We start from the raw sequence: 72,089 nt of genomic DNA, 5'->3' as shown, positions 1-72,089 counted from the left end.
AATTTTCCTTTGCAAAGACATAAGTGCCACCGAACTGAAGCGCGTGTATTAATCTCACCATCCCTTTGTTTTTATTTTTTATTTTTTATTAAAATGGATTGCATTCCCTTTATAAATTGCCATAGATAAAAAGAGAAAAAAATATATGGTATCTTTAGAATCGGTATTATATAAGTAAATTAATTCATAAATTAAATTTACTTCAAAATAATTAAATATTTTAAAACAACAACATGATATTAAATAATTGGATAATGGATGGTTAATTAAATATTTTAAAACAACAACATGATATTAAATAATTGGATAATGAATGCTTACCTTACTGAAATCAAGGATATTATATTGTTAAAAAAAAAGTGTTATGATTTACTCTATGGTCTCGATTTCAAAAGAAAAACACTTAAAAGCACCTAAAACATTTTCATTAAAAAAATGAAAATCAACTAAAATAACTAACTATTTTTTTCCTTCCAAAAAAAAAAAACTAACTATCTTTTCTTTACAATTTTTATTAAAATATTAAAATCAACTAAAATAACTATAACTATCTTTGCATTATCACGGTCCATGTGCTAAATATAAAATCTAAGATGTTAAATACAAAAGCTCAATCTCTAACATGTCGGTCATAATTTTCTCTCTTTAGATTATCTCTTCCATTTTATCATTTATGCCGGTTTTCAATAATTTTTAACCTAAATTCACCATCTGTACTCTCTCTCTCTCTCTCTCTCTCTCTCTCTCTCTCTCTCTCTCTCAATCTAAATAAGTGATTTTCACATAGATCTAGCTTTTTTTCTTCGTGATTTTGTCGTCTGAGTCGGTGTTGTGTTGTTCGTCGTCCTATGCGGTGGTGTTCATTTGGTTTCTTTTGAAAGATCAGTTATTCAATCAACGATTTGAATGTCAATATTGCAATCTGAAGACATGTGTATTCTGATCACTTTAATTTTATCATATTATTTATAAGTATTTTGCCGTTTTATATTATTAGTTTTGACCTCCTTCTTCCATTACAAGTGATCTATGCTAATATCAGTAGAAACAACTTTGTCCTGCAAAATTCGCGCATTTTCTTGTCCTCCAAATAGTCCATAAACAAGCAACCCATATTCCTTTAAAAAAAAAAATGGAAACCATATCATTCTTATATTTAGTTGCAACCCTTTCCTAAAAGTAAGCTTGAAAACAAACTAAGATGAGGGTTGCCTATGTTATGATTCACTACGCTCACACCTAACCATGCATTAGTCAATTCATTTCCCACTTTAGAAAAAATAGGACATTACAAAAATATACGACATATTGTCCATTGCACAGTTGCACTCCAATTCCTCCTACAAAGTTCAAACTTCTCTATCAATGATTTCTCTTCTGAATAAAATATATTTTAAATTCTCATCCAATGAAGTGTTGCATCTTGTCAAAGCTTTGTAGGTTGAGCTAATAGAATAACAATTCGATAAACCCTTTTCCCAACCAATACCATCTCTAACACCATTCCTAAAATTAACCATCCCCAATTTGGTTGTAATATTGCAACAATTCTATTTTCCATTAGAAGAATTCTCCTTTTCACCTAAGACCCCATATGTACAAAATAGTATTTTCCACATGTCAAATAATAAACTAAAATTGATTCTTGGGTTAATTATGTTTTTGGTCCCTACAAAATTGCGACCTTGTAACTTTAATCCTTACTTAATTTTAATAGCATTTTTAATCCCTACAAAAAAAAATTTACTTATAATTTTAGTCCCTGCTAAAATAAATTTTGTTTAATTATCCTTAAACTCTTAAATTTTTTAACGATTCTTTTTATACAAGTTTAGAACACTATGAAAGGTTCATTTACTAAAATCTATAATTTTTTAACATGAAATAAATTAAATATGAATTTTTTAAAATGACAAAAGTTTAAGATATAAGTAACAAAAATATGGACGTAGAAATCAAATTTTTGCGATATTTTTTTCGGAGGACCTTTTAATAACGTTCTTAACACGCCTGTAAAAAATTGTTGAAAAACTTAAGAGTTTAAACAAATTTGGATTGAGTAATGACTATTATTGAGTGCAGATTTTTTTTGTAGGTCGCAATTTTGTAGGGACGAAAAACATAATTAACCCTTGATTCTTTTATCAAGTTTCTTCATGTCAAGCTTCAGAGCACTTACACCTTTACCGCGTAGGTTTTCAAGAAAAAGAGATGAATCACAAATGACACACTTAAAACCGCTCTCATATGTACTAGATTATTTTTGGCATATTTACTTTTTAACTTTCATAGTCACACTCACTATAACTATGAAAGGTGAATGTCGCATCAATAAATGATATCACATTAGAGTAAATTTGAAGAAATTTAGAGACAGACCCAAAATCATATAGAGAAATAACACAAGGGATTAAAATCACTAAAACAAGTAGGAGTCCAAAATTATACTATCGCAGTATTTAGAAGATCGAAAGTTTTCAAATAAACCAATAAAAAATGTGAGTTTGTCCCTGGAAAGGACCGAGAAGAAAAAGAAACTATTCACATGCATGATAAGCCATTTGATTGGTTTGACTTCATTTTTAAATATAGCCATGCACCTACCGTATATTTGATATACTGTATTACGTGCATTGATTCATAATTAATTACTCGTAATATATAGCTACTAGATAATAACGTTTCAACAAACATGATTGTTGGTAAAAGAAATGTTCTTGAATACTATCTCTAACTCTTGAATATGTAATATTCCGCGTGTTATTTTAGCAGACTGCAGAACAACTATCAGTGTTTAAGAAATATTATTTCTCAAAGAAGGGCATTTGGGTCTTTTTGATCATGTTAGTATTTAATCCTTGGACCACATAATTTTTTTCATTCCATCCTTATTTCTCCAACACACACGTAGAGCATACTCCCTCCTTATCCATATCCTTCTCTCTCTCGGCCTCTCACCTTTTTCCCCAAACTCCATCCCTTTCTCTTAAGCTTGCAGCAATCCAACATGCAATCATAATAGATTATTGCTTGATGAAATTACCACCCAATACAAGCTTAATCTTCCCCATTTCATTGTTATTAACAAAGCCTCTTCCTCCTTTCTCCCTTTTGTGAGTTTTTGCAAATTAAGCTTGTTTGGAACTTGCAAAGCATCAATGGTTGTGGTATGTCCTAGTGATCAGAGGTAAGAAGGTAAAAGTAGAAGTAGGGCTCGATGCATAAGCTGCAGCTTTGATGAAACTTAAGGAGATGTTTAAGGTATTGACTTTTGTTTTTAGTTGTTATTTATGGGTTGAGTGTTCTTTTTCGTTTCTGGAACAAAAGTATAGCAAAATGGGTGTATGTTGAACCTTGAGTATATTTGGATTGCTGAAATTAAAGTGTGGATTGAGGTAGAAATGATCAGAAGTAAAATAAGTACTCAAATTGTAAATAAGTTGTTTGGACCGGTATTGTGATTTGGGTCGTAACCTGTTATGCGGGCTGTATATTTTACTGTGTTGATCAGAAGTGAACAATTATCGGATATTTGGATTCCACGTTAAATTTACTTCAAATTGGATATAAATTTTGTGTGAATCGGATTAGAGACGGATTCAGAAAACACATTTAAAGTTTGGAATTTATGCTGAAAAATGGCTTACGGGTTTGATGTGGATTTTTCCGAAATAAGCTACAATGTGAACTTAAATTGATTATAAATGATTTCAGGTGGATTACAGATACCCACATGGTTGAGCTTGAAGTTGGTTGAGGTTTGAAACGCAAAAGTGAGACGAGCCTATAGGCTATTTCAAAGGATTAGAGGTGAGTTCCTTTAGTTAGTAAACCCTCCTTTGGGTAGTGAATTACACCATTAGAATGATAATAGGTGATTTTGAATCATTAGCATAATTATGATATTGCTAGATTTCCCATTATTTTGTTTTAAACTTTCTTATGTTAATGTGTAATATTAATTTAGTCCTAAAGTTGGAGGGTATGATTTAAATTGAAATTTTGATATACACATGTATATAGTTTGGAAGATTGAATTTTGTCCCAGGTTTTGGTTACTTGTTTACTCTAAATCCTCCTTATATTATGAATATGTTTATGTTGGTTTAGATGTTGGAAGAAATTGTTAGTCAAGGCAAATAATGTATTTACTTATATAAATGATTGAGGAAAAATATTGGGATTTTAACATTTGCCTTGATTATTAGAATTGGTTACATATCCAAATTGATTATACAAGAAAGCTATTGTGCACAATTATAGCCAATGTTCGGCTAGAATGTGAAGTATTCATTTTTTAGTTGATTTTGTAACCAAGAATGTTTTTTTTAAAAATCCTCCGACATGGATACTAACATAAACATGTTTACATTGATATAGATTCAAACTTTTCTACTATGTGACAGAATATTATGCAATCCTCCAACTTAGATATCATTACGTAAATATTACATATTGACATAAGAGATGTGTTTAGAACGGGTAAGCCATGGAAGCAATTCATGGGTAGATTTCCAATTAATGGAAGTAAAGAATCCTAGTTATGGAAATTCGGCTTAATTAGTCGAATTTAGTTTATCAGGATATGGGGAAAATCTTATAACCTTTTAGGGATGGCATATGATAACGATATGCCTAGAACCTGAATATGTTAGTATCAGAATTAATTTCATAATAAAGACGGAATCACTACGTCTTTATTATCAGTTTCATGATGTTATTATTATAAGAAATCAATTAAGTTAAGATATTCCTCTCTTTAACTCCCCGTTAGTAGTGGAGTTGAGGGTTATTTCAGTTATCAGAAAATCAGTTCAGTTTATAATATTAAAACATGTTTAAATTGTCGCTTTCGCTATCCCGCCAGTTGGATACGAAAGGTTCCCGCCAGTTGGAACGGGCACTATCCGTGAGGATGACCCCACAATAATCAGAGGAGTCCGGTATCCCCGTCAGTTGGGTTCCCGCCAGTTGGAAATTAATACCGGTCAGAGTGGAATAAATTCCGGGGTTACTCCACCTGGGTTTATTCCGTAAAATCAACTCAGATAATATTGTTTGTTCAACGCTAACATTTCTAACATAATATTACAGACATTATGATTATGTTTATGATTTTGTCATTAGTATTAGAATTATATTAGTAATTCAGATAGCGATCCTAGTTATCCCCCGATCGCTCAGTTATGCATGATAAAAACTATATAGACCCGAAATGGGTTGAGTTTAGAGACAGATGGCGATCCTAGGTTCCCTGTGATTGCCTACAACCTAGGATAGGTGGAACTCACTGAGACATCCCGTCTCACCCCAATCCCTTTTATTTTATTTCAGATCAGCAGGTTGTACATGGCAAGGAGACAAAACAGGAGGCTGAATGATATATTTCCACAAGCTCGTGTCGTATCAGTTCAGATTATTTATTATGGTTTCATACATGTATTCAGATAGCAAATGTACGACCATGCAGTGATGTATATATTTATTCAGTCGAAATTTTTATTATTGTAATTTTAATGTATCCAGTACTAAGTTTAACGCACATTCTAAATATTCTAGATAAGTTTAGTTTGGGCGTTACAGAATATGAAAAAACTTGGTTGAAATAGGTGAATCCAAATAATATGTGCCCAACATATTTTTGATGGAGTGGATATTCTGTACCAAAACATGGTTAAAATAAATAAATAATGTTTCAATATGAGAATATATACCTCAATATACTTTTACGTAAATAGGTTTATATAAGACAGAAGAAACTTTCCTCTCAAAAGAAGACACAAGAAAATTTGGTTTTTGATTTGTTTATCTGTAGCAGCTCTTAGCTACATAGTTAAAATTCATTAATTTATAAGTTAAAAAATCACTCTCAAAATCAACAAGAATTGATTGTAGCCAAAGATGTTAGTCTCTCGTGACATGATACTAATATTCAAAATTTAACTGAAAGACGTGCTTATTTTTAATATCTTACAATGTCACAAATATGACCACTTTAATTGAGAGAACCTATAAAATTAAAAGCAGAAAAAAAAAAAACTCATTATTAAAAAAGTTAAATTAACGACAGAAAATTAAAACTAAAAATTTAAATAATGTATGTATGATTTTGTTTCTCAATATCAAAAACTTTAAAATCAGAGATCAGATTTATTTTTTTATCATTAATGTTTGGTTGGTAATTCAACTTGTTTTTAAGCCTAATAGGTTATGTATTTGAAACAACTGAGCACGGATTTCAACACTTGGCTTTTCCATTTCCATTTCCATTTCAGACAATAACAACTTATATTCCCATCCACTTGAAGCCAACCTTATAAGGTCAATATGGCACATAAAGTTGGTTTGTAATATCTAAAATATTGAAATTACAGATAAAAATAATGTTACGAAAGAACTGTATCGATTATTTTATAAGTAAGGCCATCTAAAATGGTGGGTGCTTCACCTATGTAGCAACATACTAAATAGGCACCCCCATTGTGGGGTATAATATTTGGGTGCCTATGGTCCTATGGAGAAGGGTGGCTATGGAAGCACCCTTTCTCTTCACCCCATTTAATAAATCATAATGAAATAAATAAAATTTGGTTGAAATGTAATGATATAGAATTATTTGTGAGACCTATTTAGTAATTTCCTCTACTGTGCTGGGTTGGAGAAAAATGGTGTTTATTAAGTATTATTGTAAAATGAGTGATGCGGACAAAGAACACCTATTTAAGCACTCAAAGTGGGGTGCTCCATTGTGGATGGTCTAAGTTTTGTAAAATGAGTTAAATTTAATATAAAAACGAATATGGAATTAGATTCTATCGATATGGATCATCAACCATTTATATTGACGTATGAAGCTCTATATTTTTGGGCATGAGTGACGTATTAAGAAAAACTCAAGTCCGACATATATGATTACAATGAGACTATTACTTTCTTTATTCTATTCGTTTCTCTCGCGCCCGATTTTTTTTACAAAAATACATATGGAGTTTTCGATTCTATAATGTGAAAAATACCTATTTTTTTATTGGCATTTTTGTAAAAAAAAAAAATAGGGTGCGTGAGAAATGGACATGGTCGAAAAAATAATGTCTTACAAAATCTGAGATGAGTTTACAAAAAGTAACACACATCTCACCTTATACGCCAATTTTGTAAGATATATTAGGTCCAATTTAAAAATAAAAATGTTGATAATTACATTAATTAAACAAATGAGCCTTGGACCTCATCTCTATATAAATCATCTCTTATACTAAGTTAAGAGCCATATCTTAGCCAAAAGAAACATCACATAATGGCTTCTAGTTCTAGTCAAATATTCATTGTGCTTGTTATGGTCACTTTATTGATCCCTACCAACGCATGGCTTACTCCTCATTTTTATGATAAAGTTTGCCCTCAAGCATTACGAACCATAAAGTCAATTGTTCTCCATGCAATTCTTAGGGAAAAACGCATTGGAGCATCTCTGCTACGCTTGCATTTTCATGACTGCTTCGTCAATGTAAGTTACAATATAATTAAACATTCTTAATGCTCAATTAGCAAGAAACCTAGAAGTGGTTATTATCCTTTGACTAAACATAATTTTAGTTTATATGTTTAATTATTTTTGTATTTGAATTGATTTTGGGTCTAAATATTTTTTTTTATAGTTTTGATAAAAATAAAGTTTGCATCAATCTAAAAAATTTACATTGAAACCATCTTCAATGTTTGGTTTTAAGTGTGTACTTACACTTAAAAATCAGTTCTTGAATTTTGCTCCACTAGAGAAGATACCAATATCTCCATGCATGCATAAATGGTACTCGAGTTCGCTAAGGGACATCCATATTTACAATTTTTTATATGAAGTTCGATGTCTCCTAAATTGACAATTTCAAACATTGAAAACATTGACAATTTTTTGAACTCAGATTTTTCATATGAATGTGTGGTGAATGGAATCTTAATTATTTTATGTAGGGCACAAACAAACAGAATTATCAAGAACACATGTGAAATTTAAAATTCTTACGAAAATGTTGTCTTACCTAATTATTGGCCGTTAGCTTCAATAATTTTCTTGTAATAAAAATAATATTTTGTTTTAATTTCAACTTCAATAATATTAAAAATTCAATTTTCGTCGTATTTCAAAGTATTTTAACTACAACTAAAGAGTATATTTCTTAATTGTGTCTTGTGATTTGCAATGTGGTCCAAAAATTGGTAGTCTAACTAACAACATTTTCTCATATAATAAAAAGTACTAATTCAAATACACATTAAAATTTTAAATATAAAGATAACACATGTGAACATGTCACATTTTTTAGAACATAATTAACTAATTTAATATCAATGATTGAAATTTTAGGGTTGTGATGGATCAGTTCTGCTAGATGATACCCCAAATTTCACTGGGGAGAAAACAGCTCATCCAAATATCAATTCAATCAGAGGATTTTCTGTTGTTGATGAAATCAAAGCAGCAGTTGATAAAGTATGCAAAGGCCCTGTGGTATCTTGTGCTGATATTTTAGCCACAGCAGCTCGTGATTCTGTAGCCATAGTAAGTGTTACACAAATTATAATCTTTAATTCATGGAAAAGGGAAATTACATACACCTTTTGTGACATATTTTTAAATGAACACTTACGAATGTAACTAAATGCATTGATGTCGTATATGATACCGACACATGTCAAACACAAAAATTTTAAAGCGTTAGGTTTAGGGCAAAATTTTAAAAATTATATATAATGTTCTATTTTTTAACAGTTGGGAGGTCCACAATTTTTCCACAATGTGTTATTGGGAAGAAGAGATGCAAGAACAGCAAGTAGAGCAGCTGCAAATGCAAATCTTCCATCTCCAACATTCAACTTCTCACAGCTTATTTCAAATTTCAAATCACAAGGATTAAATGTAAAAGACCTTGTAGCTCTTTCTGGTGGCCACACTATAGGGTTTGCTAGGTGCACTACATTTAGAAACCGAATTTACAATGAAACAAACATTGATCCTCTTTTTGCAGCATCTTTAAGGAAGACTTGTCCTAGAAATGGTGGAGACAACAATTTAACACCACTTGATTTCACTCCTACAAGAGTTGAAAATACATATTATAGAGATTTGCTATACAAAAGGGGCGTCCTTCATTCTGATCAACAATTGTTCAAGGGACAAGGTAGTGAAAGTGACAAATTGGTGGAGCTATATAGTAAGAACCCATTAGCTTTTGCTAGAGATTTTAAGACTTCTTTGATCAAGATGGGGAACATCAAGCCTCTTACCGGGAAACAAGGCGAGATTCGACTCAATTGTAGAAGGGTCAGATAGAGTTGTGATCTCTTAAATGGACCTACTTATCTCGAGGGATTAGTATTTATTTTCAATTAAGAATAAAAGATAATCTTTTTGATTTTAAATATAAGAAAAAAATAAAAATAGAAATGTATTTTTTTTTGCTTATATCTAAGATCAAAGAGAGTGTACCGTGAATTCGAAAAGAAAAAAAGGTCTAAAACGTAATAAGGGGCATGAGAAAATTGATTGAGAAATCATATGATATTAGTATGCGTAATATTATATGTTGGAGTGACTTTGTATTATTTAAGTTATAGGTTCAAATGACATCGACCTGTCGAGTGTCAAAATTTGAAAGTTAGTTAAATAATAGATGTTGAGTTTTTATCTTTGTTAAATAATAAAGTATTGAGCTTAAGTTATTGGGCCTTTATATCAGTAAGTTAGAGTCCATAGGTTTTATATTAGAGTGTTACTTTTCCCACCCTATGGCTTTCCTCGCGCACCCTATTTTTTTCCAATTTTACACCTAGTTCGGATTTCGTAATCCGGAATGTATTGTTAGTAATTTTCAGATGTCTCCGGATTTTAAAATCCGAATTAGTATTTTAGCAGAACGTTTGCAATTTTAAGCTCTACAATTCGTAAAATAAAATGCGAATAAAATAAAAAACATAAATAAAAAGACACAAACATAAAAACAACTCATTTTATTAATATATGAACAATACATTACAATAATTTTCAAGCTTTTTAAGCTTATTACATAACATCCTAAATCTAATTCTAATCTCCTAAGAGCCTAACCACTGGTATGTGATGGGACATACCAGTAGCTTGGCTATTGGAGGAAAACCGGAGGAGGAGGGAAGAGGAGGGCGGGAAGAAGAAACCAACGCCCCTGAGGGAGGTGGGGGGTGGTCAGACTTACGCCCCGACAGGCGAAGCTAATAACCACAGTGACCCACATGACCCTCAGATGAACCGCACTTCTTTGCAGCGCGGTTCCATCCTCATTGACCGTTCATACAAACCCTGAAAGTTTTCAACGAGGCCCTTATCTATGAAAGGCCAACGATGGAAAACCATGGTTGTAGAAGGAAGAAGAGGAGGAGAGGGATGGTGTGAGAAATGGTGGGGTTTGGAAGGGTATTTATAGTGAGGGGTGGGTGAAAAACGGTTAGGAAGGAATAAATGCAGTCAAAAAACCTGGTAAAACACGTTTTTGACTTGACCACAGTCAAAAACGCTTGTGGTAGACCACCGGCCATGGCACTGAGGCGTTCCGGAATATATAATCCGGAATGCACCTTTGAATTCCGGAATATATTGTCCGGATTAGTGCGATTATGGTGCTCTTATGGTGAACGAGGGGAACGTTTGCACTTCTTTGTAGGGCGAAGGACATTCCGGAATATATAATCCGAAATGCTTCAGCATTGGCTTCTTTTGAAAGATTGCTTGGCTTCTTTTGAAAGAGTGCCATCAATTAGTGGTTGGACGGTTACAACTCCTAACACGTTTTCATTGACTGTATTAATGACCTAGGACTTGTTTAAGGCTATAAATAGGCTTCCATCTTCAACAAACACCATCATTCTTCACTTCACCTATTTTCTTCCATTCTCTTCAAATTTTTTAAGTTTTGTAGGAGTGTTTGTGGTGTCATGGTCATTGTTGACCGTTCCTATGAACCCTGCAATTGCATTGCAGCTTGTGTGGGGTTCATATAACGGTCAACAGAGACCTTTGACATCAAAGAAAGACACAAAAAAAGCGTATAGCATCTGGTCCGGATTAAGTTTTCCGGAAAACACTTCACCACTTTTCTTCAATTTTCGTCGTATGTATTTAGTTTTTTACGAGATTTGTGGTGTCATGGTCATTGTTGACCGCTCATACGACCCCTGCAATTGATTTGCAGCTTATGCGGGGGTCGTATAACGGTCAACAGAGACCCTTGACATCAAAGAAAGACACAAAATATGCATATCGAATTGGTCCGGATTGTATAATCCGGAAACACTAACAATCTGATTCGGAAAATGTAATCCGGACCAGGGGTATTTTTGGAATTTTTACAGAGCGCGCGAGGAGGCCATAGGGTGGGAAAAGTAACACTCTTTATATTATATATTGTGTTATAACCTTTTGTAATGTTAAGCGTTATTCTAATGAAACCCTAGCCGCCTTTGTTGTTATCTATCTTTCTCTATTTTGTATCTGGATTGTTAACTTGGCATCAAGAGCATGGTTCGATCCGCCTTGAACAACTTATCGCTTCCGCTGTCAAATCCCAAAAGTTTGGGAATGTATTTGGTTTGGTCTTTGATGATTGATGCTGCAATTTTGGTTTGTTCCTCTTCTTCGGTTTGTTTATCTTCCTCACTATATTTGGTTATTTGCATCGGTTGAAATTAGTGTCTTTGCATCAGTTACGGTCATCAGTAACAATTTGTTTTCCATAAATTGATTGGTCCTCTTTTGCATCAGTTTCAATTTTGGGTTTTGAAAAGTGGTGGATTTGATTTTGGATTCCTCCCAAAAATGAAATAGCTAAAGCTTTATGTGGATAAGCAATTGCAAACGTGATCTATGTTAGTGTCTTTTCCTTTTTGTTCGTTAATAGAATATATGTATAAGTTATTTGGTTGGGATTGTCATGTCAATTGATATTGTTTCTTCAGTTTTGTTCGCTTAGTCTATATCTGATTTTGTCTAGTTTGATTCAACTTATCTTGTTTCGTTTGGTTCAGTTTGTTCGGTTGTTGGGTGAGTAAAATAGTATTTACAATTGGTTGTTTGGTGAGTTAAGTACTCACAATTTGGTTTCTTCCTCCTTAACCTAGTGTTTTGTTTATTGTTATTTGAGTCTTGGGGGTGTTTTTATGGCTTTTGTGTTGGTTTAATTTGGTTCGTATTGGTTCGTCAATTTGTCTTCGCATGGTTCGTTTAGTTCGGTTCGTTTTGGTTCTTCAATTTGTCTTCATTTAGTTTCGTTTGATTTAGTTTGGTTCAGTTTAATTTGGTTACCTATGGTTCAATTTGTTTGGTTTTGGTGGGTCAAGATAGTGCTCACAGTTGGTTGTTTGGGGAGTCACTTTGGTTGTTTGGTGAGTCGAGTGCTCACAATTTGGCTTGGTTGTTTGGTGAGTCTAGTTCTCACATTTGGTTGACTGGTGAGTTGAGTGCTCACAATTTGGTTTCTTCTCTCCCTTTTGATTCTTTTGATTGATTGCACTTCTCCCTCCTTTGATTCTTCTGATTGATTGCACTTCTCCCTCCTTTGATTCTTTTGATTGATTGCACTTCTCCTTCCTTTGATTCTTCTGATTGATTGCACTTCTCCTCCCTTTTGGTTCTTCTCATTGCATTGCACTTCTCCCCTTTTGATTCTTCTGATTGCACTTCTCCCACTTTTGATGATTCTTTGGTTGCTTCTTTATTGGTTCTTATGTATGGCTGCTTCTCTCTACTGGTTCTATTGTTTGGATGGTGATGATTTTTGCTGCTCTCTCTACGAAGATAACTCACTTTAGTTGGTTGCTGCTCTCTCCATTGGTTTTGCTGACAGCTGATTTGATTTATTTTTCTGGGTTAATTTGTAACAAGCTTAAAGCTTAGTAAGCTTCAGCTTGAGGGGTAGTGTTAGAGAGGTAGTGTTAGAACTTTATATTATTTAGTATGTTTTTCGTATTTTGTTTGACAAACTCACAATGCTTCTTGTTGACTCATTGTGAGCTTGAGGGTAGATGTTAAATAATAAAGTATTGGGCTTAAGTTATCGGGTCTTTATATCAGTAAGTTAGAGTCCATAGGTTTTATATTATATATTGTGTTATAACCTTTTGTAATGTTAAGTGTTATTCTAATGAAACCCTAGCCGCCTTTGTTGTTATCTATCTTTCTCTATTTTGTATCTGGATTGTTAACAATCTTAAGGTTCAATTGTTTGGGTTGTAGCTTTCACGTTCTGCTTTCAATCCAATAGTAGTATATATGAAAGTATTATTTTTTGTGTGTGTATCATTTGTGCCTTTTGATGCAATGATCAATGCTTAATGATGCAATTTGGAACTTTAAATAAAAGGTAAATTTACAATTCTCAGTTTTCACATACATTATGAAAATGTTGATTGTGTAATTTTTTTTTTTTAACATTGTGATTTTTTTTCTCTTATAAATAAAACTATAAAAATCTCCAAAAAATAATAAAGACCAGTGTAATTAGAATTAATTTGAATTATATTTGAAAGAATAATACATCCATTTGGTAATTTGTAAGAGATCAACTTATATTTTATGATAAATTTTTCAGAAGTCTTTATAATTAATCACAGAGGAAGTACTTTAATGATAAATCATATTTTTCCTTTATAATTAAGAATAAATTTAAATATTAAAAAAAAATGTAACAAACACGATATGAATATATATGTTTGGTTTTTTTTTTCTTTATCATTTAAAAAGTGCAAAAAAAAAAATAGTACATGTATTAATATGAGTAAAGGGTATTTTAGTGAAAATAATAGGGCGCGTAAGACACACATATGTTAAAAAAAAATAACAGTACATGTATATTTTTTTTAAGGAAGTACATGTATTAATATCAGCTAACTAAAAGAAATATTTTTTTCATGTGAATCTATTATTATTTAAACAGTTTAATTAATAAACAGTATGTCTTCAATCATAAGAAATCCGCAGTAGCAATTTGGTTTATGTCAAATCCCTTTGGGGGTGTAGTAGCATTTAGTTCTTTTTGTCACATAACATATCTACGCCAATAATGAACACTCTGTATGACGTAATGGCAATGCATCCACAAATCAAAATGGTCGATATATTGAACTTATGTTAAATGCCTAATTTTTTGTTTTGATTTTTTTATAGGCTTGTTTTGAGAGGGTTTCCTTAGAGGCATGTTATTGCCTTCGTGGTGGTTCCTTCAAAAAATTAAGTTATAGGTCCCCTAAAAATAGTTACAGGTGGTCTAGAAGTAATTAGGGTTTTTGTACACTAGGAGAGCTATAAAGGAAAATCGATTTTGCGACTGATTAATTTTTTAACCATTAAATTACTTGATCAAGATAATGACAAATGAGAAAAAGAACTAACCATAGACTTTATTTCGGCATCTCTAATTTTCGTTACTATGTATATAGTATTTTATCCCCTACAATACAAAATGTACATAGAATTTTATGTTGTATAAATTATAGGAATCTTTTTTTTTTTTTTTTGGTTAAGCAGCTTAGTGGCTAGAAATTCTCCTTTTAAGGAGAATAAGTGGGGTGTCCGGGGTTCGAACCCCGTCCCCTGCATATATTATGCAATGTCCCTACCAACTGAGTTAAGCTCACGACGAAAATTATAGGAATCTTTATTAGAACCATATGCTATGTAACTCTTCCAAAATTTGATATATAGAAATAAAAAGTTAATTTTATTTTTTGTGTTAAATAACTATTAAGTTTTAGATACTTTTTTTTAAGGAAAGTTTTAGATACTTTATAATTTGAAATAAAACTAAGGGCTATATTATAAACCATATACCCCGCTACCGACTGGAGGATCAGTCTCGTAACAAACTCAAAAGACTTGAGCTATGAGAATACCTTGGATAGATACCGGAGCTCAAAAAATCTTAATTAGGGTGAATCAGAAAAATAACCAGAGGCTATATAGTTGCTATATTTTCATTCATAAACAATAATGTTGCTAAATATTCTTTCTACATAAATCCTCCCTCTATAGCTAGATTCACATTACAACATCTTAGCTCAAATTCAAGTTTCACTTTTGCAAAATGTTGCAAAATGGATCATCATATCCAATATGATCTTGTGCTTTTTATGGTCACTGTTGCAACTATTCTGATCCCTACCAATGCATTGCTCACTCCAAATTATTATGACAAAGTTTGTCCCCTGGCACTGCCAATCGTAAAGTCAATTGTTGAGAAGGCAATTATTCGTGAGCCACGCAAGGGAGCATCCTTGCCACGTTTGCATTTTCATGACTGCTTTGTTATCGTAAGTTAGTTTACCTGTGCATAATTGTAGAAACTATTCTCTTTGAAGTTATTGAGATCTATTTGAGGAGTTACCTTCTTCCGATATACATTTTTTTCTATAGACACGGTCATAAATTAAACCAAAAATTTAAGGGATTCAAATATTTACCACTTTTCAAACTAGTATTAATACCTAAACATTGTGAAACTTGACAGGGGTGTGATGGATCAGTTCTATTAGATGACACCCCTACCTTCGTTGGCGAGAAGACTGCGATTCCAAATATCAATTCAATAAGAGGTTTTGAGGTTGTTGATCAAATTAAAGAAGCTGTTGACACAGCTTGCAAACGTCCTATCATATCATGTGCAGATATCTTAGCTATAGCAGCTTGAGATTCTATTGCCATGGTAAGTATTTTCAATACTTTGCACTTTGTTTATGAGCAAAAGATCAAACATACAACTTTTAGAATTATACTGCTTGCAATCATCCAACTGGATTTTTGCACCAATCAGAATAAGATACCTAATCATTCTTCTACTTCCCTTATAAATAAACCACCCCAAAGGCAAATTTAATTTGTGATATTATATCCAGTACATTACACACACCATTTTTTAAAATGATTTGGTTAACGAGTATCCATAAGGACCAAATGACCACCAGCCAAAAGTCGAGAGCAAGAACAAGTCAACACTTCAGGACTATAAAAGTAATATACCATATCTCTAACAAAAACGTTAAGATATTAGGTATATGAGTCGCCTCTCTTATATATATCAAACATTGAATCTGTTCATAGTCTAGCGGGATTAACAACTCACATTTGAACCCAACAATCGACTAAAAAAGACTTGGTACATAAGTGGTCTATTATGGCTCACATCTCTTTCCTGGAAACCTACCGAGTGAATGCATTACAATTTTCATATAGGTGCGATGTCAAAATTTCAAGTGTCATCAAGTGTGACAGAGAAATTTGATGGAGAAATTTGACTCTATTTATATTCGATTTATGTTTTAAAGAAATGTGACATTCCGTTTTAAGTTGAATACTCTGATTATTATGTATTATTTTACATGTTGGGAAAACGGGGTGTTACACATGTGATTCACAAATAACAGACATTTATAAAATGAAGTTACCTTCAAGACTTAACAACTTGCAACCGTGCTTAAAAGCTTAGATGCAGTTTACAGACTACCTAACTCCTTGCTTAAAAGCTTCGGAGTAGTGCATAAATTGCAACTCAAAATACATTCCTAAACATGCATCAAGATGATACACGAAAGGCTCACAAACACAAGACTCAAAACCCTAGATAAACTATTCTGCTGAAATGATGGCTTGAATTATTCTTGAGGTCTTGCAGTCTCCTTTAAATACTGAAGCAAAGCGGGTCATAAACATAATCGGGCTTCAGATCAACCAGGTGATCCATTACTCAGTCAACATGGTCGGATAAGGAAACTCCTAAAAAGTAGGCACATTAATAGGAACATTATGATTACCTTCAAAAGACTTTCCTAAGTCGTTACCACTTCCTTAGGAAATCACATACGTTCTGATCTTTTCATAACTGCACACGGTTTTGACCAACACATGCTGGCGTGGATTCTTTAAATCAAGCGAACTCGTGCGTAAACATAGGCAAGGCACAAAACATACATACCGAGCCTGTATTTTGGAACATTGTGTTCCACATCTGAAGTGAATATTTGTTTTAGGCAAAATTGAAGCCAAAATACAAATATCCAACACGCGTGCTTAGTTTGTTGTATTGTATTTTAAGTTAAGAAAATAAAAATAAATTATTTTACAAAATTTTCTTTTTCCAAAAAAAAGTAAAAATAAATTGTTAATTGTATTATTTAAATTTAATTATAATCGCTAATTATAATTTTATGTAATTATAAAAACAAAAATTAAATAAGAATAAGAAATAAATAAAAAGTGGTGGGGTAGGGTGTTGAATGAAAAACCATTGGAGAGGTAAAAGTTGAATGAGTGTTGAATTAAGAGAGAGAAAATGATGTGGAGTGTTGGGAATTGAAAAAGTGGGTGTTGAAGGGTGTTGAAAGGAAAAAACCATTGGGGATGGTCTTATATTCAAACCGTATAACAGCTACCCTATGTAGAGCAGTACTGTGTGTACAACATTAAACCTCTATCTCTTCCGCGTGCTCAAGTTTATCAGTAACAAAATGATGACATGCTGTCATTACGTAATTTTTAGGACTTATTGTGACATTTTGATAGAGTTCTCATGCAAATTATACTGTTCTGAAGTGCAAAAAAGCTGAAATATTGAAGTCTGTTCGAAGCGAATCGCGCCACGCCAAATTCAAGCTGTGCTGCGATTTTGGAAGCAAAATTTCATCTTCCCTGTTTAAAGGAAATCGCGGCACGCCAATATATAGGCGCGGCGCAATTTTGACGGGTCAGGCCCATGACTTTTATAAATACTGCACTCAATCTGAAGAACAAGGGGTTACGATTTTGGAGAGCAAAGTGCGATTTTGAGACATCGGAGACGGCTAGAAGGGCGATTTCTTCAACCTTTTACCAATTCATGTATGTTTTAATTATTTCATTGATTATGCTATTTGTAAACTCAATTATGAGTAGCTAAATCTCTTAGAGATTAGGTCAGAGATGAATCTATGTAACCCTAATTGATCTTATGTTGCTGTGAAACTCTATTATCTATTAATGAATTTCTAGTCTTTATTCAATTCAATTGTTCTTAATGCTTTTTATATCCTGATCAAATATAAACATGATTTTCTGAGAACGAATGACTACTGACCATAGCTTTCGACTTAGACCTAATTGAATTGTTCTAATAAACATGGTTAGTCTAGGAATGGATAATCGTTTGTTAGTGATATTAGGTTAACGTTCATAAAACCTTCAAGGATTATTAGACCACCTAAGGAATTAGGGGTTGTAGTTTAAGAAGAGGGTCCTAACTCAAGGGATTGATTAGGGCTAATTTGTTAACTATCGTGAAACTAGAGAATCATTAGTAATAATAGGTGCAGTAACCAATTAGGGGAAACATAGAGGATTTGACAGACCTGATCTCATCTCTCTCCATATTTTCTTAATCAAATCTAATTCTTTTATTTGATTTCATAAAATCAAACCAAATCTACTGCCTAGTGGCAAACCAAAATAAACTTTTATACATCCTATTTTTATAACGCAATTGAATTATTGAAGTTAAAAACAGTCCTCGTGGGATCGATATTTTTACTACTTCGATAGTATTTGGTGCACTTGCCAAACGTCTATCAAGTTTTTGGCGCCGTTGCCGGGGACTGTTGAATTATTTCAACAAGGCAATTACGTTATTATTTAGGATTTCTGTCTTTTATATTTTTGTATATATATATTAAAAAAAAATATATTATGCTTTTTGTTTTCTTCTCATTGTACTGTGCTACTGAAAAGTTTATCCAAGTTTTGCAGCAATGATAGACAGGGTACTCCTCTATGACACAGAAGAGATTGCTAAGTTGCAGTATGAAAAATATATGCTATCTTTTAAGATCAAAATTTTGGACAACAAAATCTCGAGTTGTGGTCATTATGAGGCGAATCAACCAGGTAGTGATGGTGAAGGGAAGAAAGAGGTGATCAACATCGACTACAATACTCAACTTCAGAATATTTTAGATGACTTCTTGGTGTCAAATCAAGTTTCATTTGAGAAGTTTGATGTTCAGTGTGGTGATCTTGTTGAGAAAGCACATGAGTCTCAGAGGAAGCTGGTTCAGATGAAGAGTGAGTGTCACAAGGTTGAGGTGGAAGAAAAACCCAAAGTGAGGAGTGTTGATATTTTCCCGAAGTCTGAACCAATGGAGGTTGAGGAAATCACTCGTGTGCAGATGGATGCACGTCCTTCTCTACGGTGGGAGAACTTAAACTCTAAAGGTTTAACGGTGAGATCATGGGAGCATCTACTTCTTTGCTACAAATTCATGGAATTCCTACCAAACAAGAGGAAGAAGAAGGATGATGTGTTCTTTCTGACATATTTGCCACCCTAACAGTGGTTGAAGCGTCAAGCTCAATGACGTAAAATAAAGCGCTTGGTGGGAGGCAACCCACTATTTATTTTTCAGGTATGATTTTATTGCGTTCAAATACAAAAACACAAAAATATTTTTTTTTTCTTTTTAATATGAGGCAGGAAAGTTTTAAAAAAATTGTTCAAGTATACCTCCTGCCAAGAAAATCATGCAAGGTACTGATGTCTTGCATGATTCTATCCTCAAATGTTTTTCAGAAATTAAAGGAACTCAAACATTTTTCAAGAAAACAAAAGTTTTGGCCTGAGGAAGCAAAACATGCTCCCTGTTTGACCAAAATCGCGTCGCGCCTGTATATGGCCGCAGCGCGATTTTCACAAGCAAAGAACCAAACTCCCTGTTTTGAGGAAATCGCGGCACGCCTGATATTAGCCGCGGCGCGATTTTCCTCCTCAGCCTATAAAAACCTCACTGTTCATCATCATTTTCATTCCATTCTTCCTACTTTTCTCTACCAAAACTTCCCTAAACTTCCCATTCACGAATTTTTCCCATCTTCATCTACTTTATCACTTCCTAAACATCATCAAACCACCATCCTATCACAAATTCATCAATCCAAACCATCATCATTCACATTCATTCACAACTTTCCCAAACTTCACAAAACTTCCCTTTCACCATCTTCCTTAACCACAAATGGTCTCCAATTCATGAAACACCCGCTCAAAGAAATCCACCAACCCCAAGCCATCCACAAGCAAAGCCAAACGCCCTCGTGCCGCATTCGAACCACCCGAAAACGCCATCCATTTCATCAATGACCAAGCCCAAGAGTTCCACCAATCCATGAAAAGTTTTGAAGTTGTGGGGGAGAGGAAGTTTGACTTCACAAGGCTTGTGAAGTATCCGTTCTTTGAGGCTGAATTACGAAGGAAAGGGTGGACGAAGTTGAATGAGATGATCGGTGAAGCGAACAACAAAACCGTGATCGTCGAATTCTTTGCAAATGCACGAGTTTCCGATACACCCTTTCAGTCTTTTGTTCGGGGCAAGATCATTGATTTCAGCCCTGAAGCCCTTAATGAATGGCTGAATCTTCAACCGCCGGAGGAGTGTTGGGTTGAGAAACTGGGGAGGGAGAGATTTGGCATGACGGAGACTTCGGACCAGCTGTGGGTGAACGGTCCTAGGTTCTCAGCTGCGTTTGCTGCGGAGGCTCAATTGAATATGGGTCCGATTAGTGGGTCCGATTAGTGGGTCCTATGAGAGGTTTGGAGGCTCCCGTGAGCGCATGGAGCAATATTTTACACATCAGGAGGAGTATGGTATGCGCATGAGGAGGGAAATCACTGATGATTTCAATGCCACCGAGCAAGAACAAGGGGTTACGATTTTGGAGAGCAAAGTACGATTTTGAGACATCGGAGACGGCTAGAAGGACGATTTCTTCAACCTTTTACCAATTCATGTATGTTTTAATTATTTCATTGATTATGGTATTTGTAAACTCGATTATGAGTAGCTAAATCTCTTAGAGATTAGATCCGAGATGAATCTTTGTAACCCTAATTGACACATGTTGCTGTGAAACTCTATTTTGTTTATGAATTCAATTCTAGTTTATTCAATTCAATTGTTCTTAATGCTTTTTATATCTTGATCACATATAACCTGATTTTGTGAGAACGAATGACCACTGACCATGGCTTTCGACTTAGACCTAATTGAATTGTTCTAATAAACAGGGTTAGTCTAGGAATAGATAATCGTTTGTTAGTGATAATAGGTTAACGTTCGGTAAAACCTTCAAGAATTATTAGACCACCTAAGGAATTAGGGGCTGTAGTTTAAGAAGAGGGTCCTAACTCAAGGGATTGATTAGGGCTATTTTGTTAATCATCGTAAATTAGAAGAGGATTCATAACAAATAGGTGCAGTAGACCAATTAGGGGAACTTAGAGGATTCAAAGGATCTGATCTCATCTCTCTCTATATTTTCTCAATCAAATCTTTATTTTCTGTTACTTGATTTAATTAAAATCAAACCAAATCTTCTGTCTAGTGGCAAACTAAAAATAACTTTTATACATCCTAATTATATAACGCAATTGAATTATTGAAGTTAAAAACAGTCCTCGTGGGATCGATATTTTTACTACTTCGATAGTATTTGGTGCACTTGCCAGAAATCTATAACAAAACAAATCTAATCCTTCTTATAGGTTAGCGTCTTCCGCGTCTTTTCTTACACAAGTCTTTTCTCTTCTTTTCTTCTTTGCAACATTAAACCTTAAACCACTATCTTCCTTCCGTTTTTCATAGCTAGCGTACTCAAATCTCTAACCTGTTTTGTAGCATTAAACCACTACCTTCATTCCTTCTTATAGCCTAGAGTCTTTTGTTCTTTCGATTCCAAACAACAATTCTTCTTTTCTCTTCTTTTCTGCTTACAGCCTAACGTCTTCTTGTTCTCGCAGTTCCAAACAACAAACATGACAAAAGTTCATTGTTACGTTGTCTTCTTCTTCTTCTTCTTCTTCTTCTTCTTCTTCTTCTTCTTCTTCTTCTGTTTTTTGTTATTTTTTTCTTTTTTCCTTCTGTTCAAATACCACCCTCTCCCTTTTGCAAAGCAAGGAAGAGGAAACCGATTGTGTAACACCCTATCGTAAAAAAAAGAATTTTTTTCCTTCTGTTCAAATACCGTAAAAAAAAGAATTTTTTTCATTTTTCCGGTATTGAAAAAAATCTGGAAATATGAATTTTTCGAAATTTATTATTTTTTCCCGAATGTTTTCATTTTTTTTTTAATTTTTCCAGATTTTATTTTTTATTTTTAAAATTTACCAGATTTTTGTATTCATTTTTATTAATTTTTTCGGTATTTTTTTTATTTTTTTCAGAATTTTTTTCATTTTTTTATTTTTTAAGAATTTTTTTCGTTTTTTTAAAAAAAAAATTAATTTTTTTTAAAAAAATAATATTTTTTTAATTAAAAAAATTATTTTTTAATAAAAAAATAAAAAAAATGCCACGTGTACAATATAAAAAATAAAATAATTATACAGTCAGCGTGCCACGTCATCAGAAAAAGGTGATGTGGCACGCCACATCAGCACCTGGCGTGTGCCAGGTTTGACCAGGGGGGTTTTCGATGGAATCTTCAAATTACAGGGGCTGAATTTTAACAAAATTTATTACAGGGGGGAAAACCGGAACTCGCCCAAATTACAGGGGGGTAAACACATATTAACCCTTTATTATTTATTTATTTAATTGAGTTTAGAGTCTTTTTATAATTTAATTAATTTATTTGATGAGTGATATTTTTGTTGTGTGTTTATATTTATTAGTAGCCCCTATTTTATATTTAGTTGAAGAATATATTTAGTGGAGAAATATATTTAGTGGAAGAATAAATTTAGTGGAAAGAATATATTTAGTAGAGAAATATATTTAATGGAAGAATATTTTTAGTGGGAAAATATATTTAGTGGAGAAATATATAATTATTTAGAATAAAGAGGCTTTGAGGAAGAATTTGAATTAAGAGAAAATAAATAGGTTAAGGTTTATATAAAAAGGAGAGCTAGAGTTAGAAAATTATATTACGTGCAAAACTGTTTTGGAGAAAGATGAGAAACCTAGAGAAGATAAGAGTCAAAGAAGAGAAGTCAATAGAATCCTTGCAATCAATCAATCTAAGGTAAGGGTGGGACCAACCTTCTTTAATCATAAGTATATGGTTCTGAAATAGGGTTTAACATGTTTTTGTTGTTGTTTTATTTTGATGATTAGAGAAGTTAGGGTTTGAAAAGAAATGAGGGTTTTGAATTGCAATTTAATTGATGAAATTCGTGCTCTAGTTGTAGTGATATGTTTGGGTATGTTAATTTGTTGATAAATGAATTGTTGATGTTGAAATCGCATGCTATTGGTATATGTATTTGGATACTTGATGAATTATGCTCAATTGATGATTTATGTTATGTTGTTATTGATTTGTGGTTGAATTCATGATTATGAATTGTAGTTGTTGATGATTGTTGTTGTGAATGTCATATTATAATTTGGGTATGAATTATGTTGAGTTGTTGTTGTTGATTGTGATGATTTTGAATGAATGAGAATTTTGAATAATATAAGTTGCATTTTTCTGATTATTTTTATCTCTGCCTCGAATTTTGAAATGAAAACTGGTATTGATCGGTGTGAATTTGGTCTGACGTCAAAACGATTTATAAAACTTGAGTTATGGTGAAATTACTGCACATTACTCACAGTGAATCTTTATGGAATTTCAGCATTCTCTGTTTCATGTTCAGGCGTCTGTTTTATACGTTTCTATTTTAAATTGATCTTTGGTATAAACATGAAAGTTGTTGATAATTGTGATATCTTTCCAGTGTCCTTGGTTTGACATGAAAATTTGTTGTGGATAATTATTATGTTTTTTACGAAGATTTGTGATGAATTGTTGTTGTTTAATATGATGATATATGTTGTTCATGATTGATGAAGTATTATATGAAGGTATATGTTGATGAATATGATGTTGTTCATGATTGATGAATTATTATGTGAATGTATATGTTGATGAATATGATGTTATATGTTGTTCATGATTGATGATGAATGATGTCATCCATGTTGTTTCAAGTTGTATAATGATTTGTTGCTTATTAAAGACTATTAATGATGTCGTCGTTAATATCGAAATGTGTGTTTCGTGTCGATGTCGTGAAGTTGTTAAGATGTTAAGTTGCTAAGACGCTAAGATGTTAAGAAGTTGTTAAGACGTTATGATGTTAACATGTTACGAAGTTGTTAAGTTGTTGAGTCCATTCATACAAACGACGAGGGCTCAAGCCCTTGAGCATTTTGCTCAAAATAGTGACGAGGGAACAAGCCCTGGAGCATTTTGCTTAAAGAAAAAAATGATAAGCAGTATAAGAGAAGAGCTTGAAGAGAAATGACCATCTTTGAAAAAGGGTGTCACAGATTTGTCTTTTTGGCAACACGAATGGAACGCTCATGGGAAATGTAGTGGTTTTTCCCAACTAGATTACTTTAAAATGGCTCTGAAACTATTTGATGATGTTAGTTTATTGAGTCTTCTAGAGAAAAAGCAATATGTTCCAACTCTTCCAAGTAAAAAGATTTGGATTAAACTACAACCTTTTAAAATGATAATTTGGTCAAATCTTAAACTTCATGCGATACGATGTATTGGTAGTAACCAAAAACACTTGCATGAAGTAGAGTTATGTGTGGATCCTAACAATTTAAAATTGATTAACTGTCAAACTGTACACCCTCGTCTCACATATTGTGTTAATAACAAAAATGGTGGTGCATTTGAATTTAGATGGGTTTTATGGGTACCACCCAAACCACAATCCAACCCACATGATGAAATGTAAGAAGTTGTATTTTATTTGTTATTTAATCATGTATCTTTAATTAATGTAATCTCATTTCATGTAATCTTATCTATCTTTAATTAATACAATCTTCTTGTTTTTAATTCGGTTGTGGAATTGTTTTGCTTTAATTTGTTGATTTAAGTTATTTAGTTATAGCAATTGGAGATGTTTTTATTGATATCTAATATTGTACCATCCCCTTCAGAAAAAAAAAACAAAAACACATTTTTCAAATGATATAAAAAAATTGCATTTTTTTCTCTGATTCATAAAAAAAGTACGTAACATTACTAGTTGTATTCTTTAATATATTTAGTGGAAGAATATATTGAGTGGAGAAATATAATTATTTAGAATAAAGAGGCTTTGGGGAAGAATTGGAATTAAGAGAAAATAAATAGGTTAAAGTTTATATAAAAAGGAGAGCTAGAGTTAGAAAATTATATTACGTGCAAAACTGTTTTGGAGAAAGACGAGAAACCAAGAGAAAGAGGAGAAACCTAGAGAAGAGAAGAGTTAGAGAAGAGAAGTCTCTAGAATCCTTGTAATCAATCAGTCTAAGGTAAAGGTGGGACTAACCTTCTTTAATCATAAGTATATGGTTCTGAAATACGTTTAACATGTTTTTGTTGTTGTTTTATTTTGATGATTAGAGAAGTTAAGGTTTGAAAAGAAGTTAGGATTTTGAATTGCAATTTAATTGATGAAATTCGTGCTCTAGTTGTAGTGATTTGTTTGGGTATGTTAATTTGTTAATAAATGAATTGTTGATGTTGAAATCGCATGCTATTGGTATATGTATTTAGATACTTGATGAATTATGCGCAATTGATGATTTATGTTATGTTGTTATTGATTTGTGGTTGAATTCATGATTATGAATTGTAGTTGTTGATAATTGTTGTTGTGAATGTCATATTATGATTTGGGTATGAATTATGTTGAGTTGTCGTTGTTGATTGTGATGATTTTGAATGAATGTGAAGTTTGAATAATATAAGTTGCTTTTTCTGATTATTTTTATCTCTGCCCCGAATTTTGAAATGAAAACTGGTATTGATCGGTGTGGAATTGGTCTTAGGTGTAAACACGAAAGTTGTAGGTATGGATGTTAGCTTTCAAATGCCGTTGGTCTGACGTCAAAACGATTTATAAAGTTGAGTTAACATGAAATTACTGCACATAAGTCATAGTGAATTTTTATGGAATTTCAGCATTCCATGTTTCATGTTCATGCGTCTGTTTTATACGTTTATGTTTTAAATTGATCTTTGGTATAAACATGAAAGTTGTTGATAATTGTCATATCTTTCCAGTAGCCTTTGTTTGACATGAAAATATGTTGTGGATAATTATTATGTTTTTACGAAGATGTATGATAAATTGTTGTTGTTTAATATGATGTTATATGTTGTTTATGATTGATGAAGTATTATATTAAGGTATACGTTGATGAATATAATGTTCTATAATGTTGTTCATGATTGATGAATTATTATGTGAATGTATACGCTGATGAATATGATGCTATATGTTGTTCATCATTGATGATTATATGTGAATATTATTATATGAATGAGATCGATGATTAATTATGTCATCCATGTTGTTGTATCAAGTTGTATAATGATTTGTTGCTTAATAAAGACTATTAATGTTGTCGTTGTTAATATCGAAATGTGAGTTTCTTGTCGATGTCGTCAAGTTGTTAAGATGTTGAGATGTTAAGTTGCTACGATGATAAGATGTTACGAAGTTGTTTAGACGTTACAATGTTAAGATGTTACGAAGTTGTTAAGTTGTTGAGTCCATTCATACAAACGACAAGGGATCAAGCCCTAGAGCATTTTGCTCAATAGCGACGAGGACTCAAGCCCCGAAGTATTTTGCTTAAAGAAAGAAATGATCAGCAGTATAAGAGAAGAGCTTGAAGAGAAATGGCCATCCTTGAAAAAGGGTGTCACAGATTTGTCTTTTTGGCAACATGAATGGAAGGCTCATGGGAAATGTAGTGGTTTTCCTCAACTAGATTACTTTAAAACGGCTCTGAAACTATTTGATGATGTTATTTTATTGAATCTGCTAGAGAAAAAGCAATACGTTCCAACTCTTCCAAGTAAAAAGATTTGGATTAAACTACAACCTTTTAAAATGGTAATTTGATCAAATCTTAAACTTCCTGCGATACGATGTATTGGTAGTAACCAAAAACACTTGCATGAAGTAAAGTTATGTGTGGATCCTAACAATTTAAAATTGATTAACTGTCAAACTGTATACCCTCGTCTCACATATTGTGTTAGTAACAAAAATGACGGTGCATTTGAATTTAGATGGGTTTTATGGGTACCACCCAAACCACAATCCAACCCACATGATGAAATGTAAGAAGTTGTATTTTATTTGTTATTTAATCATGTATCTTTAATTAATGTAATCTCATTTCATGTAATCTTATCTATCTTTAATTAATACAATCTTCTTGTTTTTATTTCAGTTGTGGAATTGTTTTGCTTTAATTTGTTGATTTAAGTTATTTAATTATAGCCATTGGAGATGTTTTAATTGATATCTAATATTGTACCATCCCCTTCAAAAAAAACAAAAACACATTTTTCAAATGATATAAAAAAATTACATTTTTTTTCTCTGATTCATAAAAAAAGTACGTAACATTACTAGTTGTATTCTATAATATATTTAGTGGAAGAATATATTTAGGGGAAAGAATATATTTAGTAGAGAAATATATTTAGTGGAAGAATATATTCAGTGGAGAAATATAATTATTTAGAATAAAGAGGCTTTGGGGAAGAATTGAAATTAAGAGAAAATAAATAGGTTAATGTTTATATAAAAAGGAGAGCTACAGTTAGAAAATTATATTACGTGCAAAACTGTTTTGGAGAAAGACGAGAAACCCAGAGAAAGAGGAGAAACCTAGAGAAAAGAAGAGTTAGAGAAGAGAATTCTCTAGAATTCTTGCAATCAATCAATCTAAGGTAAGGGTGGGATTAACCTTCTTTAATCATAAGTATATGGTTCTGAAATAGGTTTAACATCTTTTTGTTGTTGTTTTATTTTGATGATTAGAGAAGTTAGGGTTTGAAAAGAAGTTAGGGTTTTGAATTGCAATTTAATTGATGAGATTCGTGCTCTAGTTGTAGTGATATGTTTGGGTATATTAATTTGTTGATAAATGAATTGTTGATGTTGAAATTGCATGCTATTGGTATATGTATTTGGATACTTAATGTATTATGCTGAATTGATGATATATGTTATGTTGTTGTTGATTTGTGGTTGAATTCATGATTATGAGTTGTGGTTGTTGATGATTGTTCTTGTGAATGTCATATTATGATTTGGGTATGAATATGTTGAGTTGTTGTTGTTTATTGTGATGATTTTGAATGAATGTGAAGTTTGAATAATATAAGTTGCTTTTTCTGATTTTTTTTTATCTCTGCCCCGAATTTTGAAATGAAAACTGGTATTGATCGGTGTGGAATTGGTCTTAGGTGTAAACACGAAGGTTGTAGGTATGGATGTTAGATTTCAAATGTCGTTGGTCTGACGTCAAAACGATTTATAAAACTTGAGTTATGGTGAAATTACTGCACATAAGTCACAGTGAATCTTTATGGAATTTCAGCATTCCATGCTTCATGTTCATGCGTCTGTTTTATACGTTTATATTTTAAATTGATCTTTGGTATAAACATGAAAGTTGTTGATAATTGTGATATCTTTCCAGTAGCCTTGGTTTGACATGAAAATATGTTGTGGATAATTATTATGTTTTTACGAAGATGTATGATGAATTGTTGTTGTTTAATATGATGTTATATGTTGTTTATGATTGATGAAGTATTATATGAAGGTATACGTTGATGAATATGATGTTCTATGATGTTATTCATGATTGATGAATATTATGTGAGTGTATACGTTGATGAATATGATGTTATATGTTGTTCATGATTGATGATGAATTATGTCATCCATGTTGTTGTATCAAATTGTATATGTTGCCTATTAAAGATTATTAATGATATCGTTGTTAATATCGAAATGTGAGTTTCTTGTCGATGTCGTCAAGTTGTTAAGATGTTGAGATGTTAAGTTGCGAAAACGCTAAGATGTTACGAAGTTGTTAAGACGTTATGATGTTAAGATGTTACGAAGTTGTTAAGTTGTTGAGTTCATTCATACAAACGACGAGGGCTCAAGCCCAGGAGCATTTTCCTTAAAGAAAGAAATGATCAGCAGTATAAGATAAGAGCTTGAAGAGAAAAGGCTATCCTTGAAAAAGGGTGTCGCAAATTTGTCTTTTTTGCAACATGAATGGAACGCTCATGGAAAATGTAGTGGTTTTTCTCAACTAGATTACTTTAAAACGGGTCTGAAACTATTTGATGATGTTAGTTTATTGAATCTGCTAGAGGAAAATTGTAGAAATACCTACTTTTTCAGGTGTCTCCGGTACCACTCCATTTGGAGTTGCGGGGTACCCTAAAAAATGATGAAATTTTTGTCTTTGTTGTACCCCTCTACTTGGAGTTGTGGGGTACTTTCCAATTTTTTTTTGAATTTTTTTTATTACCCCCAAGTCAAGCTTGCGTCCTATATATTGCTGTTTTTTTTTTAAAATTTTTTAAATACCCCTTTACTTGGAGTAGAGTGGTATAATAAAGACAAAAAAAATTTGAAGCATAATTTTACACGTTAATAATGCATGCATAAAAAATAATAATAATAACTTAATTTAAAAAAACTAATTAAAATTATTTAACAAATAAAATACCATAAAATCTACAATTATTATAAATGCTCTGTTGTCCCACACCCTCGTCTTTAACGATGTCTTCGGCGATTTACTTGAGGGTCATGTTGGTCTTCGTCATTGTTATTTGTAGTTGATTGTATCTGACTACCAAAAACCAACTACAACGACACATCGTGTTCCCTTGTTGGCCATCCCATATCCAGAAATTGTTCATTGGAGTTCAATAAAGCCGGAGAGAAGTGAGATAGTAGGTTTGTTGGTGTTGGTGGGTTGTTGTAGTTTTGGTTTGTGTACATTGGGTATTGTGGGTTGTTGTAGGGGGGTAAATGGTGTTGGACGGTCCAGCTTGGTTTGGGTCATTATAGGAGAAGCAGTTGTTGTTGGACGTGCTAGCTTGGTTTGGGTCATTGTAATCAAAGTTTGGCATTGAATTTTGTTGGTAAGTTGACTGATAATAAGGCTCATATGCATTTCTCGGAGTGGTATATGGTGGTGGTTGGATGATATTTTGTTGGGGGTGTCGAGAAATTCATACATTATAGAATCATGAATGTTTTGTGTTGTATGTGGTTGGGATTGATGATCTTGTAGTTGAGAAAAAATTTCATAATCCCAAAAATCATCATCAATTGGTGGTTGGTCGTTGTGAATTTCAGGTTCATGCACCGGCTGTTCTTCTTCGTCTGGATCTAAATCTGATGGTTTTGTGTCAATTGTAATCCGTAGACGTGGGTTGCATGTGATTATCAACCACTCAAAATACACATAAGTATGGGTGAGTGTTCTTGGCAGCATGCGAGGGAGAGTATAACGATGTCGATTGTCCCAATGTTGGCTCTCTTGTGGAAAGCGAAAACCATTTGATTCGTACCACGTCTTGTACAGTTTGTCCAACACATGGAATTCACGCATGTCTTTTGGGGCCCCCGGTATTTCTTGTGGCAAACCAAATTGGAGTCCGACCCTATCAGTTGGATGTCATTCTACCTTGTCAAAACATATAAGGTAAGTTGTTGTAATCCAATCCCAATAGTCATCAGGCACATTGTGTGAAACTTTCTTGTATGGTCTCCATTTAAACTGGCACAAGCAAAAGAGAAGATTTAGTGTATGTTTAAAAATTTAAATATATATATATATATATATATATATATATATATATATATAAACGAATAATCTAAAAATCAAGGGTATATTACATGATGTTCAAGTATGTCATCAAACTGTTTTCTGTAAGATATAGTGTCGTGGCTTGGATTGTCGTGGTATCTTGAACCTACTCCTGTCCATGTAACAAATGATATTAAAAAATTATTAACCAATTTACCATATAATAATATTAATAAGAAGTGAGAATATGCGAGGGAATTAATTAAAAAAATGTAGTGACCATGCTTACTTTAATCCTAGCGGCCACTCGAGTGGTTTGTCATTTCTCGGAGCGATATGACTCAACCGACAATATCCCCACACTTGTAAGAGAAAATGACATCCAGCAAGAGCTTTTATGTTTGGGCGTGACGCCTCACACAAGCCACGATCAAGGTAAGCCAAAACTGCCGATCCTCAACTATATTTTCTTGTTTCATTAAAATCCCTTAACAAATACAACCAAGAGTTGTGCACAAATAATCCAGTTGTATTTGGAAACAAGAACCCTCCAATGAGGTATAATATGTACCTTCTAGTGTGTTGTATTTTTACAATCGGAGGCGATTGCTCATTGAAGTCATTATCAACCAGATTTGCCTTTAACCACGCCAACGAGAGAGTAAAACCATCAGTTTTGTGTGTTGGAGGAGTTATTCCCATCAGTTCAGCACAATTATTCCACGAAAGATTTGGAGGACCCGTAACAATTTGTAATCCAAAAGGTAAGCCGAGTAATATATATACATCTTCTAAAGTGATTGTACATTCACCCGTTCGAAAATGAAAAGTATGTGTCTCGGACCGTCATCTTTCTACAAAAGCGGTTATGATATGCCTGTCAATTTGGTAACACCCTACTTCCCCTATTTGAGCAACCTAAAAAAATTCAGCTTCACATAGATAATTGTCAATAAAACGACTTGGTTGTTGGTGTTGTCGTGTACGAGTGGTTAGAGGTACATCCTCTTCATCCTAAAAAAATAGAGAAGATATATAAGTAAATTAAAAAATTAGTCATAATATTACAAAAATCAAATATCATAATTAAAACTGAATTAATAATAAAGGAATAAAATTAAAACATAATTAATCATAACAAAAATCAAAATTGAAAAAAGTGTGAAAATATTTAAATTAATAACAACAATAAAACTGAATTAATAATTAAAAAATAAAATAAATAAAATAACGAAAATATTAAAACTAATAGGAATCATAAAATATAATATTAAAATTGCATTAATAATTGAAAAATAAAAATGAAATTAATAAATTAATTGTTATATAAACCCATCTTCTGATGTGTTCTTCCATGGATCTATGTTCATTTTCCAACCACAAGTATGTCATTGCTTTATATAATTTGTTTGAATTAAAATGTTATGTGAGTGAGTAAGAAAAGGATTGAGATAAGTTGAATATGTGTAAAGAGTAAGAAGATAAGTGTGGTATTTATAATGTAAAAATATGTGTAAATGGTGGAAGTAGTAGTGTGGTATGTAATCAATGAAGTGAAGACTTCCTGTGTTTCCACTACATTATTTTTGCAAGCCAACAATGTTCATTTAAGCACAGAAATGACAATTGCATGAAAGCAAACACATGGTGTTTAACAGTGTTGAATTATTTTGTAAACATTGCTGCATGGAATGACCATTGCATATAAAAAACTCATTTATTTCTGCATGAAATTTCTGCATGAAATGACCATTGCATGGTTCTTCACATGAAGCATATGCCAGCTACACTTGACCGACATGCTGCAAACGAACAGCCAATAACGTGGCGCGTGTATCACCTACCCCGCTACTTCAAATTGCGTTCTACCCTACCACCCGCGCGTGTGCAACCTACCACGCTACTTGAGCTTGCGTTCTAGTTTTTTTCTGTTTTTTTTTTGTGCAGAAATAATTGGAGGTAGATTACATGTTATTATATAAGGGTCTCTGCATGTTATTATTGTATCAAACTATTTTACATCAAACTCTTATTCATTTCTTAAGACCAAACCGTTCAATGACACCACACCCAAATATAAACGTTTTTGTGTACTATAACGGAGAAGTTAAACAAAATGAATATGGGATTTTTTTCAAAGTCAGTATACCAAAGGTTTCAGAGTGAGTATGGCTAGTACTTACTTGCATCTCAAAAAAAGAATAGCGGAAAAAGTATGTATCGAAGATAATATGGTTGTGTCTGAAATTATATGCCGGAATCCCATGTTTGTTGGAACTACCACAATTCACTATCAGGCGTTAAGAATCACTGATAACGACGATGTCGAGTTTATGTTTAACGTACATAAAAGTCATAGATCTTTGTCCTATATAGAGCTTTATGTTACGTTCGAGATGAAGAATCCAACATCTAATTTTGAGTTAAATTACCCATCAAGTTCTAGTCAACACCAAAGTCTACCACAACAACAATATAACCTACAACACTAAAACCCGTCATCGTCCCAACCACACTACAACCCCTCATATATTTATGATACATCCTTATCGCAACCTTTTCAATCACAAAATGAGTACGAACCACCACAAAGATTATTAACTCAACCCCATCCCTCTCAAACACCATCCTGTTCGACACAACCCCAAACTTTAAACGATGAAATGAATATATACACTTCCCAATTCCAAGATCAATCAAACGATGAAGTTGAAGATGATGATGAAGAACTCCTTGCCGCACAAAACGGTGATGAGAACGAAGAAGACGAAGACGATATTGTGCCATAACTACCAATTTCACCGATCAGAGCTTCTTACAACCCACTAAGGTCCATGCACAATGTCAATGATGACCACTCAACTGAGCTTTATCGATCAATGACTCTTCCGGTCGATCAAGATATTGCTCCGGGGATGCAATTTCATAACAAGAATGATTTTATTCTTGCAATTAGATATTATCATATAAAAAATTCATGGGATTATTCTGTGAAGCAATCATATCCAGAAAGGTATGTCATCAAATGTAAAGATACAACCTGTGGTTTCAAATTGCGGGCCTCATGGAGGAAAAAAGTGATAGATGGGAGATTGGAAAAATGAAGGATCTTTATACATGTGTCTCAACAGACTTGACACAAGATCATCGAAAACTTAGTTACAATGTCATATGTGAAAGTGTTATGTCACTACTTCATATGGATGCTTCAATTACAGTGAAGGTTATAATTGCACACATCCGAGAGAAGTTTAATTACACAATTTCATACAGAAAGGCATGGAGAGTAAAAAATAAGGCGATTGAATCAATTTATGGTAACTGGGAGGAGTCTTATAAAGAACTACCACAGTGGTTGATGGTTATGGAAAAAGATTTGCCAGGAACAATTATTGATTTTCAAACGAACCCATCAACAGAAGTGGTCAATGAGACTGTCTTCAAGCATCTCTTTTGGGCCTTTCGTCCGTTCATCTTGGGTTTCGAATTCTGCAAACCAATTGTCCAGATTGACGCAACTTGGTTATATGGTAAATACAAAGGAACATTGTTGTTAGATGTTGCGCAAGATGGGAACAACAAGATATTTCCCATTGCTTTCGTAATCGTGGAAGGCGAGACCAATGAGGCATGGAGTTTCTTTTTGAAAAATCTAAGGTAGCATGTCACCCCACAGGCGAACATATGCATCATTCCTGATAGACATGTTTCGATAAAGAGCGCGTATGATGATCCACATATGGATGGCACGATGCTCCGACAAGCCATGTGTGTTGTGTCCAACACATTGCACAAAACTTTATGCGATCGTTCAAGGATGGAGAACTTAAGAAGAAAGTTGAAGGCATGGGTAAAAATTATATCTCTTTCCTTGTAAATTCGACATATTATTTGTTTAAAGAACACACATCTAACTTTTTTCAAAACAATGCAGGTTATGCCATGAACATCCCAACATTCGAATACTACCGCTCTGAAATCGCTGTTGCAGACCGAAAGGCTTTAGCATGGGTGGACAACATTCCCAAAGAAAAGTGGACTCAATCACATGATGATGGTCGACAATGGGGCCACATGACAAGTAACTTGGTAGAGTCACAAAACAACATGTATAAGGGTATTCGAGGACTCCCGATCGCAGCTATTGTGAAAGCATCATATTACAGGTTGGCGGCCTTGTTTGCTAATAGAGAACATGAGGCAGCGGCAAGGGTAAATTCTGGTGAGCCATTCTCAGAAAACATCATGAAATATCTCAGGGATGAGGTGATTAAATCCAACAGTCATCATGTCACTCAGTTTGACCGGGATCGGTATACCTTCTCCGTCCGTGAAACCATCGACCATAAAGAAGGATTACCATAGGGAGAATACAAGGTGGACCTGCAAAATAAATGTTGTGACTGTGGACGATTCAGAGCGTTACACCTACCATGCTCACATGTCATTGACGCATGTTCTAGCTTTCGTCACGACTATAAGACTTTTGTCGATAACAAATTCACGAATGAGTGTGTATACGCTGTATACAACATCCACTTCGACGTGGTTCACCACCAGACATATTTTCCTGATTATGAAGGACTGAAGGTGGTTTCCAACAAGTCCATGCGTAGGGCAAAGAAAGGTCTTCCGCCAATTACTCGCATTAGGACCGAGATGGACGATGTGGAAACTGAGAGAAGATGCGGCGTTTGTAGGATGCCTGGTCATTCCCGCAAAGATTGCATTAATATTAGACATCAGTAGAAATCTAGTCTTTATTTCATATTTATTGTATTTCGTATGTTTTTTATTTTATAAATATTATGATTATTATTATAATTACTTTTTTTATTAATGCCTAAATTAAAATTATTAATATAAGTTGAAAGGGTGTGATAAATTGAAAAATGAAAGGAAGCATTTATAGTAGATGAAATAATACATGTTTTATAATAATTATAGATTTTATGGTATTTTATTTGTTATATAATTTTAATTAGTTTTTTTTAAATTAAGTTATTATTATTTTTATGCATGCATTATTAACGTGTAAAACTATGCTTCAAATTTTTTGTCTTTATTATACCACTCTACTCCAAGTAGAGGGGTATTTAATTTAAAAAAAAAAAACTATATATAGGACGCAAGCTTGACTTGCGAGGTAATTAAAAAAAATTCAAAAAAAAAAAAATAGGAAAGTGCCTCGTAACTCCGAGTAAGGGGTACAATAAAGACAAAAATTTCGTCACTTTTTAGGGTACCCCGCAACTCCAAGTGGAGTGGTACCAGAGACACCTGAAAAAGTAGGGTATTTCTGCAATTTTTCGAAAAAGTAGGGTATTTTTGTGTTTTTTTGACATAAAGTAAGGCAGAAAAAAAAAATTTCCCATCAGAGACCAGCCAAGCTTGTGATATTGGTGAATTTAATCCACGAGTGTTAATACTCCGAGTCCTCATTTTCGTGTTATTCATCTTTTTTGGTCAATATTTTGTTTTTGTAGCTCCTGTAATACTTCTTATAGTATTAATCTTCTTCTATGTTGTAATTAAGTAGGTTAATATGTGTTTTAGTGCTGGCTTTTGTTTTTATGAAAATTAAATTAGACTAACATTCTAGAATAATTATTATAGTCATAATCAAAGTTTTTTGATTGTGTCTATAAACTGTTTAATGTTGGTAACCAAAAAAAAACTGTTTAATGTTGACATTAAGAATTGTTCCCATAGCCGTAGTAGTTTCTCTTTTCTTTTAGCTTATATTGCAATTATTGTTTAACGAAAGATTGGTTTCAAAATTTAGACTAAATACATCAAAGCTTAAGATATAAGAGTATTCACGTGCGTTTTGTCAAAAAAAAAAAAAGAGTAATCACGTGGGTGTATGTAAAGAGTCTCTTGATTATGGAGGCTTTACTTTTTCAACAATGGAATAAAAATATACATTAATAGAGGCTATATATAAACAAATCCAAAACTAGCTACACCTACATAGGAGATTATTTTCATTATAAGAAGCCAAAATGCAATCTGAACATGAAAAACGTTGTGGAGCCATTCACACATTAGACAAGACATATATGAGACCAACCCAAGCATAACTTCTTTTCTTCATACAGAGCAAACTTTATTAAATAATGGGAGACAAATGGTAGTGGATACTCCGGTAAAGCTTCAATTTGCAGCGGTTAATGAAAACCATGATCAAAGTAATGTAAAGTAAATAGCTAAAATAAATAATGAGAAATAGGAAAAGGAAACTACATACATATTCAGAATGAAAGCTTCGTTTTCCTTGCCGGTAGTGGCGACAACATCCTCATGCTTGACGACGGAAGCAACGTGAGCTCTGATAACGTCATATCGCCCACTCGGAGCTTCGATTTCCCGCCAACTGATGATGTCTCCCACTCTTCTTGGTTTTTTGATTCGACCTTCATGCCTAGAGAGAGGGTGTGCATGCATGTTTGTCTATAGAGTTTCGAAAATATCACAAATATTGACTTGGCTATTTGCAGAGAAAGGAGATTAAGAAGAGGGAGACAATAAAAAAATTGGACAGATTTGATGAGAATGGTGCTTTAATATTGTCTTTGAGGAACCCATTTGGGGTTGGTCTAGTGGTTGGCTTGGGATCTTGGAGTTTACTCCTCCAAAGGTCTCAGGTTCGATTCTCTCTAGTGCCAATTTCGGTGGGTTAAGTCCATACAGTGATACAGAGATTGCTCTGGCTTTAAACGGGGCCCCCCGCAAGTGGGTGGTTGGATTATTAGTCGATTCTTGAATCGGATACCGAGTTTTTAAAAAAAAAAAATTTGTCTTTGAGGTTCATTTTTATTTTGAAATGGTGCTTAGATGGAATAAAAATTAAATGTAGAACAAAATATTAAGTTGAAGCAATCGGCACAGCAACCAAATATGAACGTGCATGTGCCTCGGTATGGAACAAACAATGAGGGAGGGGATTTCCTCCGGTGTATTTTTCTCCTGTTTTCTGCAGTGTGGGAATCTACACCATTAAATTTATTATCTCTCATAATTTCAAGTTTTTAACATTTAGATTTTCAAGGATTTATTTTGATTTAAAAGCTGAGATTTCACTGGACCCTCCAGTCACTGGAGAGGATCCATTCCCAACAATGAGAAGCAAATATGATAGGGATACACTACCTAACACACTCTTTTAACACACTCCACTCAGATCCTGCCACATCACCAATTTTTTCAATTCTCTTGACCGGTTACCTGTTACTCTCTCCGTTTCTAAATATAAGCAAAATTGACTTTTTAAGTTCATTCAATTAATGATGTATGTGGTCCATAATATGAACCACCTACATCTTTAATTGAATGAATCTAAAAAGTGAATTTTGCTTATATTTAAAAACGGAGGGAGTACCCTTTAACTCTTTAATTTATTTTTTAAAATTTTTTAATTATTAGGTTTCAAACCGTCACCCACTATTGGTGAGAAGAACAACCATATTACACAGGTTGCAAGTCTGGAATGCCCTCTATTTCTCGTATGGCCATGTGAGGTTGTATGCTTCTATTTTCTTTTAGAAATATTTCCTTCCAGCAACAATTAACAAAGATAAACTACCACTCCTAAAAAAAACTACCATGGTATCTCTAAAACCTCAACAGTATTTATTATGGCAAAACCACCACCACCATATTGAATTTTTTTACTTTTCTCCTCTTCTCCAATAACACATCATAGTAACTAAAACAATTTTGTTTTCTCCACGAGGATCTTGAGAATCGATGGAGCATTTAGGAAACCATATACATAGATCTATGCCTTTCAGAAAACTCATATATAATCAATGGAGGCGTAATCTTAGAATATGTAATCAATACACAGACTCATTTGAGGTTGTAGTTCATGCCTGATTAGTGACTTGATCTGTTTATACTCCACCTACAACATGAGTCATGCATCTATTTCTAGTGAAAATATTCCATATTTTGCCTAGGTCTATTTGATTGCCATTTATTTTCTAGGAATAATCAATGCTTAATTTATTATCTGAGCAAATATGCTTAATTTTTGTATGGCCTTTTGTTTTGTTGAGAGGTTATATATGGGGAAGGGGAAGAAATTAGTATCACTACATTCATATTTGCTTTTAGTTGCATATTTTCTACTACTTCTATACCATTTCAATTTTACATAATTTGTCTTCATGTGTAAGAATAATAATGCATTATGAGTAGCATACACCTTCCTTTTTCCTTTTTTCAATTATTAAATATTGGGTTAATTAAGTTTTTGTCCCTATAAATATCTACAGTTTTGTTTTTAGTCCCTATAAAAATAAATCACATTTTTTAATCCCTACAAAATTTTCCGTTAGTATTTTTAGTGTCTGTTAAATTAAAATTTGTTTAAATATGCTTAAAATTTTAAATTTTTTAATGATTTTTTAGTGTCTGTCAATTATCATGGATGAAGCCTTAAAGATCTAGTTGTTCTATCTGATGCTCACACAATTGGATTTGCCAAATGCAGTTCATTTAAAGACAGGATCTTCAAAGACAGCAACATAGACAACAATTTTGCAGCCAGTTTACGCAAGACGTGCCCTCTAATCGGTGGCGATAACAATTTACTACTCCTAAAAGATTTGACAATACATACATATTATAAGGATTTGTTGTACAAAAAGGGTCTCTTTGATTCTGATCAAGAGCTTTTTAAAGGTGATGGTTCTGAAAGTGATAAATTGGTGCAACTTTAGAGCATAAATTCTTATGCTTTTGCTAATGACTTTGGAGTTTCTATGATCAAGATGGGTAACATAAAAGCTCTTATTGGAGAAATGGGTGAGATTAGGCAAAACTGTAGAAAAGTAAACTATATATGACTGAACATTACAATGATTGACTGATCTCAACTGAAGGAATAAAAGGTAGAGAATGATTAATTGTTCAAGTGATTGAATTCAAAAATCTTGTGGGAAAGTTGTAAAATATATAGTCGGTGAAACATTAATTAGGCTACAAATTGAAAGGAAAACTACATTTAAAGTCGGAGTACATTCACGTGTCTTATGAATCAAGTTGTTCGACCGTTTATTGATAACTTTATAGTCGTATGACTATAACTTTATAGTTATATAAACTTTGACAAGTGCTACGAACTCTTCATTAGTAAAAACCCAATGCCAAGCTGAAGAAATATTTTTTCCTAACTAGTGAAGTTACTTTTTTTTTTTTGGAGACACCATGGTTGTTGAAGGCATTCACGTTGATAGTTGACCTATTTCAAAATCAATCAATGCGTGAGAAATTTCAATGGTTTAGTTTAGTTTTATTGAAGTTTCATAATGAATTATAGCTAGATTTCTGCAATGGATTGAGCAAGCATTAAAAAGTTTATATGAGCTAAAATAATGTTCGACTCAAACACCAATGTTATTTATTTACAACTTTGATCAGTTGTTTGAAGTTAGTTGTCACACTTTAAATACTAGAAATGGTGTTTTTCTAAGTCAAGAAGGTCATCTAATAGACTTATGATAAGGAGTTATACGCCATTGTTTGTGTGATATGCCCGTAAGTGTGTGGGTATATCATCGTAGTAGAATGAGTATCGTATTAACATGGACTTGTGAATCTCAAGTTGGGTTTTCTTTTTTAAAATGTTTAGTTAGAAAGTGTTTTGGTTTTTGAAAAGGGTTGATTTTTAAAAAGCACCTTTGAAATCATGTAGTTTATCATTACAATGAACAATATTCCTAGTTCTGAATCTTTACTAATGGCATGAAAATTCATTGCTTAAGGATGATGTAACTCTTAAAACTATAATTTGCTTTCTTGCAAGAACAAAGATGTGTCTCACCAACATAGCTTCATATTCTCGTGGCTTCTATATTGGTAAGACCCATTGCACCCTATTACACATTATATCACAAAGACCATTAGACTATTCTCATACTTGAATCTTTTGTCTAGCTTCATATTTTCAGTGAAAAGGGTCTTCATTGTCTCCGGACTTGACTTGGTCAACAAATCTTCAATGTTGGTAGGAATTTCCTCCCCTTTTCACCATGTGTTCATACTCCTCTTGATTTGTCCCATTTATTCAAGACAAAGAGAAACGTAGTAAACTACAAATAAAAGTATTAATGAAAGCATAAATTTTTTAAATAATATTTAACTAAAAGCATTAATAAAAGCATACTTTTTTTAAATAATATTTAACTAAAAGTATAGCAAAATAACATGTTATCATTGTGCACTACAACATTGTACTCATTGCTTGTTGAACAATTTATCCATTATTCTAATCATGAACCTCTGAAGTATTTGAATTCTCAACAAAAGATCAAACACATACATGCCACTGGGAGTGTGTTTTTATAGCCTCATCCATTCTTACTTGAAGATAAAGCGGGAGTTCAAAATATTATTGTGAATGGTTTCAGCAGCCCGCATACCATACTTTCTATTTTGTAAGTGAAAGTAATTGGATTTAACACAGTCAATGAGATATAAAAAGATTATCAAGATATTCAAAAGGTTTGGAATGCCATTGAATTACAACCTTCTCAAGACTTAGACTACTACAAACATGAGGGATTTTTGTTCAAATGAAAGACCTTAGCTTGTTGTATATATTCCTAAGTGCTCACTACGAGAAGCCATATAATGAGAATCCCATGATGGAGAATTAGCAAATAATTTTGGACTAGGTAAAATCGTGGCTTTGGTAAAGATAATTTTTATTGGCTGAGAATTAAAAGAGATGTCAACAACATATTCAAAGATATGTCGTCGAATTTGCCACTTGGCCAAGAGCCCAAGACCAAAATCCAAAACCCTAGGTTATACATGCCACTTCTAATTCCGTAAGAACCTTGAGAAGATGTTAGCATGGACTTTAGTCCTTTAGGTTACCACGGACTCATCGTCGGAAGGATTATATTTATGGAAGTTGTCGACAAATTTTAAAAAATGACTCATTTCATCCCATGTTAAAAAGACTAACAATGATGTTTAAGTTGTTGACTTATATTTAATTTAATGGAAGTTCTTAGTCTTTATGGTATTCCAAAAAAATATCACTTCTGACTAAGATGTTAGATTCCTAAGCCACTTAAGAAAAACCTTGTTAAGCTTCAATTTCTTAGTGCTAATTCTCGAACAGGTGGACAAACTGAAGCTATTAACATGATTTTGGGAAACCACTTTCAGTTAAGATTTGATGTTATGGGCGGTATTACATAAGTCTCTCCATTGCCACCATCGATAGTATGTTAGTTTCACCATTGCACCACCATATTATTGAACCTAAGTCACCATGTTTGTCAATTTCCCTTTTTACATGATCATATTTCCTGTGGTGTTAACTACTACTATTATTTCAACTGTAATTTAGCATCTATGTTTAGTATGGCTTGCCGTATTGGAGAAACAATAAAATAATAGCTTGGTCATGGTACATGTGGCTAGATTTAAAGATAATAGTATAGTTATTTTGGGAACTAAAAAAATATCCAACACCGTATTTTTATACGGTTGTTAATAACAATTGTAATGAATCGTAGAATCATAGGGATGAAGATCATAGATGTAAACGAGATAGCAAGCATAAGAGTACTCATGAGGGAGATACTCAAAGAAACTTATTAGAGAATGAATACATTAATAAAAGATGAATATGAGTACAATGGTGAGAGCTATTTATAGAGATGAGTTAGTGTAACTAACTCCTAACTAACTTGCTTGCTCTCCAAGCTATCTAGATAACTTGCTCTCCAAGTTATCTTCTCACTATACTCTAATAGTCCCCCTCAAACTCAAAATGGGAAAATTCACCAATTTGAGTTTGAAATACAATGAAAGTGCAATGATTATTCAAACTGAAGAAACTAAGTAAAATGGGGGTTAAACTAGTAAAATCAGAAAAACTAATATGAAATGAAAAGAAGCCCAAGCCTAATAGAGGAAATCAGATCCATGTGACAATATAGTAGGCAAGTGCTGGTCTTCTAAATCTATGCAAACGTGATCCCTTCTTCAAAATCTGCAAACACACTTCTGGGACAAAACCAGTTTATGCACACCGCTTTTGCTTCTTCTTTTTCTTAACCTCAACCAGCTTATTCCGTAAGCTCTTTTGCATTGCAACCGAAAGAAATTTCAAACGCGCTTCTGACCCAAAAGAAACTTATCGAAAACGTGTTTTTAATGATTAAGCAAACATGACAGAAAACACATTTGAACTCGAACTCGTTTCCCAAACGCATGTTTCCAATAACGTTCTTATATAATAGTGATTTTGTTAAGTGATTATGCGAAACTGTAAATCAGCTTATTCGATACACCACTGAACCAAAAGCAAGGACGCGTATCATGATTCATTACGAACAAAAGCGGATTCTTCCAAAATCGCTTTTCCAAAGAACGCGCTTTTGAGTTTCTGATTCTGATTGAAACTTGCTTATAGTTTTGAGCGAAAACTGAATGATTAATTTAGGAAAACAGAATCAAGATATGCCTCCCTCAATTCCAAGGCATCCACCACAAACGGAAAGAAGTACGATAGAGAACATTGTGAACGGAGAAAAACGAACATGAACCAACGCTTCCACCGGGATCAAAATCAACGATTGATTCGTCATGTAACTGAAAAGACCGAATCTTGTTGTCGACAGCAGAAGCAATTGTTTCAGTCTGTTTTCCGACGAACAACCACGAAGCCAAAAGCTTCACAGCAGCGACGCCGTAAACAGAGCTACACGATCTCACCGGTAATGTCTCGATGAGAACTTCCGGCGCTTCAAAAATGACAAAATCAGAGGAACGATTCTCCAAGTCAGGTTCAAGAACGTCCAATTTCCCATCTTCTTGCGAATCAACGAACACACAGTCGTCTTCTTTGACAATGTTGTAGCAAGGATCGACAATTACGCAAGAAATCTCACCAATCTTGACGGAGAATCCATCGAATTTTGGTTCGATTGAAGGAGTAGAAACCAGAATGATTGGAGAATCAAAACTGCCGAATCGGATGCAATCATGAGAAGCTGAAGGTTCCTGAATTGCAGAAGCAGAAGCTGCGTCATCAGAATCATCATCTTCATCAATGTCATAATCGGAAGCAGAAGCGGAAGCATCATCATCATTTTCCTCCCTTGGGTATCGCTCTGATACCATGTAATGAATCGTAGAATCATAGGGATGAAGATCATAGATGTAAGCGAGATAACAAGCATAAGAGTACTCATGAGGGAGATACTCAAAGAAACTCATTAGAGAATGAATAGATTGATAAAAGATGAATATGAGTACAATGGTGAGAGCTATTTATAGAGGTGAGTTAGTGTAACTAACTCCTAACTAACTTGCTTGCTCTCCAAGCTATCTAGATAACTTGCTCTCAAAGTTATCTTCTCACTATACTCTAATAACAATTTCTCGCTCTCTCATAATCAAGCTAACATTTACTTTATGTGTATTTGTGTATGGTTGTCATAAAAGTTAGAGAGCTGCTATATGCAGCGAAGAATATTTACAGAATAATTCCTGAACTGACGTGTACAGTGTACATATGCATTGAGGTGAAGAATTAAATCCCGGATTTTGTGGAATAAAGGCTAGGTGGTACTTTAATTAGCCAATCACAGCAATTCGCGATGAGCTTGGGAAGGATTTCTTCGCTATCTTTAGCATTTTTCTAAAAGTTATGACATTTTAGTCGTTCAAATTAAATAAGACTCCTCGGCTTTCAATGAGATTGAATACCCCATGTACTTGTATGAATGATCTTTGCTTCTAAAAAAAACCTATCGTTGGTATTATAAGATCAATCCTATCATAGTATCATGTGTTATCATCCAAATGTGAAGTAAAACCAAGTCTATCTCTTTGAGATATATATATATATATATATATATATATATATATATATATATATATATATTAGGGTAGATTTTCTCTAAAGTTCAATGTTAAATTCTTAATTGCAGTTGTTAAAGTAAATTCCTAATTCCTAAAGTTGGTAGAATGCAGTCATTATTCAGACAGACAACAGTTTACAGTTGTATATATAGTTTGATAATACTATATGGAATTGAGTAACATCATTACATATGTTAAGAAGTCGGGAGCACATTCTCTTCACTACTTGTCCCACAAGCAACTACTTTCAAGTTTAGATGTCCCTTTCATTCTTTTTCAATTCAATACATTATTAAAAAAATCTAAAAGATATATACACGCTTTGTGGAGTTAATTAAAATAATCTGTTCAACTCAAGATTTTTTTGACGGGTTCTATCAAGGTTCTTTTCATGCTACTGGATTACGCTTAATTAGTCCAGTTCTTATATTAATTAGAGATCATAAACCCACTTAGGCATACATCTAAGGAGGTTTTGAGTCATCTACATCTTTAGAATATTTAAGCCGTAATAATAAGGTGCTTAATTGTGCAGTATGAATACTAGGTCAGATTGTTGTGGATTATAATAAGACTATCTTGATTTCATTATATAAATTCCATTTGTTTTAAAAGGATACATAATCCGTTGTTGAAAATGATTTTGAGAGAAACTAATCAAGACAACTTATGATTAGAAGCATTTTGATAATTTGTTTGGTTTTCCATTTTCTTTAAATTTATATATATATATATATATATATATATATATATATATATATATATATATATATATATATATATATATATATATATATATATATAACAAATGAAAACTCCAAAAGTGTGATTTTTTTTTATTTTTAAATTAAAATTTTCACAATCAAAATTATAACAAATGCACCCTATAAAATGCTTACTTGTGTAGCTAGCCAATAAGAATTTAAAATTTATGGAAATTTATAAAGGAAAAAGTATCAAAATTTGAATAACTTTATCACTGTTGGTGACAAATTGTAAAAGAAATTATTTAGCATAGATTATGTATTTCCATTTCTACTTTTGGTCACTAGATAACTATATATGTGTGTGCGCAATTGTAGAGATTAGTATCTTTTATGTCAAAAATAATCCACCATAGATCAAATTTTGCCAACTTTGCAAATATCATCATCATATATTAATATTCATTTTGGAATTACAAATATAATAAAGCAACATGCACCATCGATCATACATATCATTTCTATATCCAATGCTATTGGTGATAAAGGTGGCAATGTTTATGTAATTCTTATAGAAGGTTTTGGGTCAACGGTACCAAGCAGGCGAACACATATAAGTAGTAGGTACATTATGACTTCAAATATTATATAAATTGACAACACTATCAAGTAAATAAATATGACCTAGTTGCTATATTTCATTCATCAAAAAATTAAAGTTGCTAAATTTTCATTCTATATAAAGCATCTCTCTGATTTAAGATACTCACAAAAACAAGATCTTAGCTCAAATCAAAGTCTAATACAAGCATATAGCAAATGGATTCTCGTAACCAATATTATGTTGTAATTTTTATGATCACTTTTGCAACCATTTTGAGTCCTACCATTGCAAAGCTCAATCCAAATTATTATGACAGAATTTGTCCTAAGGCATTGCCAATCATAAAGTCAGTTGTTAAGCAAGCACTCATTCGTGAGCCACACATGGGAGCATCGTTGCTACGTTTGCATTTCCATGACTGCTTTGTTAGCGTAAGTTAGTTTATTGCATAAACTCATGATTACATTTTTTTAAATTATGTTTAGCTTGATAAAATAGTTACTTAACAGTTTATATACATATTGATGTATGTATAATGTGATATTGTTATTAAATTAACGTATTGTCATATCTACGCAGGGTTGTGATGGATCGGTTCTGCTAGATGACACTCCTACATTCATTGGTGAGAAGACTGCATTTCCAAATAACAATTCAATTAGAGGTTTTGAGGTTGTTGATCAAATTAAAGCTGCTGTTACCAAAGCTTGCAAACGTGATGTTGTATCTTGTGCCGATATTTTAGCTATATCAGCTCGAGACTCGGTTGCCATTGTTAGTACTCTTTCCAATATTTTGCACTTTTTAATCATGGTTTTACATCGCACTAACCCTAATTGCGACCGCAATATAAAAAGATATACTTCTATGTTGCCAAATTTTTCTACAAGTTTATAACATTACTGCGACCGCAACTCTAACTTAAAACCATGTTTAAATTAAACTCATATTTAATATTTGTTGGTTTTAAATTTTTTGTCACTAATTCAACTAACATTGACAACTAACAAATGTTTCTTCAATCAACAGATGGGTGGTAACCAATATTGGTACCAAGTGTTACTAGGAAGAAGAGATTCAAGATTTGCAAGCAGAGATGCAGCAAATACAAATCTTCCTCCTCCATTTTTCAACTTCTCACAACTCATCACAAATTTCTAGTCACATGGACTAAACCTTAAAGACTTGGTTGTTCTATCTGGTGGCCATACAATTGGATTTTCCAAATGCACTAACTTTAGAAACAGAATCTACAATGACACCAACATAGACACCAATTTTGCAGCAAATTTGCAAAAGACATGCCCTCAAATCGGCAGCGATGATAATTTAGCTCCATTTGATTCTACTCCTTCAAGAGTTGACATAAAATACTATAAGGCTTTGTTGTATAAACAAGGTCTCCTTCATTCTGATCAAGAGCTTTTCAAAGGTGATGGTTCTCAAAGTGATAGATTGGTGCAACTTTATAGTAAAAATTCTTATGCTTTTGCTAAAGATTTTGGAGTTTCTATGATTAAGATGGGTAATTTGAAGCCTCTTACTGGGAAAAAGGGTGAGATTAGGTGTAATTGCAGAAAAGTCAATCAGAACTGAATAATATAATGATGGAAGAACCATGGAGGAATGAAGAAGGAGAAAGATTGATTAATTGTTTAATAGGTTGTGCCAATTTTTATATGCTCTCTAAATTATTCAAATATTTTGATAAGAATAATAATTCTAGGTTCAAAACAGAACCATGAATTGTTAAGGAGTCTGTTAAAAGTGATATTTAATTTATTGTTTTCATTGCAAGAGTCTTAAATTTTATGTGTGACTAAATTTTTAGAAAGGTGATATTTATAGTTTATAAAAGTATTGATTTTTGTAAGTTTTTATAAGAAGAAAAAATGAGATCAAAATTTTGTAGTCTACCTTAACTACTTTTCATCAACTGAATGATAGATCAACTTGTTCTCATTTTAATTAACTTGCATTCTAAACCTCAAATTCAAAATCACAAGCAACTGAACTCAAGTAATTAATGAGTTACATCAACGACGAACTGTTCTGATCTTCTGGAGGACCTAAGTTTGATCACGGGGTGAAACAATTTTTTGGTCAGAATTTACTTACCTCTGGATCAAACTTCAGATTACCATAATCTCTTTCCCCCTGAAAACATGAGGGTTAACAAAAAAAAAAATGAATTCAATTTTAATTGTCGATTGAATATGTTTACCTTTTTGTTTTTACACAAAAAAAAGTTTATTTACTTACAAAAGTGTTGAAGTTTAGAACTCAATCAGTCTTCTTGTGGGGACGATCTTTATTTATACATCTTACTTCTTATGGTGTATACTTGTACTTTCTGAATTAGGTCTAAAAATTGAGAGACAAAATTGAAGATAGAGTGTAATTAATGAGAGCATTATGCTTACTAAAAATAATGGAATTTTAGGGCCTGTTTGATTCTGTTTTTTAAAACTGTTTTCTCTTCTCTAAAATTTGAAAATTCTAAAACTTATTTGGTTGACTACTTTTTAAAAATTGTTTCCCAAAACTGTTTTATTTTTTGCTGTTTTTAAAACTAAAAAATGACAACTGCTGAATAGTGTTTTGGTTTTCAGTTTCCAATTTCCAAAACTAAAAACACGGAAATGTGGTATATTTTCATTAATGGCATTTTAGTAAATAAGTGGCAGAATTTTCTTATCTATAAAACACTTTTAAGAAATAAGATTACCAAGCAGGTATTTATTTTATTTTCTTCTTAAAAACAGTTTCTAAAAACTGATTTATAAAATGCTTTTAAAAAACAAAAACTGAAAACAAATCAAACAGGCCCTTAGTAAGCATGATTTTCAATTAAGATTGTAATGTGTTTTTCAAGTATTGATTTTCAGATAAAACCTTACAAAAAAAATAATTAACATTATTTTGTTAAATAAAGCAAGAATACAAGAATATAGGGAAGAAAAAAAAAAGTTTTAGAAAAAACGTTTGACTAAAGAGGCTTCCCAACTTTTATCATGTGATCGAATTCATTTGTGACGCTTTAAATCAACAATGGTAAACTTACATATTGAACTTATGATAACGTGTTATAGGTCGTGAACTACAACATTGGATGCATTACTTGTCAAACGACTAACGATGTTGTTCAACTTGCTGACTTATATTTTAAACTGGCTCGTCTTCATGGGATTCCAAAAAATATCACTTTTGATCGAGATGTTAAATTCTTAAGCCAAATTAGAGAACCTTGTGGATGAAGATGGGTGATAAGCTTCAAATCAGTGGTGATAGGCATCCCAAACAAATGGACAAACCAAAGTTGTTAATAGGACTTGGGAAACCAAGTTCGAAGTTCTGAAGTTAAATACCTAAAAAATTAAATTGTGAATTTCTTTTTTGGTGGTGGTCGGGGTTCAAACCCCAGACCTTGTATATTTTTATGTAGTGTCCATATCAACTGAGCTAAGCTCACAAGGACAAATTGTGAATTTGCTTAAAAGAATGGATGTAACAATCAGAAATTTTAATTATCAAAATTTTACTCAATATAGAACGTACACAACAAACATAAATTTAAATACAATTTTTTCAAAACTGAATTAGGACTAAACACTCTTGTGTTTTTGGACAAAATCCTTCGTTTAAGGGGTCGAAGTGAGAGTTTTTAATTATCAGAATTTCTCAAATACTTTATGTTCTAGGATATTGCATTCTATTTCTACCCCTTTAAAATAAATTTTGTCCCCAAAATTCCGTGGTCTAACTAACATCTCCAAAGTCATGTTGCGCTACCATGAAGAAATCCAAATTCCTAATTAGGAAGCAACATCAACTTTGGCTACCACTTGGGAAGTTACATGATATGGAAAGACACTCCTTTCTAAATATTATACTCGCAATACAATTCAGATATTGAAACCTCTTAGTATTAATTAACTTAGTTTATTAGGATCTTGTCAGTAGAGTAACTATGTCAATGTCAACACTATAATAAAAATAAATTTTCAAAAGCAATACGAGAAATGTTATATGCAGTGCTTGTCATTTCTCATTCTCTAAAATATTTCGCAAGCGGTCGTCCCACTAAGTCATGCTGAGAAGCTGGAAACGACAACAGACTATTGAACGACAGACTAACACTCCTACGTCAAACTGAACTGGCATGCTCTGATACTAATTGTAACAGCCAAAAAAAATTATTACCAACATTTTACTCAATAAAGTGTTGGAAATTTAGGTCTTAATAAAAACAAATTTCATAAAACATGTTCAACAATTATTAATCGATAGCGGAAGCAAACAGAACATTGAACATTAATATGAACGGATCTACGACATATTTGATTTATCAAAGATATTAAGAACTAGGGTATTAGCAATACCTGGATAAAGCTTTCGTGGCAGCCCTCTCGGCATCAACGATAAACAGGTGATCTGAAACAAACAAGAAGGTTAGCGGCGACTGATTTGGTTTTTCCTCAACAGGTACCTTTATGGCTCGAGTTCTCTTCAGATGGGGAGAAGAGAGAGTTTGTCGGGTGTATTGGGGACCATAACCTCTTTTATATTGGATGGTCATTAAGGTTTCCCATTATTCCGTTAATGGGTCATCCGGACATCCACTCATTGAGTCCATATATCAACTATTTAATTAATTATCCAATTAAAATTTTAATAGTCTTATTACTTAATTTGATCACTAATTAAAGGCTCACAATTGATAAATAGCTAATATAATTATTATTACGATATTTGCCCACATAATGAAATTGGAATATAATAAATAATAAAATATTCCAACATAAAGGTCTTACATAGCAAACATACATTTAAATGACATACTAGTTTCGACTTGGTGGAAAAAATCCACACCACACGACACATATATATTGCAATGAAGAATTCAAAAATCACATTAATTTAAGTTTGCGCTGGTTGATTTTAATTTTTCTTGATTTGCTTGTTGATATATTAAGTTTTTGCATTCCAGGTTGCATGAACATAACAAAATATGAGGTAACATACCAATTGGTAGGTCATCTACAGTTACATCAAAGAATCAATTTAGAAAAAGAACCAATCTTAGGTATTGTTTGGTTCAACCGATTGTGTAAGGAAAGATACTCCTTAGGAAAGAAGGGTTTTTGAAACCTGTGCTTCCGTCGTTTGGTTCCAACAAGAAGGGGAAAGGAAAGATAGCTTTTTGATGGGCCCCACATCAAAAAACCTTCCGCCCAAAATTGCAAAGAAAGTGGAAAGAAGAGTTTCATTATAACAAAAGACGTTTACATCCTTGCTTTGGATTGTGCACATTATGTTTATATCATAATTTATTTTATTTAATTTTCTTAACATAATGTTTTTTACTCCTTCAAAAAAAAAAACAATGCTTTTTATTTGGTCTGCTGCGTATTGCATACATAATTTGTAATCCCTTGTATGTGATTTTTCTTCATAATTTGTTCTTCTTTGTTACTAGAGTCAAATTGAGGGCGATATCCGGTAAAAAAAATTGATTCACAATCTTTTTTAAATACTAGTACATTATTAGTGCGAGTAGCAGCTCTTGATGAAAAATAAATCGGTTAAATGTAAAAGTTTATTAAAAAAGTAAATGTAGGAATATTCTATTTTCAATTTTAAAATACAAGGAAGTAATGTCATTTTCTAAATACACATCATTCTTTAGTCTCACTTTCTTTTCACTTTCACTCCTACCAAACAACCATAAAATCATCTCACTTTCCATTAACTTTCTACTCACTTTCATTCTTTTAACAATCTTTCCTATTACTTTCTTTCTTTATCCTTTCTTTTGTCATCCAAACGAACCCTTAATCTTAATCTTAATAATATACAAATCTTAATCTTAATAATATACAAATGGGGAACAACAAATAGCAAAAAATTTTGCACCAATCCAATGTGTCAAAATTCTAAGCCACCTAATGTCACATCACCATTAAAAACTAATTTTATTTTTGTCATTTTAAGCATTCACACAATACAAACAATAAAATATCATTATCTCATATTTTCCCTCTTCAATTCAAAATTTAAATTTCTAAATTTTTCAAATCCTTCTTTCCCTCCTACTTTTTCTTTTATCCCAACAAACATCACTTTCAAGTTTCAACTCACCTTTCAACAAACATCAAACTATTATTTCCTCTCATTTTCCCTCTTCAATTCAAAATTCAAATTCCTTCAAACCATTTTTTTCCTCATACATTTTCTCCCTTATTCCTATCCAACATTAATTTATCTCATTCTATTTTTTTACTCTCTCTCATTCACAAACATTCCACCACTCCCTCTTTTTCGGTGCAATTTAACCTGGGAAAGGATACTTATTACCCACCATGGGAAAGTCTTTTTTTAACCATTAGATTGAGTAGTACCACCATTGTTACTATAGTCTATCCACACTTTATTTTTTTTCACATCATCTCTATAACCTTAACAACTTAGTTTATTATCGTCACCTATGAAAATTTCATCTCAATTTATTTTTCCCTTCAAAAATATTCTTGAATCAAAATAAAGAGAAACAGAGAGAAAGGAATCTAATGAGAAAGGAATCTTAATAATATACAAATCTTAATAATATACAAATGGGGAACAACAAATAACAAAAAATTTTGCACCAATCCAATGTGTCAAAATTCTAAGCCACCTAATGTCACATCACCATTAAAAACTAATTTTATTTTTGCCATTTTAAGCATTCACACAATACAAACAATACAATATCATTATCTCATATTTTCCCTCTTCAATTCAAAATTTAAATTTCTAAATTTTTCAAATCCTTCTTTCCCTCCTACTTTTGCTTTTATCCCAACAAACATCACTTTCAAGTTTCAACTCACCTTTCAACAAACATCAAACTATTATTTCCTCTCATTTTCCCTCTTCAATTCAAAATTCAAATTCCTTCAAACCATTTTTTTCCTCATACATTTTCTCCCTTATTCCTATCCAACATTAATTTATCTCATTCTATTTTTTTACTCTCTCTCATTCACAAACATTCCACCACTCCCTCTTTTTCGGTGCAATTTAACCTGGGAAAGGATACTTATTTCCCACCATGGGAAAGTCTTTTTTTAACCATTAGATTGAGTAGTACCACCATTGTTACTATAGTCTATCCACACACTTTATTTTTTTCACATCATCTCTATAACCTTAACAACTTAGTTTATTATCGTCACCTATGAAAATTTCATCTCAATTTATTTTTCCCTTCAATTTATTTCCCACCAATCCAATGTGTCAAAATTCTAAGCCACCTAATGTCACATCACCATTAAAAACTAATTTTATTTTTGCCATTTTAAGCATTCACACAATACAAACAATACAATATCATTATCTCATATTTTCCCTCTTCAATTCAAAATTTAAATTTCTAAATTTTTCAAATCCTTCTTTCCCTCCTACTTTTGCTTTTATCCCAACAAACATCACTTTCAAGTTTCAACTCACCTTTCAACAAACATCAAACTATTATTTCCTCTCATTTTCCCTCTTCAATTCAAAATTCAAATTCCTTCAAACCATTTTTTTCCTCATACATTTTCTCCCTTATTCCTATCCAACATTAATTTATCTCATTCTATTTTTTTACTCTCTCTCATTCACAAACATTCCACCACTCCCTCTTTTTCGGTGCAATTTAACCTGGGAAAGGATACTTATTTCCCACCATGGGAAAGTCTTTTTTTAACCATTAGATTGAGTAGTACCACCATTGTTACTATAGTCTATCCACACACTTTATTTTTTTCACATCATCTCTATAACCTTAACAACTTAGTTTATTATCGTCACCTATGAAAATTTCATCTCAATTTATTTTTCCCTTCAAAAATATTCTTGAATCAAAATAAAGAGAAACGGAGAGAAAGGAATCTAATGTGAAACCCAACTATTCATCTTCATTCATTCATTTATGTGGAGTTAGGTGCATGCATGGAGGGAGTTTATCTATGAAGGACCAAATTCAATATGCATTATTGTTTGAAAATCAATTTATATTGTTGCTATCTTAATTTAGATTTACATATGTAGTGTCTCTCTATATTGGTGATGTAAATGTAACCCTATCAACTTCTTAATACTATGTGTTTAAAAATTTCTTTAGAATAGACAAGGCTACTTTGCGATTACACCATTGTCATGTATCTTGAGATATTTAAAAATGAATTAAATTGATTGATTGTGATGAGATTTCCTTTTTAAAGTGGAAAAAAATTCCAAAACACGGGAGGCTATGAATATTTGATTTAAGTTTCTGTTTAGTAAAATCAAAACTTTCATATTCGCAAAAAACACGTGGTCTATAATTTGGTGGTATGTTTAGAGCAATAATTTGTTAACGCCACATAAAATCTTTTTGTTCACCCGTGTGTTGCACGGGTGGAAATACTAGTTTAACTACATTCATGGTGGATATGATGGGTTTCAATTTCCTATAGCAACATAAAATTCTTGGTACGAGGCAATGGTAAGTACTTATGATGATTCATTTTATTCTAAGTTGTATCTCTAAAACTTGTGTGCAAGTAATACTAGCTAGTTTCATTCTGTTGGTCATGCTGACCATTTTTTTTATTCATGTGGGAGAATAAAAAGAGGTAAAGAAAACAAGAAAAATAGAATAAAAAAGACTAAGCAATAAGCATCCTGTTTTCTAAACTTAGACAAATGATAATATAATATGTCATCCCCATAACCACTAATCAATTTGAAGTCTAAGACAAAAAAAAAATTCTTCCAAAAGTCACAGCTAGAGCTAGCAAAACCGAAACTTGTGATATAGCATAAACATGGGAATGAGAAATAAAAACTTCATTCTTCTGGTAATTTAAACATTTTACATCTACATAAAATAATACCAATATTATGGAATACTAATAAATTTAAATCATACAAAAACAGTTCTACATATGATTTAGTTGAATAAGCAATTGATAGATGAAGCGATGTAACCTTAAGTTACAAAATGATATCAAAAATTGTTATGATTCTTAATGGACAAAAATAAAATATTTAAAACCTACATCCTTACCGTGATTGGACATTCAGCATCTCAATATTATCTCCTTTGATAATATCTTTGAGTGAGATGAGACTTGGAACATGAGAATTACTTCAAGTTGTTTTTCCTCAGTACCACACACTAGAAATTTTTTATTTCGATTCCTTTTGTAGTAGGAGATAAACCCTCTCTTAGAACGATACTCCAATTGTGAACTGTCATATTACATTCGTGTAGAAGTCCATGTAATAGTAGTTTTGTAATAATAATTAATAGAATAGGTCCATTTATCCTTTCGCTTAATAATAATAATATACAATATTTCCTTAAAAAAATAGTATTAATGTTGATCATATCCTTATGAATCTGTGTGTGTGGGTGCGCGCGCGCACGCACGCGCTTTAACAAAATTTACTAGTTGCTTCCTAAGTTTTGGAACATGTTGTAATTTAATTAGAATTTTTTTAAAATGTCAATTATAAAGTGTTAGTGGCGCAAATTGTTGTCTTCCATTCTTCTATAATTTTGATACTCTATGCTCAATGAGAAGCCTTGGAATAGGTGTTTTTGAGGAGGGTCCAAAGACCTTCCATTCTTCTATAATTTTGATACTCTATGCTCAATGAGAAGCCTTGGAATAGGTGTTTTTGAGGAGGGTCCAAAGACCATGTGAGGTCTTTGTTTGGGACACCAGGGAGGCGACTTCATTTGAGAGGGTAGTGAGGAGGGCGCCATAGATAAGTTGATCCTGTCGTCGCCATGTTTGATAGGTATCATTTAGTGTGCTGCATATATTTCAAGAAAGTGATCTATTCCTTCTATAATTTTGATACTCTGACGCATATATGTAAAGTTTTATGGTCTTGGGTGGAAACTTGTCGTTTTCCTCTCTTGTGGCCTTCAAACATTTTGTAAGTATTCAATTTTTGAGACATTTTGTTTCTCCCAATGTGAAAATATTCAATTTTATTGTACTGTTTTTGGAAGTATAAAATGACATTAAGGTGCCTAATTTTATTGTTCAGCTGGTAATTGTGAACCATTTGATCCAGTTCTTTATTTATGGCTGAGATTTGTTTGTTCAGCATCCTCCAAAGTTTCACGGTTTTATTTCCAAGCTTGGCATGTCAGTGGTTCTCAAAGGACGCATCAAGGATTATAGAACTTCCCTCTGCAATAACACTGCCAGGCTCGAGGGAAATACTCGGCCGAAATTCCAACGTTCCTCACCATTGCTATGCATGGGGTGCATTTGCCACATTTGGCAATGCACCTTGGTGGGGATGATCTTGGCCGGCCTAATTTTTCCACAATGGATAAAAATAAGAAGAAGAAGATGATGATGAATATTTGGTTTCTCATGTGTTCGGTGATTTGTTCTCTGAAGTGTCTGAGTTCAATAGTATGTTCGGAGACAATAAGGAAAAAAGGTGACAATGCCCAAACCTGCTTACGTCTATATTGGTATTCTTATCTAATTTTGCTTGCACAACAGTTGTTCTCTTCTCGCAGCATGCTTCAAGGGTTGTAGAATTTTCCTCCGCAAGAGCACTTCCAAGCTTGAGGGAAATACTCGGCCGAAATTGGAACATTCCCCACCATTGCTATGCATGGGGTGCATTTGCCACATTTGGCAGTGCACCTTGGTAGGGATGATCCTGGCCGGCCTGAGAGTTTGCCACAATGGATAAGAACAACAAGAAGAAGATGATGATGAATATTGTTTGGTTCCTCATAGTTCAGAAGTGAGGTCGCATGGACAAGGAGAACAGGAATGGATATGTTCAGAAGTGACATTAGATTAATAGTATATGTACATTCTCTACTCTTATACAGCGCTCTTGGTCCAATTGTGAACTGTCATATTACATTCGTGTAGAAGTCCATGTAATAATAGTTTTGGAATAATAATTAATAGAATAGGTCCATTTATCCTTTTGCTTAATAATAATAATAATAATAATAATAATAATAATGTACAGTATTTCTTTAAAAAAATAGTATTAATGTTGATCATATCCTTATGAATCTATGTGTGTGGATGCGCGCGCGCACGCACGCGCTTTAACAAAATTTACTAGTTGCTTTCTAAGTTTTGGAACATGTTGTAATTTAATTAGAATTTTTTTAAAATATCAATTATAAGGTGTTAATGGCGCAAATTGTTGTCTTCCATTCTTCTATAATTTTGATACTCTATGCTCAATGAGAAGCCTTGGAATAGGTGTTTTTGAGGAGGGTCCAAAGACCGTATGAGGTCTTTGTTTGTGACACCAGGGAGGCGACTTCATTTGAGAGGGTGGTGAGGAGGGCGCCATAGATAAGTTGATCATGTCGCCGCCATGTTTGATAGGTATCATTTAGTGTGCTGCATATATTTCAAGAAAGCGATCTATTCCTTCTATAATTTTGATACTCTGACACATATATGTAAAGTTTTATGGTCTTGGGTGGAAATATATTCTGTATAATAGAATATATTCTGTATGGCAAATTGAATACAATGATAAAAGAATACAATGGGTGTAAAATAAAATAAAATACAATGATAAAAGTCTAAGGATAATGTACTGAAATTTAACTAAATCATATCAATGTTAGTTTTCTCAATTTTCCATTTGATGCAGGAAATTAACTAATTAATGTTGAATCCACTTTCTTCTGTCAAATCAATTTTCAGTCGTGCAAAATTCTCAATGGCAAGTCTTAACACTTGCCAATTTGCACCACTTTACAGATCCTAAACAAAGGTTCTCATTTGAATCTAGTCTGAAACATTCTACCTCTATTGAACTATCATTTGTTGCTTAACTAAAATCCTCAACCTAAAGTACTTTCTTAAGGATCACTCGTGTGCTGATGATAATGAACTCAAGTTGGTTGAGTTGAGACTCCATCATTTCAACCCCTTTTTGTCACTAAAATCCATTTGTTTTAGTGTAATACCATTCAGCTGTTTTATGCATTTAGACACATAAGGTTGGCATAAAATATAAAGAATTGAAAAATAATGGTTGACACAAAATTTTCAGTACCGGATCTTAAATTTCAGCAGAGCTAATCTAATCTAAACCAATTTAAGTATTGCTAATCCTCTCAACAATGAATCCCATGAGAGCAATTCTACGTGGCATTTTCTCCTTCAACTATAAAAGTTTTGGAATAAAAAAAAAAAGCAATTTCATATATCAAATAGTTTAAAATAACTAATTACACGTTGTTATACAACTTTAATATTTGTTTAATACATTGATAAATAAATGGTATATGAAAAGGGAATATGTCAATTTGACAAAGATTTGATCGACCAGATTGACCATTAGAATGAAATTTAATTTTTTATGCTATTTTTTTTCTCTTGATGTGTGTAACTGACCATTTTGCAAATGGATATCCATCCCTAGTATTGGAGCATATTTATTTGTTCAAATGAACGTATTTTATTTAATCTGATGACTTATTTGACTTTGTTTACAAATTACATTATGTTTTGGTATACATATAGGTTTGAAATCTAAAAAAGAAATTGCAGATCCCTTGCAATGGCATTGGTGTGAATTTACCAATTCTGTAAGGTTTGGATTCATTTTTTATTTTCCAATGTTTTAACAGAAAGTTGTGTTAGATATGTTTAGGCAGCTAATATGGTTGGTCCTGTTGAAATAATAACAACTAGAAAAGAGTTTAGCAGCTCCTCAAATTTTAATACCATAATTGTTGAGTAGCTCCTTGTGAGAGACGAAAGAAATACAACATAACCAATTCATTTCAGCATTTCAGGTTCATAGTAAGTAAACTCTTGTTGAAAATTGAATTAAACAGCATTCGAAAAGTGACCAACTAATGATCCACATGAAACTTTTTATAGTGTGTTGGTTGCACGGTACAACTCAAAATTGAGCGTCCCAAGGCAAAGAAAACGTGAAAATAAGGAAGCTAAGATTTGTAGAGTTGGTCAAAACGCCGGTTGGTGGGTATCCCACCGTGTAAACAAACACAGGCTTAACCAATTCATTTCAGGTTCATAGTAAGTAAACTCTCCCTCGGAATGACACTTCAATATGACAATGCCCTTCTCAAAGTTTTTTACTTGCCAACATAAACTACTATCCCTATAAGATGCAGCAAAAGTTGGACTTCTAAAAGCCTCAGTCCATGCTAACACCCTCAACAGAACAAAGTAAAGATGCATCACATACATAGAGATCAGTCTCCCAATGCTCCCATGCTAGCACCTTCATCTGGGATTTCATTGTGTATGAAGGAAGGAAAAGAGAAAAGTTGCAACTTCTCACTTTCAAAGTTGAAATACAATATTGACCATCTCAAACTATAAAAAAGGATCCAATAGTAGGATCAACTCTCCTCAATGTTGTTCCTACCACATGAATTTCAACACTTATACCATGAAATACATAGTTAACATAACTGTTTCACATTCTTACAACCTTATATTCATTAGTTTCAGGTTTGAAGCCAATGACCTAACATATCAGTTTCTGAGTTTTCTTGGTAGTCCTGGTTACCTCTAGAAGTCTTATAAACTCATCTATCACAGGGTTGCAAATAACTAAAGGGTCTTCGTTGATTGGATCAAACAAGCAAAGCAAGCCATTAATACAAGAATTCACAACATCAAATCTTTGAACTTTTGGCTTTCAATCTGTGAAGAAGCATGGTAATGATAACATAGGGAAATATAAAATGATAGAATGATTAACTTTCTAATTGATAATATGAAGAAGTTCATAGACTGTTAGTAGTTCAATTTACATAATGTAATTAACTTATATAACAAACTTCTAACTAATCACAACTAACTTCTACTTCCTTAACTAGTATTAAGCTACTTCTAATTAATATGTAACTATATCTTCCACAAAAAAGCAAGTCACAGTCTCACCTTTTTTAATCCAAAACCAATTTTGATATCACGGATACGAAGCTTGACCGTAGGTCCAAGCTTCAAATAACTGTTGTTGCCTTCACTGTCAAATTAGTTCTTGAGACGAGTCTTCGATCACATGTCAGAATCAGGAAACCATATGGTGACCGCTCAAAGTGTACTTTGGCAAAATGTGGGTCAGAAATCACTGTGTTCCATGTTCTACAAACACATTTACATATGAGAACAGACTTGATGGGAAGTCGAAGCAGGATGTCGGTGGTGATTGGAAATGGAAGATGAGCAAAAGAAGGGCTGAGTTCTTGAGTTTCTACTTCATCAACTTTTTCTTTCCCTGTTTTGCCTCTTTTCGTATCCCTTGGAGAAGGGATTAAGCTTCTTTTCCTTTCCATAGCCACGCACTGACGTACAAAAAAAAACTCTAAAAATTAAAATAAAGCACACAAAAGGGGATTAAGTCTCCTTTGGCATTCTAAAAACAAAAAATTTGATTGAGTCCCTTTGATCAAATTTTTTTCTCATCCAAGGTGTAAGACAATTTTGAGCTTATAGCTTATGTCTTATATGCTCATTTGACTAAAAAGGACATGTTCGATAACCATCAGTTTCTCACGAGCTCATCATTATACATCTCAATTTTACCCTTGTAATCTAAATTGAAAAAAAGAAAGATATAATCATTAAATATATCACTTTTATGTCATTTCATATTTATAAGTTAGTTCAAACGCTAATTTTACCAAACATTACAAACTCAATCAGTTAACTTATCCGCTATCACCTACAAGTTAACTTGTTAACCGCTACAAACTCATCCCCTATAAAATAACTTATCGGCTATTCGTTATTTTCTACCGAATAGAGCCATAATATTACCATTTAAGGGAAAATCTGGAAATATTAACTCAAATCAAACATTTGAAACCTAAAGTATGAATTTTGCAAAAATTTAAAGTGAAATACTAAAGTATGAAACAGATTGAGAGAAATAAGGATTAAATGGGTTTGTATAAAAAAATAGAGTGAATGAAGAAGAGTGAAAGTACGTACCAGCTCAGTGATGAAGTTTGGCGGCAGTGAGTGCAAACAGTGTTGTGTAGGAGGATTGAAATGAAGGGGGGTTAGTTCAAGAGTATGTTTTTTTTGGAGACAATGAGGAAATAAAGGTGACACTGTCCAAAACCTGTCCATGTGTACACATTTATTCTTCTCTAAATTTGCTTGTAAAAAAAAAATAAAAAAAAAGATAAAAATGATTTTAAATATTTTTGTCAAATATTGATGCATTTATTATTAGAGTATTACTTTTCCCACCCTATGGCTTTCCTCGCGCGCATTTATTGTTGCATTTATTGTTAGTAATTTTTAGATGTCTCCGGATTTTAAAATCCGGACTAGTATTTTAGCAGAACTTTTGCAATTTTAAGCTCTACAATTCGTAAAATAAAATGCGAATAAAATAAAAAACATAAATAAAAAGACACAAACATAAAAACAACTCATTTTATTAATATATGAACAATACATTACAATAATTTTCAAGCTTTTTAAGCTTATTACATAACATCCTAAATCTATTTCTAATCTCCTAAGAGCCTAATTCTAATCTCCTAAGTGCCAAACCACTGGTATGTGATGGGACATACCAGTAGTTTGCCTATTGGAGGAAAACTGGAGGAGGAGGGAAGAGGAGGGCGGGAAGAAGAAACAAATGCCCCTAAGGGAGGTGGGGGGTGCTCAGACTTACGCCCCGACAGGCGAAGCTAATAACCACACTGACCCACATGACCCTCAGATGAACCGCCCTTCGTTGCAGCGCGGTTCCATCCTCATTGACCGTTCATACAAACCCTGAAAGTTTTCAACGAGGCCCTTATCTATGAAAGGCCAACGATGGAAAACCATGGTTGTAGAAGGAAGAAGAGGAAGAGAGGGATGGTGTGAGAAATGGTGGGGTTTGGAAGGGTATTTATAGGGAGGGGTGGGTGAAAAATGGTTGGGAAACCATTAATGCAGTCAAAAAACGTGGTAAAACACGTTTTTTTGACTTGACCACCGACAAATGCGTGTGGTGCAGACCACCGGCCATGGCACTGAGGCGTTTCGGAATATACAATCCGGAATGCACCTTTGAATTCCGAAATATATTTTCTGGATTAGTGCGATTATGGTGCTCTTATGGTGAACGAGGGGAACGTTTGCACTTCTTTGTAGGGCTAAGGACATTCCGGAAAGTATAATCCGGAATGCTTCAGCATTGGTTTCTTTTGAAAAATTGCTTGGCTTCTTTTGAAAGAGTGCCATCAATTAGTGGTTGGACGGTTACAACTACTAACACGTTTTCATTGACTGTATTAATGACCTAGGACTTGTTTAAGGCTATAAATAGGCTTCCATCTTCAACAAATACATTCATTCTTCACTTCACCTCTTTCCTTCCATTTTCTTCAAATTTTTTAAGTATTGTAGGAGTGTCGGTGGTGTCATGGTCATTGTTGACGGTTCCTATGAACCCTGCAATAGCATTTCAGCTTGTGTGGGGTTCATATAAGGTCAACAGAGACCCTTGACATCAAAGAAAGACACAAAATATTCATTTCGTCTTTGTTCGGATTATAATTTCCGGAACTCTCTTCACCTCTTTTCTGCCATTCTCTTCAAAAATTTTAAGTTTTGTAGGAGTGTTTGTGGTGTCATCGTCATTGTTGACCGTTCCTATGAACCCTGCAATAGCATTTCAGCTTGCGTGGGGTTCATATAACGGTCAACAGAGACCCTTGACATCAAAGAAAGACACAAAATATTCATATCGTCTTTGTTCGGATTTTATAATCCGGAAACACTAACAATCTGGTCCGGAAAACATAATCCGGACCAGGGGTATTTTTGGAATTTTTGCAGGGCGCGCGAGAAGACCATAGGGTGGGAAAAGTAACACTCTTATTATTATCAAAGTGAAAGATGTTGAATTTGAAAATGATGAATAATTTTCTAGTTGCACCCTTCAAACATCCTGTTACACCCAAGATGACGCGAAGAAATAAACAAGAGGAAAAGGAATAATTGAAAATTTAAAATGAACCTAGTGGTATTTCAGTTAAATTGGGATGTCACTGAAAATTTATAGGATGTAACTAGAATAAATCATAGATCAATTATTAGGAGACAAGGGAGTATTCGATTTTATTTTTAACCGTATTAATTAACCGTTATTTTCGTTGCTATGGCTTGAAGGTGATGACTAAATTGCCTTTTGAAAATTATGGGTAAATATTACTACCCTTAACCAATTCTAAGCAATTATGTGTTTGATTAACTATATCTATTATATTCTCTCTCGTTTTTATTATAAAAATAAAAACATTAGTTATTGTAATTTTTTGAATGTTTTTACAAATATATTTTGTAGAAAATTAAGAAGTCTTTTAAGCAATAACTACATTTTAAAAGAAAAATGAGCGGAGTACAAGTAGTTGATTTTAATTGATTGCGGTTAATTTATATAGTATAATTTTTCATAGAATGATCAAACAAAATTTTAATAATTAATCACTAAAAATAATATGGTTAAAAATATCATTTATTTTTGGTAGATATTTAAACCCCGTTGGAGAGCAAATTTTTGGTAATATTGTATTTTTTTATAAGCAAAAATATATGTGTAATAATAACAAGAGAAGTTCTGGGGTGTATCTTGAATAGTTGAATTGCTACAACTAATATATATAATTCTTGATTGGGTTGGGTGGTTTGAGTTGAAAGATAGTGAGTTGGAGGTGAATATATGAAAGTCACACACATTTTTGAGATTATACTTTTTTTTTTTAAGATTTATGAGAAATTTATTAGGACAACTGCTTTTCTTTCTTAATTCATGGAACTTTGTATGAAAGTCTTGTAATAAAGTGACTGAGGGAGAGATAATACGTTTGCTTATTTTTATTATTTTGATCAACCACTTTTAGAAATGGAACTTTGTATGAAAGTCTTGTAATAAAGTGACGGAGGGAGAGATAATACGTTTGCTTATTTTTATTATTTTGATCAACCACTTTTAGAAGAAGATAGAATATTATTTAACTTTATGCACAATTAATTAATTATTTGAAACTAAAATTAAATAATTCCTTACGTGTGAGAAAGAATTGTGCAGTGTACATCTATTTTCAGATAAATGAATGGATTGGAAGGTGAAATCATAGTTAAAGAAGGTTGTCAATGTTATTTTGGGAACTAGTTAGTGCTTGATGGACTCAACAATATTTTGTTTTTTAACAAATATTAAGAAAAAGATAATGACCACCTAACCTATTTTGTACTCCCTCCGGTCATTGTTATAAGCAAAATTTCACTTTTTAGATACATTGAATAATAAATGTATCTAGTTTATAATAAAGACTAGATAAATTAATCATTCAATGTATCTAAAAAGTCAAGTTTTGCTTATAAAAGTGACTGGAGGGAGTATGTGAATTGTGAATGAGGTTTACTTGTGAGGTATTTTATGGAAGGGACCAAGCACATGAAGCATATGAAAGTGAAAGGAGATCTGCCTCAAACTAATTTCTAGTGCTGTGACATCTAGAGGTTGTTGGTTTTTCATAACTAGAGGTTGTGTCATTTAGCCATATTTGAGGGGAGGTAGTTTCCTCTAAATTGCATTACACATGATCAAATTAAAACTAACAACACAAGGAAAGCAATATATACATTATCTTCAACCACCAACATGAATGAAGTTTGACACATTCGAGTATTTGTTCCAAAAAAAATTGTTTATTGCGAAAAAAATTCTTGCATTTCGCTCTTTTCAAATGAGTCAAATGCTAGCCAACAAATTGGTATAGATAAAAAGAGGAAAATCCTATGGTATCTTTGATACCGGTATTCTATAACTAAATTAATTCAAAATTTAAATTTACCTTTAAGATATTTAATATTATAAAACAACAATATGATATTAAATAATTGGATAATGGGTGCTTATCCAACCAAAATCAAGGATATCACATTTTTTTTTAAAAAAAAGTTATAATTTAGGTACGTCTATGGTCCGTCTATAGGGATGATAAAGCATATTGATTCACCCCATTTAGACCCATTCTGTCTAATCCCGTTTAAAATAGGATGAGATAAGCCGAATCAAATTAGGTAACCGAATTCAAAATCTCAGACCATCCTATTTAATGGTAGACATACGAGTTTGCGGACCAACCCATCAAACAAAAAACTTTGTTTGTAGCGAGAGAAAAAAATTAATGCATTTTTTTTTACGACTTAATTGTTATAAAAAAAAAGTATGTTGCTTTATCATGAAAAAGTATAAAAGAATAGGCAGCACATAAATTTTTGGTAAAACAAGATAATTAAAAAATTGTCGAAAACAACATCATATACTTAATAACAAAATAAGAAAAATTCGCCAACATAAAACAATTTCGAAACATAAAATAAATCTAACAACCAAAATAAATCGAAAAGGATAAAATAATTCTAAGAATAAAATAAAAACGAGTTAAGCAGGTCGCCCTGTGTCAGCCTCGTTTTCTCAACGAGTTAAACATGACGAGCCAACTACAGAAAGCAAGTTTAAAACTATGACTCAGCCAACCAAAATAACGAGTTAAACTGACCTACCCGACATATTAATCTTGTTTTACGACCCCTATCCTTGTATCGTCCCGATTTCAAAAGACAAACACTTAAAAGCACATAAAACAATTTTATTAAAAAATTAAAAATCTATTAAAATAACTTTAACTACTATTTCTTGTGGCTCTTGAAATCATTTCAAAATATATATCTTGTCAATTTTCTCTATAATTTCATTAATTTTTTTCTTCTTTATCATGGTGCATTTTCTGAATAAAAAATCTATGATGTTAAAAAAGAAAACTCGCTCCAACAAGTAGGCTATAGTTCTATCTCTTTAGGTTCTTTCTTTTATTTTATTCATTGAAATGACCTCTCTTCATTTTTTTTCCTCTCACTATTTCAATCTAAATAAGAGATTTTTACATTGATCTAGGCTTTTTCTTCGTGATTTTGTCATCTGATACGACATTGTGCTGTTCGCCATCTTGTGTGGTGTTGTTTGATTTCCCGTCTTGTTGCGATGTTCATTTGATTAGTGAAACATCAGTTATTCAATCAATGATTTGGGAACGTTGCAAATCAGAAGACATGAGTATTTCGATAACTTTAATTTTATCATATTATTTTTAAGCATTTTAACATAGAAGATGTGAGTTTGTACAAATTTATCATGTACATTTTTAGCAATGTTGAATGACGTAGTTTATCGATTTGAATGAATGAATATTATTTTGTTTAGATGTTAAAAAAAAAAAAATTAATCAACTATTGCACAACTTCTACATAATTTATATGTTTCAGTTACAAAATTCACAATAAATTAAATCAAAATTATTTAAAGGTGATTACAAGAATCAAAAATTTTAGTCAATAATTTGTTTTCCTTCAAAACACAGATTAATTATTTTTTTAAAGGAATTGAAAAAAAATATTTTGACGGTTTTGTTATAAGAGTTTAATTTATATACACCGTCAATGCAAAAAAAATTTACACATACATCCAACAATGTCTTGTCTTATTCATTAATGTGACAACACATAAATAAAAGTATGTGTAAATTACACTAACAATGTATATAAACAAAACTCTTCGTTACACTGATTGCATTTTATAATTTACTTGCTCCACCTTTGAGCTAAGATCAAGTATTGTATATACCTTATTAAAAGTTAAATGATGTTGGTTTTCATTAATTAATCTCATTATTTAAACTAATAAAGTTGATTAATTATACTATCGATCTCATACATATCTTGGGAGAATGTTAGCCCATAATGTGTTGAAGGGCAATATAGAAATTTAAAGAAATTGTTTACAATACAAGAATATAACGTGAAAAACTTTAAGAGTGGAGAAAACCACCATTATCTAATGACAACCGAAGAATAATATTACATAATTTTGTTACACTATATACACTCCTCTCAAATCCCCCCTCATTTATGGTACATCCAACATTTAGAGCAAATATGTAGACTATATCTCATAATACTTTAAGACAAGATTATAAGAAAAAAGAAAAAAAAATCGAAGTGTACAAACTAAAAAGTTTTTTTTTTTTGACAAAAAAAGTTTTTTTACTAGTGCATTTTATATTGAAAAACGTGTTTGGATTAAGAGTTTAGGAGGGGGGTGGAGGGGAGGGCTCAGTTTTATTTTTTAAATTACGAATAATGTAAAATGTTTTTTTAAAATAAATCAAGTGTTTTTTAAGTTTTACATGATCATTTATCATGTTGTTAATTCAATTTTCTAAAAATCATTTTGTAATGTCCGTAGTTTAAAAAAGAAAAGTAAGCTCTCCCCTCCCTTTCCCTTCTAAACCCTCCATCCAAACATACCCTAAGTGGATGGGATACCAATAGATTTGACCTTGTATAAACAACTTTGTCCTGAAAACATGCAATCCATATTCCTTCAAAAAACAAATGCAAACCATATCATTCTCATATTCAGTGGAAACCCTTTCCCAAAATAAGCTTGAAAACAAACTAAGACGAGAGTTGCCTATGTTATGATACCCTACGCTCACACCTAACCTAGTCAAATTCATCCCTACTTTAGAAAAACTAGGACATTACAAAAATATACAACATATTGTCCCTTGCACTCCACATCCTCCTACACAGTTCAAAGCTTATCTATCAATGATTTCTCTTCTAAATAAATTATATTTTGAATATGTATCCACCACTTTTGGATAACATGTCAAGCAAACACCCCCACTTTTAACATAATAATTTTGTGTCTATTTAAATCCTCTTCCAATGGTTGCGTCTTGTCAAAGCTTTGTAGGTCGAGCTAATAGAATATAAAAATTCGATAAACCCTCTTTCCAACCGATACTCATTTCTAACACCATCCTAAAATTAACCGTCCCCAATTTGGTTGTAATATTGCAACAATTCTATCTTCCACTAGAAGAACTCTCTTTTTCACCTAAGACACCATGTACAAAATTGTATTTCCACAAGTCAAATCATAAACTAAAATTGATTCTTTTATCAAGTTTCTTCATGTCAAGCTTCATAGCACTTACACCTGCACCATTTAGGTTTTCAAGAAAGAGAGACGAATCACAAATGACACACTTAAAATCGCTCTCATATGTACTAGATTATTTTCGGCGTATTTACTTTTTAACTTTCATAGTCACACTCACAGTAACTATGAAAGTTGAATGTCGCATCAATAAATGATATCACATTAGAGTAAATTTGAAAGAAATCTAGTGACAAACCCAAAATCATATAGAGAAATAACACAAGGGATTAAAATCACTAAAAAAAAAAGAAGCAGGAGGCAAAAATTATACAATCGCAGTATTTAGAAGATCGAAAGTTTTCAAATAAACCAATAAAAAATGTGAGTTTGTCCCTGGAAAGGACCGAGAAGAAAAAGAAACTATTCACGTGCATGGTAAGCCCATATGATTGGTTTGACTTCATTTTTTAAATATGGCCATGCACCTACCGTATCTTTGATATACTGTATGACTGTTACATGCATTGATTCATATATAGTTAAATAATCATGATATATAGCTACTAGATAATAACGTTTCAACCAACATGATTTGTTGGTAAAAGATTTGAGCATCTTAAAGAAATGTTCTTGAATATACTATCTCTAACTCTTTAATATGAAAATCACTTGGTAGAAAGAGGTGAATCCATGCTAGTGACCAACATATTTTTGAAGGAGAGGTGGATATTCTGGACTAAAACATGGTTAAGATAAATAAATAATGTTTCAATGTGGAAATACGTCAATATATTTTTACGTAAACAGGTTTATATAAGACAGAAGAAACTTTCCTCTCAAAAGAAGACAGAACAAAATTTGGTTTTTGACTTGTTTATATGTACCAGCTCTTAGCTACATAGTTAAAATTAATTAATTTATAGTTAAAAAATCACTATCAAAATCAACAAGAATTGATTGTAGCCAAAGATGTTAGTCTCTCGTGACATGATACTAATATTCAAAATTTAACTGAAAGACGTGCTTATTTTTAATATCTTACAATGTCACAAATATGACCACTTTAATTGAGAGAACCTATAAAATTAAAAGCAGAAAAAAAAAACTCATTATTAAAAAAGTTAAATTAACGACAGATAATTAAAAATAAAAATTTAAATTTATGTATAATTTTGTTTCTCAATATCAAAAACTTCAAAATCAGAGATCAGATTTATTTTTTTATCATTAATGTTTGGTTGGTAATTCAACTTGTTTTTAAGCCTAATAGGTTATGTATTTGAAACAACTGAGCACGGATTTCAACACTTGGCTTTTCCATTTCCATTTGAAGCCAACATTATAAGGTCCATGGTACATGGCACATAAAGTTGGTTTGTAATATCTAAAATATTGAAATTACAGATAAAAATAATGTTACGAAGAACTGTATCGATTATTTTATAAGTAAGACCATCTACAATGGTCGATGCTTCACCTATGTAGCACCATACACCCTCCGGTCACTAATATAAGCAAAAATCCACTTTTTAGATACATTCAATTAATAATGTATGTGACATATAATAAAGACCACATACATCATTAATTGAATGTATCTAAAAAGTGAATTTTTGTTTATATTAGTGACCGGAGGGTGTACTAAATAGGCACCCCATTGTGGAGTATAATATTTGGGTGCCTATGGAGAATGGTGGCTATGGAAGCACCTTCTCTCTCTTCATCCCATTTAATAAATCATAATGAATTTTTTTTTTTGGTTAAAATGTAATGATATATATAGAATTATTCGTGAGACCTATTTAGTAATTTCCTCTACGGTGCTGGGTTGGAGAAAGATGGTGCTTATTAAGTATTATTGTAAAATGAGTGATGTGGGCAAAGAACACCCATTTAAGCACTCAAAGTGGGGTGCTCCATTGTGGATGATCTAAGTTTTGTAAAATGAGTTAAATTTAATATAAAAACGAATATGGAATTAGAGTCTATCGATATGGATCATCAACCATTTATATTGACGTATGAAGCTATATATTGTTGGGCATGAGTGACGTATTAAGAAAAACTCAAGTCCGACATATATGATTACAATGAGACTATTACTTTTTTATTCTATTCATTTCTCGCGCGCCCGATTTTTTTTTACAAAAATACATATGGAGTTTTCGATTCTATAATGCAAAAAATACCTATTTTTTATTGCCATTTTTGTAAAAAAAAAAAATAGGGTGCGTGAGAAATGGACATGGTCGAAAAAATAATCTTTCAAAGTCTGAGATGAATTTACAAAAAGTAACACAAGTCTCACCTTATACGCCAATTTTGTAAGATATATTAGGTCCAATTTTAAAATAAAAATGTTGATAATTACATTAATTAAACAAATGAGCCTTGGACCTCATCTCTATATATATCATCTATTATACTAAGTTAAGAGCCATATCTTAGCCAAAAGAAACATCACATGATAATGGCTTCTAGTTCTAGTCAAATATTCATTGTGCTTGTTATGGTCACTTTATTGATCCCTACCAACGCATGGCTTACTCCTCATTTTTATGATAAAGTTTGCCCTCAAGCATTACCAACCATAAAGTCAGTTGTTCTCCATGCAATTCTTAGGGAAAAACGCATTGGAGCATCTCTTCTACGCTTGCATTTTCATGACTGCTTCGTCAATGTAAGTTACAATATAATTAAACATTCTTAATGCTGAATTAGCAAGAAACCTAGAAGTGGTTATTATCCTTTGACTAAACATAATTTTAGTTTATATGTTTAATTATTTTTGTATTTGAATTGATTTTGGGTCTAAATATTTTTTTTCCTAGTTTTGATAAAAATTGAATTTTGCATCATTCTAAAAAATTTACACTAAAACCATCTCCAATGTTGGTTTTAAGTGTGTACTTACACTTAAAAATCAGTTCTTAAATTTTGCTCCACTAGAAGGGTTGCCATGATCTCCATGCATGCATAAATGGTACTAGAGTTCCCTAAGGGACATCCATACGATTTTTAAAATGAAGTTGGATGTCTCCTAAATTGACAATTTCAAACATTGACAATTTTTTAAACTCAGATTTTTCATATCAATGTGCTGGTGAATGGAATCTTAATTATTTTATGCTGGGCACAAACAAACAGAAATATCAAGAACACATGTGAAATTTAAAATTCTTACGAAAATGTTGTCTTACCTAATTATTGGCCGTTAGCTTCAATAATTTTCTTCTAATAAAAACAATAGTTTGTTTAATTTCAACTTCAAGAATATCAAAACTTTAATTTTCCTCATGTTTCAAACTAAAGAGTGTTTCTTAATTGTGTCTTGTGATTTGGATTTGCAATGTGGTCCAAAAATTGATTGTGTCTAAGTAAGAACATTTTCTCATATAATAAAAAGTACTAATTCAAATACACATTAATATTTTAAATATACAGATAACACATGTGAACATGTCACATTTTTTAGAACATAATTAACTAATTTAATATCAATGATTGAAATTTTAGGGTTGTGATGGATCAGTTCTACTAGATGATACCCCAAATTTCACTGGGGAGAAAACAGCTCGTCCAAATATTAATTCAATCAGAGGATTTTCTGTGGTTGATGAAATCAAAGCAGCAGTTGATAAAGTATGCAAAGGCCCTGTGGTATCTTGTGCTGATATTTTAGCCACAGCAGCTCGTGATTCTGTAGCCATAGTAAGTATCTTTAATTCATGGAAAAGGGAAATTACATACACCTTTTGTTTCATATTTTTAAGAGGTGTGATATATTAACAACCAAAAATGGTTGTCGTATGCACACCGTACATGTATGATGAAAATTTAAGCCTGGCACGCAAATCGAGATATACACAAATATTATTAAAAAAAAAGAAAAGGTAGATGGAAATGTATAATATACAGTTGTCCCACAACTTTGGGTTGTACAAATAACATTAGCCTATTTTTAAATGAACACTTACGAATGTAACTAAATGCATTGGTGTATGATACCGATGAGCAGTGCTATATCTCTAGAAAAATAATATTAAGAATTCTTCAAGAATAAAGAGCAGACAATCACAATGCACTATTTGCCACAATTCAAGGAGGTGTGGCTGAAAAATAGGAAGTAAATAAATAAATCATGCAATTAAAACTTGTCAGGTGTGTCTGGAAAA

At 32.5% G+C, this 72,089-nt stretch overlaps 6 protein-coding genes, 1 long non-coding RNA gene and 2 pseudogenes across 7 annotated transcripts in view; 6 read left to right on the top strand and 3 right to left on the bottom strand.

The window, feature by feature from the left end:
- Positions 1-2,884: 2,884 nt before the first annotated feature.
- On the top strand, positions 2,885-5,568 carry LOC146923481 (uncharacterized). The gene is made up of 3 exons (XR_015009739.1): positions 2,885-3,261; positions 3,715-3,810; positions 5,335-5,568. It is a non-coding gene; the product is annotated as an uncharacterized LOC146923481 (long non-coding RNA).
- Positions 5,569-7,259: 1,691 nt separating this feature from the next.
- LOC146923480 (peroxidase RIP1-like) lies at positions 7,260-9,720 on the top strand. The gene is made up of 3 exons (XM_085708643.1): positions 7,260-7,507; positions 8,366-8,560; positions 8,771-9,720. Exons 1-3 carry the CDS (start codon positions 7,298-7,300, stop codon positions 9,329-9,331), a joined length of 966 nt encoding a protein of 321 aa, XP_085564769.1. The 5' UTR covers positions 7,260-7,297; the 3' UTR covers positions 9,332-9,720.
- A 5,397-nt stretch (positions 9,721-15,117) lies between these two features.
- LOC146923479 (peroxidase RIP1-like) lies at positions 15,118-15,710 on the top strand. Its single transcript, XM_085711728.1, has 2 exons — positions 15,118-15,333; positions 15,531-15,710. The coding sequence occupies exons 1-2, from the start codon at positions 15,118-15,120 to the stop codon at positions 15,708-15,710; spliced, it is 396 nt and encodes a 131-aa protein (XP_085567854.1).
- Positions 15,711-29,606: 13,896 nt separating this feature from the next.
- On the bottom strand, positions 29,607-32,073 carry LOC146923478 (serine/threonine-protein phosphatase 7 long form homolog; annotated as a pseudogene).
- A 1,672-nt stretch (positions 32,074-33,745) lies between these two features.
- On the top strand, positions 33,746-35,430 carry LOC146923477 (uncharacterized). Its single transcript, XM_085711727.1, has 3 exons — positions 33,746-34,295; positions 34,616-34,994; positions 35,145-35,430. Exons 1-3 carry the CDS (start codon positions 33,746-33,748, stop codon positions 35,428-35,430), a joined length of 1,215 nt encoding a protein of 404 aa, XP_085567853.1.
- Positions 35,431-43,176: 7,746 nt separating this feature from the next.
- LOC146923476 (uncharacterized) lies at positions 43,177-43,926 on the bottom strand. The gene has a single exon (XM_085711726.1). The coding sequence runs from the start codon at positions 43,924-43,926 to the stop codon at positions 43,177-43,179; it is 750 nt and encodes a 249-aa protein (XP_085567852.1).
- Positions 43,927-45,923: 1,997 nt separating this feature from the next.
- Positions 45,924-47,689, top strand: LOC146923475 (peroxidase RIP1-like). Its single transcript, XM_085708642.1, has 3 exons — positions 45,924-46,313; positions 46,462-46,656; positions 46,912-47,689. Exons 1-3 carry the CDS (start codon positions 46,098-46,100, stop codon positions 47,041-47,043), a joined length of 543 nt encoding a protein of 180 aa, XP_085564768.1. The 5' UTR covers positions 45,924-46,097; the 3' UTR covers positions 47,044-47,689.
- Positions 47,690-54,954: 7,265 nt separating this feature from the next.
- LOC146923474 (uncharacterized) lies at positions 54,955-61,025 on the bottom strand (annotated as a pseudogene).
- A 9,328-nt stretch (positions 61,026-70,353) lies between these two features.
- LOC146923473 (peroxidase RIP1-like) overlaps positions 70,354-72,089 on the top strand; it is a 2,886-nt gene continuing 1,150 nt past the window's right edge. The window contains exons 1-2 of the mRNA XM_085708641.1: positions 70,354-70,594; positions 71,431-71,625. Of these exons, the coding sequence (XP_085564767.1) occupies positions 70,379-70,594; positions 71,431-71,625 (411 nt within the window). The 5' untranslated portion in view covers positions 70,354-70,378. The remainder of the gene's footprint in view (positions 70,595-71,430; positions 71,626-72,089) is intronic.

The sequence above is a fragment of the Medicago sativa genome, chromosome 5 (assembly GCF_051527215.1).
Source record: "Medicago sativa cultivar Bolivia chromosome 5, Bolivia_mono, whole genome shotgun sequence".
Lineage (NCBI taxonomy): Eukaryota > Viridiplantae > Streptophyta > Magnoliopsida > Fabales > Fabaceae > Medicago > Medicago sativa.
The sequence above is the reverse complement of the archived record's forward strand: the minus strand, read 5'-3'. Positions and strand labels throughout refer to the sequence as shown.

Coding starts and splice junctions, on each gene's coding strand:
- LOC146923476 (XM_085711726.1), bottom strand. CDS start 43,926: ATGAGTTTCTTTGAGTATCTCCCTCATGAGTACTCTTATGCTTGTTAT.
- LOC146923477 (XM_085711727.1), top strand. CDS start 33,746: ATGGAGGAAAAAAGTGATAGATGGGAGATTGGAAAAATGAAGGATCTT. Junction 34,296..34,615: donor TGCTTTCGTAATCGTGGAAG/GCGAGACCAATG, acceptor AAAACAATGCAG/GTTATGCCATGAACATCCCA. Junction 34,995..35,144: donor ACTCAGTTTGACCGGGATCG/GTATACCTTCTC, acceptor CGCATGTTCTAG/CTTTCGTCACGACTATAAGA.
- LOC146923480 (XM_085708643.1), top strand. CDS start 7,298: ATGGCTTCTAGTTCTAGTCAAATATTCATTGTGCTTGTTATGGTCACT. Junction 7,508..8,365: donor TTCATGACTGCTTCGTCAAT/GTAAGTTACAAT, acceptor TTGAAATTTTAG/GGTTGTGATGGATCAGTTCT. Junction 8,561..8,770: donor CTCGTGATTCTGTAGCCATA/GTAAGTGTTACA, acceptor ATTTTTTAACAG/TTGGGAGGTCCACAATTTTT.
- LOC146923475 (XM_085708642.1), top strand. CDS start 46,098: ATGGATTCTCGTAACCAATATTATGTTGTAATTTTTATGATCACTTTT. Junction 46,314..46,461: donor TCCATGACTGCTTTGTTAGC/GTAAGTTAGTTT, acceptor ATATCTACGCAG/GGTTGTGATGGATCGGTTCT. Junction 46,657..46,911: donor CTCGAGACTCGGTTGCCATT/GTTAGTACTCTT, acceptor TTCAATCAACAG/ATGGGTGGTAACCAATATTG.
- LOC146923479 (XM_085711728.1), top strand. CDS start 15,118: ATGGATCATCATATCCAATATGATCTTGTGCTTTTTATGGTCACTGTT. Junction 15,334..15,530: donor TTCATGACTGCTTTGTTATC/GTAAGTTAGTTT, acceptor GAAACTTGACAG/GGGTGTGATGGATCAGTTCT.